Here is a 72,089-nt window from a genome sequence, read left to right on the forward strand (position 1 = left end):
TTATAAATACAAGATAAATTTTATTGTTTTATAGATAATTTTATTAATATTTTCAATTTTTATGGTAAAAAAAAGTAGTTTATTATCTATAATTTACCTCCACTCTCCTTCTGGTTCTGGCAGTACAACAGTACTGATCTGAATATCTGATGCTCTGCATAGGACTCATGCACTTTTTTTTTATAAAAAGATTACTATATGTATTATGTTATCTCTTGTACCTTCACGCTTGTAGTTACTTCGTGTGAACGTTATGCATTTTTGTATCTCTATTTTTGAGCTTCTTCATCAGACTTCTAGTATATTATACCCTTTGACTATATATTATCATATGAGCTTTAGAACTATCGTGGCACTTTGCCTTTGCTTTACAGCTAGAGGTAAGGCTTCGATTAATAAGGTGTTACACCGGTACTGCGTATGAGGGAATTAAAATTGTAGAAATGACAAGAAAAAGATTTAGAATAGAAACCCGAACACTTATTCTAAAGGTTTTGGCGTAAGATAGGGCTAACGGACCAAAAATCACAAAATGAGTTCATGTTAGGCCCAGGCCCATGATATTTAAGCTCATAACTTACCATTTCAACACACTTCACCCTTCATTTTCAGATCCTAATTTGGGCAATCTTAATTATTTAATTAGACGGTTAATTAGTCTCGGTTCTTATATTCTCCCCACCAAATAAGAAATTTTGCCCTCCAAATTTAGTGATTACCTGAGAATAGCTCAGGGTAATCCTTTCGCATGTCGGACTCCAATTCCCAAGTATGCTCCTCAACTCCAGCTCGTTTCCAAGTGACTTTAACCAACATAACTTCTTTCCCACGTAACTTCTTCACATTGGTGTCGTCAATTCGCACCGGCGTTACTTGAAAAGTCAAGTTCTCCCTCAACTCAACCGACTCGGGTTCTAACACATGAGCCGCATCTAACCTGTATTTACGGAGTTGTGACACGTGGAATACATCATGCAAGTTAGACAAGTAAGGCGGCAAAGCTACTTGATATACCACCGGCCTGAATCGCCTCGGAACCTCAAACGGTCCTATAAACCTCGGATTTAACTTCTTGGTTTTGATTGCTCTTCCGATCCCAATTGTCAGTGTAACCCCTAGAAATACATGCTCTCCCACTTCAAATTCCAACGGTTTCCTTCTCTGATCCGCATAACTCTTTTGTCAACTCTGTGTCGTTAGAATTCTCTCTCAAATCTTCTTAATCTTCTCAGTAGTCTCTGCTACCAAATCAGGACCCAATACACTTGCTTCACCCGACTCGTACCAACAAAGTGGAGATTGCCACTTCCATCCATACAGGGCCTCATATGGAGCCATCCCAATGCTTGCATGAAAGCTGCTGTGTACGCAAACTCCACCAATGGCAAGTAGCGGTCCCAACTTCCAGGTTGATCCAAAATACATGCCCTTAGCATATCTTCCAACGTCTGAATAGTCCTTTCCGACTGTCCATCAGTTTGCGGATGATATGCGATGCTGAGACATAGCCTCGTACCGAAAGCTCTTTAGAAAGCTCCCAAAACCTTGATGTGAATCGGGGATCACGGTCTGACACTATGCTCGATGGCACACCGTGCAACCTTATGATCTCCTTGATGTACAATCTCGCCAACTCCTCCATTGAATAGTTCACTCGAATAGGCAGAAAATGAGCGGATTTGGTTAAGCGATCCACGATCACCCAAACCGAATCAAATCTCGACCTAGTCCTCGGTAAACCGATCACAAAGTCCATCGCAATTCCTTCCCACTTCTACTGAGGAATTGCAAGTGGCTGTAGCATTCCTGACAGTTTCTGATGCTTTATCTTTATCTTTTGACACGTCAGGCACTTGGATACCTCTATAGCTACATCATTCTTCATCCCAGGCCACCAGAACATCTTCTTTAAGTCATAATACATCTTCGTACTTCTATGATGAATAGAAAACCCACTGTTATGAGCTTTCAATAATAAGTCTTGCCTCAAACTCCTGACATCCGGTATACAAATTCTCCCCTTATATCTCCACAACCCTTCATCATCCTTAGTAAACTCTCCATGCCTCTCCTTGTCAACTGGTTGAAATAATTGCTGAAGCCTTTGCTCATCTTGCTGAGCCCTCTGAATCTCTGTTTTAAACGTACTTAAAATCTGCAACTGATTCAAACAAGCTCTTCTGGCAACTTCAACAATATCTAGCTTAAGATCCACAAACTTATCCACTAACTCCTCTTCCTTGATTCTCATCCATGCTATTGTTAAAGACTTCCGACTCAACGCGCCTGCTACCACATTCGCCTTTCCCGGGTGATAACTTAGTTCAAAATCATAATCCTTAAGTAACTCCATCCACCTTCTTTGACGCATATTAAGCTCTTTCTAATCAAAGATATACTTAAGACTCTTATGATAAAAAAAAGATGCTAAATCTCACTCCGTACAAGTGGTGCCTCCAAATCTTCAATGCAAAAAAAAATTGCCACTAATTCCAAGTCCTGAGTTGGGTAATTTACATCATGCGGTCTCAGCTGACGCAATATGTAAGCCACCACATTCCGGTGTTGCATCAAAACACAACCTAAACCCTTCGAGGAAGCATCACAGTATACCTCAAACGGTTCATGCGGTTCCGACAAAATCAAAACAGGCGCTGAAGTTAGTCTTTGCTTCAAGGTCTGAAAACTCTCTTCACACTCTGACGTCTATACAAACGGCACCTCCTTCCTTGTCAACTTAGTCATCGGTAGTGCAATCTGGGAAAATCCTTCAATAAATCTCTAGTAGTATCCGAGTAAACCTAAGAAACTTCTGACTTCCGTCACCGTCGTTGGTCTTTCCCATTCCATTACCACTTCTACCTTAGAAAGATCCACCACTATTTCCCTTTTGCTCACTATGTGACCTAGGAACTTTACTTCCTCCTTCCAGAACTCACACTTGGACAACTTAGCATACAATTTCCGCTCCTTTAAGAATTGCAACACAATTCTTAAGTGCTCCTCGTGCTCCTTCACCGTCTTAGAATAAACTAAGACATCGTCTATGAAAACCACTACAAATTTGTCCAAAAAGGGATGAAATACTCTATTCATGTAATCCATGAATACAGCAGGTGCATTCATTAACCCAAAGGACATTACCGCAAACTCGTAGTGTCCATAGCGCATCCTAAATGCAGTTTTCGAAATATCCTCCTCTTTCACCCTTATCTGATGGTAACCGGATCTCAAATCGATCTTTGAAAACACCCCAGCTCCTTGCAGTTGATCCATTAAGTCGTCGATTCTAGGCAATGGTTACTTGTTCTTCACAGTCACTTTATTCAGCAGTTGGTAATCCACACAAGGTCGCATTCCTCTATCCTTCTTCTTCACCAATAAAACTGGCACTCCCCACGGATATACACTTGGTCGAATGAACCTCTTATTCAGAAGCTTTTCCAACTGAGTCTTTAGTTCATCCAGCTCTATCAGAGTCATTCTATACGGTGCAATCGATACTGGTCCGGGTCCCAGCACCAACTCAATTGCAAATTCAATCTCTATTTGAGGTTGAGAATTCAGGAATATCTTCCGGGAACACTTTTAGAAAGTCTCTAACTATTGGGATTTGATCTAAGTTCTGGGCATAACCCAAAGCATTAGCAACCAACAAGATATAACCCTGACATTCTTTCCCACTACAGTGCACTATTACAGAGTTCAGGTAGTAACCCTTAGCTATCACTGCTCCATTTTCTCCTTTCGACATAAACTTGATTGACAGCTCAAAGCAATCCAACAAAACCCGATTCTTCGACAACCAAATCAAACCCCAAAATATCTACAACCCAACCATTGGTAAACAAATCAAATCATGTACAAAGTCTCTACCCGCAAGCTTGAAACCTACTTGTCTACAACCTGACCTAGTCATAACCGTCTGATACGGAGTATATACATGCAATTCAAATGCTAATTCTGACACTTTGAAGCCTAGTTCCTCAACTTTGTCAAATGAAATAAACGAATGCGAAGCTCCAGTATCATACAATGGAACCAAGATTTTATCACCAATTAAATCGTTACCTCTCATCAGAGGATCCGCCTTAGTAGCATCCTTGGCGTTCACAGCAAATACTCACCCCTGATGCTGACTCTAACCCACATTCGGGTTCTTTTCACGAGTGCAATCTCTCACAATATGACTAGGCAAACCACAGTTAAAGCAACCGCCTGACCCAATCTTGCAAGAGTCATATGGATGAAAATGTCCACAACGATCACAAGCTAAATCCGGAGAAACCTTACTCTGATTTCCCCTCCCTTTGCCACGCTGAAACTGATCATGAGTGTTCTTTCTGAAGCTTCCTTAACCATGAGGCGAATGTCCTCTTCTCTTGAAATTCTACCCCTTCGGCTGAAAGTACTTGCCACTTCCCCTACTAGTGTTTCCTTCATGAGTGTCCTTTGACGAGGCTACCGTCTTTGTATATTCTTCAACAACTTTCGCCTTGTTCACCAGATCGGAGAAAATCTGAATTTCCAAAGGAGCCACAGTAGTCATGATGTTATCCTTCAAGCCCCTCTGATATTTAATGCACTTCTAGCTCTCATATGTCTTCGGGGCACCCTGACACACCCTAGAGAACCTACAGAGCTCCTCGAATCGGCTACTATAGTCCGCACTGACAAGGAACCTTGCTTCAGCTGCATAAGTTCCATCTCCTTCAATTTCCTTGTAGACTCAGGAAAGTACTTCTTATAGAAAGCCGTTGGGAATATATCCCAAGGGATATCGGCATTTTGAAGCTGGAGCAAGTAGCATTCTCCTTGCCACCAATGCTGGGCCTCCCCCAAAAGCTGATAGGCAGCAAATTCAACATATTGGTTGTTCGGAACATGTTGTGCTTGTAACGCACGTTCCATGGCTTGAAACCAGTTATCTACTTCTATAGGATTGGTAGAACCTCTGAAACTTGGAGGATGAACCTTGAGAAAAGTAGCCAGGGTCATCGGATCACCTCACATGTTATCTCCATTTCCTTCAGCATTATCATTCGCGTTTCTTTCGCTATTTCCGTTTCCATTTTCAGCCGGTTAGTGATGAGCGGATAATTTATACGCTTTTTGGCATTGTTTTTAGGTAGTTTTTAGTAAGTTCAAGCTACTTTTAGGGATGTTTTCATTAGTTTTTATGTTAAATTCACATTTCTGGAGTTTACTATGAGTTTGTGTATTTTTCTGTAATTTCAGGTAATTTCTGGCTGAAATTGAGGGACTTGAGCAAAACTCTGAAAAAGGCTGACAAAAGGACTGCTGATACTATTGGAATCTGACCTCCCTGCACTCGAAATGGATTTTCTGGAGCTACAGAACTCCAAATGGCGCGCTCTCAATGGCGTTGGAAAGTAGAGATCCAGAACTTTCCAGCAATATATAATAGTCCATACTTTATTCGGAAATTGACGACGTAAGTTGGCGTTGAACGCCAAGTACATGCTGCTGTCTGGAGTTAAACGCCAGAAAAATGTCATGATCCGGAGTTGAACGCCCGAAACACGTTATAACTTGGAGTTCAAATCCAAAAAAAGCCTCAGCTTGTGGATAGATCAAGCTCAGCCCAAGCATACACCAAGTGGGCCCCGGAAGTGGATTTATGCATCAATTACTGATGAGCGGATAATTTATACACTTTTTGGCATTGTTTTTAGGTAGTTTTTAGTAAGTTCAAGCTACTTTTAGGGATGTTTTCATTAGTTTTTATGTTAAATTCACATTTCTGGACTTTACTATGAGTTTGTGTGTTTTTCTGTGATTTCAGGTAAATTCTGACTGAAATTGAGGGATTTGAGCAAAACTCTGAAAAAGGCTGACAAAAGGACTGCTGATGCTGTTGGATTCTGACCTCCCTGCACTCGAAATGGATTTTCTGGAGCTACAGAACTCCAAATGGCGCGCTCGCAACGGCGTTGGAAAGTAGACATCCAGGGCTTTCCAGCAATATTTAATAGTCCATACTTTATTCGGAAATTGACGACGTAACTTGGCGTTGAACGCCAAGTTCATGCTGCTGTCTGGAGTTAAACGCCAGAAAAACGTCATGATCCGGAGTTGAACGCCCAAAACACGTCATAACTCGGAGTTCAACTCCAAGAGAAGCCTCAGCTCGTGGATTGATCAAGCTCAGCCCAAGCATACACCAAGTGGGCCCCGGAAGTGGATTTATGCATCAATTACTTACTCATGTAAACCCTAGGAGCTAGTTTATTATAAATAGAACATTTAACTATTGTATTAGATATCTTTGAACGCATAGTTCTTAGACCATGGGGGCTGGCCATTCGGCCATGTCTGAACCTTTTACTTATGTATTTTCAACGGTGGAGTTTCTGCACACCATAGATTAAGGGTGTGGAGCTCTGCTGTACCTCAAGTATTAATGCAATTCTATTTTCTTTTATTCAAATCTCTCTTATTCTTATTCCAAGATATTCATTCGCACCCAAGAACATGATGAATGTGATGATTATATGACCCTCATTATCATTCTCACTTATGAACGCACGTGATTGACAACCACTTCCGTTCTACATGCAACAGAGCTTGAATGTGTATCTCTTAGATTCCCCAACAGAATCTTCGTGGTATAAGCTAGATAGACGGCGGCATTTATGAGGATCCGGAAGGTCTCACCTTGTCTGTGGTATTCCGAGTAGGATCCTGGGAATCCGGAAAGTCTAACCTTGTCTGTGGTATTCCGAGTAGGATTCCGGTAATGAATGACTGTGACGTGCTTCAGACTTGCAAGTGCTGGGCGTTAGTGACAAACGCAAAAGAATCAAGGGATTCTATTCCAGTAGGCGTGGGAACCAACCAGTGATTAGCCGTGCTGTGACAGAGCACGTGAGCGTAGTTTTCACTGCGAGGATGGGATGTAGCCTTCGGCCAGGTGATGCCTCCAGACGATTAGCCATGCGAGTGACAGCCGCAGAGGACCATTTTCCCGAGAGGATTGAAAGTAGCCATCGTCGAACGGTGAACCCCTATACACAGCTTGCCATGGAAAGGAGTAAGAAGGATTGAGTTGAAGCAGGAGAATAGCAGGCGTCCTTGAGCATACAGTATCTCCATTCGCTTGTCTGAAATTCCCACCAATGAATCTGCATAAGTATTCTATCCCTTTTATTATTTCTCTTTTATTATTAATTTTCAAAACCATAAACAAATTTAATCTGCCTAACTGAGATTTACAAGGTGACCATAGCTTGCTTCATACCAACAATCTCTGTGGGATCGACCCTTACTCACGTAAGGTTTATTACTTGGACGACCCAGTAAACTTGCTGGTTAGTTGAACGGAGTTGTGAATTCAACCAGTGCCATAATAATGATTTCATACAAATAGTTAGAACATGGATCACAATTTCGTCCACCAAGTTTTTGGCGCCGTTACCGGGGATTGTTCGAGTATGGACAACTGACGGTTCATCTTGTTGCTCAGATTAGGTAATTTTCTTTTCAAAAATCTTTTTCAAAATTTTTATTTTATTTTTCGTTTTTCTAAACTTTATTTTCGAAAAAATTAATAAAAATTCAAAAAAATTCATAAAATCATAAAAATAAAAAAAAATTTTTGTGTTTCTTGTTTGAGTCTTGAGTCAATTTTTAAGTTTGGTGTCAATTGCATCCTTTAAAAAATTTTTCTTGCATCTTTCGAAAATCCATGCATTCATAGTGTTCTTCATGATCTTCAAGTTGTTCTTGATAAGTCTTCTTGTTTGATCTTTATGTTTTCTTGTTTGGTGTCTTTTCTTGTTTTTCATGTGCATCTTTGCATTCATATTTTCCATGCATTAAAGATTTCTAAGTTTGGTGTCTTGCATGTTTTCTTTGCATCAAAAATTTTTTCAAAATTATGTTCTTGATGTTCATCATGATCTTCAAAGTGTTCTTGGTGTTCATCTTGACATTCATAGCATTCTTGCATGCATTCATTGTTTTGATCTAAAAATTTCAAGCATTAAGCATTTTTGTTGTTTTTCTCTCTCATAATTAAAAATTCAAAAATCAAAAAAAATATCTTTTCCATATTTCCCTCCAAATTTTTGAATTTTTGGGTTGACTTGGTCAAAAATTTTAAAATTAGTTGTTTCTTACAAGTCAAGTCAAAATTTCAATTTTAAAAATCTTACCTTTTTAAAATCTTTTTCAAAAATCATATCTTTTTCATTTTTTTTATAATTTTCGAAAATTTTAAATTATTTTCAAAATATTTTTCTTATTTTACATCTAATTTTCGAAAATTTACTAATAATTAATGTGATTGGTTCAAAAATTTGAAGTTTGTTACTTTCTTGTTAAGAAAGGTTCAATCTTTAAGTTCCAGAATCTTATCTTGTAGTTTCTTGTTAGTGAAGTAAATAATTTCAAAATTTTTGAATTAAATCTTTTTATCTTTTATTTGATCTCTTTCAAAAATTTCATCTTTTTCAAAATCTGATTTCAAAATATCTTATCTAACTTACTATCTTCTTATCTTTTTCAAATTTGATTTCAAATCTTTTTTTTCAATCAACTAACTAACTTCTTGTTTGTTTCTTATCTTTTTCAAAACCACCTAACTACTTTTCCCTCTCTAATTTTCGAAAATATCTCATCCTTTTTTCAAAAATTCTTTTTAATTAATTAATTGTTTCAAATTATAATTTTAATTACAATTTATCTCTAATTTTCGAAATCACTAACCCCTTTTCAAAAATTATTTTCGAAATTCCCTTCTCTTTTCTTTTTCTATTTAATTATTTAATTACTAACACTTCTCTTCACCTCTCTTCATCCAACAAAATCCGAATCTCCCTCTTCATTCTTCTACCCCTTTCTTCTTCTACTAACATAAAGGAATCTCTATACTGTGACATAGAGGATTCCTCTTTCTTTTCTTGTTTTCTTCTCTTTCATATGAGCAGGAACAAGGATAAAGACACTCTTGTTGAAATTGATCCAGAACCTGAAAGGACTTTGAAGAGAAAATTAAGAGAAGCTAAATTACAACAATCCAGAAACAACCTTTCAGAAATTTTCGAACAAGAGAAGGAGATGGCAGCCGAAAATAATAATAATGCAAGGAGAATGCTTGGTGACTTCACAAAGCCAACGTCCAAGTTTGATGGAAGAAGCATCTCCATTCCTGCCATTGGAGCCAACAACTTTGAGCTGAAACCTCAGCTAGTTGCTTAATGCAACAAAACTGCAAGTTTTATGGACTTCCATCTGAAGATCCTTATCAGTTTTTAACTGAGTTCTTGCAGATCTGTGAGACTGTAAAGACGAATGGAGTTGATCCTGAAGTCTACAGACTCATGCTTTTCCCTTTTGCTGTAAGAGACAGAGCTAGAATATGGTTGGATTCACAACCTAAGGATAGCCTGGACTCATGGGATAAGCTGGTCACTGCTTTCTTGGATAAATTCTTTCCTCCTCAAAAGCTGAGCAAGCTGAGAGTGGATGTTCAAACCTTCAAACAAAAAGATGGTGAATCCCTCTATGAAGCTTGGGAAAGATACAAGCAGCTGACCAAAAGATGTCCATCTGACATGTTTTCAGAATGGACCATTTTAGATATATTCTATTATGGTCTCTCTAAATGTTCGAAAATGTCATTGGACCATTCTGCAGGTGGATCTATTCACCTGAAGAAAATGCCTGAAGAGGCTCAAGAGCTCATTGACATGGTTGCAAATAACCAGTTCATGTACACTTTTGAGAGGAATTCCGTGAACAATGGGATGCCTCAGAAGAAAGGAGTTCTTGAAATTGATACTCTGAATGCCATATTGGCTCAGAACAAAGTGTTGACTCAACAGGTCAACATGATCTCTCAAAATCTGAATGGATTACAACATGCATCCAACAGTACTAGAGAGGCAGCTTCTGAAGAAGCTTATGATCCTGAGAACCCTGCCATGGCAGAGGTTAATTACATGGGTGAACCTTATGGAAACACCTATAACTCATCATGGAGAAATCATCCAAATTTCTCATGGAAGGATCAACAAAAGCCTCAACAAGGCTTTAACAATGGTGGACATAATAGGCTGGGCAATAGCAAGCCATATCCATCATCTTCTCAGCAACAGACAGAGAATTCTGAACAAAACACTTCTAATTTAGCCAATGTAGTCTCTGATCTGTCAAAGGCCACTTTCAGTTTCGTGAGTGAAACAAGATCCTCCATTAGAAATCTGGAGGCACAAGTGGGCCAGCTGAGTAAGAAAGTCATTGAAACTCCTCCCAGTATTCTCCCAAGCAATACAGAAGAGAATCCAAAAGGAGAATGCAAAGCCATTGACATAGTCAATATGGCCGAATGCACAAGGGAGGAGGAGGACGAAAATCCTAGTGAGGAAGACCTCCTGGGACGTCCCTCAAGCAAGAAAGGGTTTCCTATTAAGGATCCAAAGGAATCTGAGGCTCATATAGAGACCATAGAGATTCCATTAAATCTCCTTCTGCCATTCATGAGCTCTGAAGACTATTCATCCTCTGAAGAGGATGAAGATGTAACTGGAGAGCAAGTTGCTCAATATTTAGGAGCTATCATGAAGCTGAATGCCAAATTGTTTGGTAATGAGACTTGGGAAAGTGAACCTCCCTTGCTCATTAATGAACTGGACACTTGGATTCAGAAAATTCTACCTCAAAAGAAACAAGATCCTGGCAAGTTCTTAATACCTTGTACCATAGGCACCATGATCTTTGAAAAAGCTCTGTGTGATCTGGAGTCAGGGATAAATCTAATGCCACTCTCTGTAATGGAGAAGCTGGGGATCATTGAGGTACAACCTGCCTTGTTCTCATTACAATTGGCAGACAAGTCATTGAGACAGGCTTATGGAATAGTAGAGGATGTGCTAGTAAAGGTTGAAGGCCTTTACATCCCTGCTGATTTCATAATCTTAGACACTAGGAAGGAAGAGGATGATTGCATCATCCTTGGAAGACCTTTCCTAGCCACAGCAGGAGCTGTGATAGATGTCAACAGAGGTGAATTAGTCCTTCAATTGAATGGGGACTACCTTGTGTTTAAGGCACATGGCCATCCCTCTGTGACAAACGAGAGTAAGCATGAAGAGCTTCTCTCAGTTCAGAGTTAAGAAGAGCCCACACAGTCAAACTCTAAGTTTGGTGTTGTGAGGCCACAACCAAACTCTAAGTTTGGTGTTAAGATCCCATATCCAAACTCTAAGTTTGGTGTGGACAACTATACAACATTGACCTGATCACCTTGTGGCTCCATGAGAGCCACTGTCAAGCTATTGACATTAAAGAAGCGCTTGTTGGGAGGCAACCCAATTTTATTTATCTAATTTCTATTTTATACTATTTTATTGTTATTTTGTGTTTTATTAGGTACATGATCATGAGGAGTCACGAAAAAATCATAAAAATTAAAAACAGAATCAAAAACAGCAGAAGAAAAAATTTTCACCCTGGAGGACGCACAGGCTGGCGTTCAACGCCAGTAAGGTGCATCTGGCTGGCGCTGAACGCCAGAAACAAGCAACATTCTGGCACTGAACGCCAGAAACAAGCAACATTCTGGCGCTGAACGCCAGGAATGTGCCCAGAGAGGAAAAACTGGCGCTGAACGCCTGTAACAAGCATGAAACTGGCGTTCAACGCCAGAAACATGCTTTACATGGGCGTTGAACGCCCAAAATGTGCACCAATGGGCGTTTAAATGCCAGAATGGTGTGCCAAGGCATTTTACATGCCTATTTGGTGCAGGGATGGAATTTCTTGACACCTCAAGACCTGTGGACCTCACAGGATCCCCACCTACCTCGCCCTCTCTCTCTCCATTCATGGTCATCCCTTCTGTTCTTCATTCACCACTCACATCCTTCCACTCTTCCCCATGAACCCCACCTACCTTCAAAAGTTCAAAACTCTTTCCCACCCAATCCCACCCATATAGCCGAATCCACACATCCCTCCATCTCCTCCATCTCTTCTTCTTCTTCTTCATCTTTTCTTTCTTCTCTTGCTCGAGGGCGAGCAATATTTTAAGTTTGGTGTGGTAAAAGCATAGCTTTTTTTGCTTTTCCATTACCATTAATGGCACCTAAGGCCAGAGAAACCTCAAAGGGAAGACAAAAGCTTCCACCTCTGAGTCTTGGGAGATGGAAAGACTCATATAAGCCGTCATAGCTCAGTGGTAGAACATGTGGCTGCAAATCAAGAGATCCCTGAGATACCTCAGGGGATAAATTGTCCTCCACACAAATATTGGAAGCAACTAAGGGTAGGAACACCAAAATTACTAGGAATCATTCAACAGAAGCAAGGAAGAGACATAGAGGAGCTCAAAGAGCACCATTGAACCTTTAAGAAGGCGCCACCCTGACTCAGGTGGATTCATTCCTTGTTCTTATTTCTTGCTGCTTTTCAGTTTTTAATGTTGTGTTTATCTATGTTTTGTGTCTTTATTTCATGATCATTAGTATGTAACCCTGCCTTAAAGCTATGAATAAATTCCATTAATCCTTCACCTCTCTTAAAAAGAAAAATGTTTTAATTCAAAAGAACAAGAAGTACATGAATTTTGAATTTATCCTTGAATTTAATTTAATTATATTGATGTGGTGACAATACTTTTTGTTTTCTGAATGAATGCTTGAACAGTGCATATTTTTGATCTTGTTGTTTATGAATGTTAAAACTGTTGGCTCTTGAAAGAATGATGAACAAAGAGAAATGTTATTGATGATCTGAAAAATCATGAAATTGATTCTTGAAGCAAGAAAAAGCAGTGAAAAAGAAGAAGCTTTCGAAAATATATATATAGAAAAAGAAGGAGCAGTAGAAAAAGCCAATAGCCCTTAAAGCCAAAAGGCAAGGGTAAAAAGGATCCAAGGCTTTGAGCATCAATGGATAGGAGGGCCCAAGGAAATTAAATCCAGGCCTAAGCGGCTAAATCAAGTTGTCCCTAACCATGTACTTGTGTCATGAAGGTCCAAGTAAAAAGCTTGAGACTGAGTGGTTAAAGTCGTGATCCAAAGCAAAAGAGTGTGCTTAAGAGCTCTGGACACCACTAACTGGGGACTCTAGCAAAGCTGAGTCACAATCTGAAAAGGTTCACCCAGTTATGTGTCTGTGGCATTTATGTATCCGGTGGTAATACTGGAAAACAAAGTGCTTAGGGCCACGGCCAAGACTCATAAGTAGCTGTGTTCAAGAATCAACATGCTTAACTAGGAAAATCAATAACACTATCCAAAATTCTAAGTTCCTAGAGAAGCCAATCATTCAGAACTTCAAAGGAAAAAGTGAGATGCCAAAACTGTTCAGAAGCAAAAAGCTACAAGTCCCGCTCATTTTATTATAATTAATATTCATTGATATTTTGGAATTTATAGTATATTCTCTTCTTTTTATCCTATTTGATTTTCAGTTGCTTGGGGACAAGCAACAATTTAAGTTTGGTGTTGTGATGAGCGGATAATTTATACGCTTTTTGGCATTGTTTTTAGGTAGTTTTTAGTAAGTTCAAGCTACTTTTAGGGATGTTTTCATTAGTTTTTATGTTAAATTCACATTTCTGGACTTTACTATGAGTTTGTGTGTTTTTCTGTGATTTCAGGTAAATTCTGACTGAAATTGAGGGATTTGAGCAAAACTCTGAAAAAGGCTGACAAAAGGACTGCTGATGCTGTTGGATTCTGACCTCCCTACACTCCAAATGGCGCGCTCTCAACGGCGTTGGAAAGTAGACATCCAGGGCTTTCCAGCAATATATAATAGTCCATACTTTATTCGGAAATTGACGACGTAACTTGGCGTTGAACGCCAAGTTCATGCTGCTGTCTAGAGTTAAACCCCAGAAAAACGTCATGATCCGGAGTTGAACGCCCAAAACACGTCATAACTCGGAGTTCAACTCCAAGAGAAGCCTCAGCTCGTGGATTGATCAAGCTCAGCCCAAGCATACACCAAGTGGGCCCCGGAAGTGGATTTATGCATCAATTACTTACTCATGTAAACCCTAGGAGCTAGTTTATTATAAATAGAACATTTAACTATTGTATTAGATATCTTTGAACGCATAGTTCTTAGACCATGGGGGCTGGCCATTCGGCCATGTCTGAACCTTTTACTTATGTATTTTCAACGGTGGAGTTTCTGCACACCATAGATTAAGGGTGTGGAGCTCTGCTGTACCTCAAGTATTAATGCAATTCAATTTTCTTTTATTCAAATCTCTCTTATTCTCATTCCAAGATATTCATTCGCACCCAAGGACATGATGAATGTGATGATTATATGACCCTCATTATCATTCTCACTTATGAACGCACGTGATTGACAACCACTTCCGTTCTACATGCAACAGAGCTTGAATGTGTATCTCTTAGATTCCCCAACAGAATCTTCGTGGTATAAGCTAGATAGATGGCGGCATTTATGAGGATCCGGAAGGTCTCACCTTGTCTGTGGTATTCTGAGTAGGATCCTGGGAATCCGGAAAGTCTAACCTTGTCTGTGGTATTCCGAGTAGGATTCCGGTAATGAATGACTGTGACGTGCTTCAGACTTGCAAGTGCTGGGCGTTAGTGACAAACGCAAAAGAATCAAGGGATTCTATTCCAGTAGGCGCGGGAACCAACCAGTGATTAGCCGTGCTGTGACAGAGCGCGTGAGCGTAGTTTTCACTGCGAGGATGGGATGTAGCCTTCGGCCAGGTGATGCCTCCAGACGATTAGCCATGCGAGTGACAGCCGCAGAGGACCATTTTCCCGAGAGGATTGAAAGTAGCCATCGTCGAACGGTGAACCCCTATACACAGCTTGCCATGGAAAGGAGTAAGAAGGATTGAGTTGAAGCAGGAGAATAGCAGGCGTCCTTGAGCATACAGTATCTCCATTCGCTTGTCTGAAATTCCCACCAATGAATCTGCATAAGTATTCTATCCCTTTTATTATTTCTCTTTTATTATTAATTTTCGAAACCATAAACAAATTTAATCTGCCTAACTGAGATTTACAAGGTGACCATAGCTTGCTTCATACCAACAATCTCTGTGGGATCGACCCTTATTCACGTAAGGTTTATTACTTGGACGACCCAGTACACTTGCTGGTTAGTTGAACGGAGTTGTGAATTCAACCAGTGCCATAATAATGATTTCATACAAATAGTTAGAACATGGATCACAATTTCGTCCACCAATTACTTACTCATGTAAACCCTAGTAGCTAGTTTATTATAAATAGGACTTTTTACTAGTGTATTAGACGTCTTGGGACGATTAGTTCTCAGATCATGGGGGCAGGCCATTCGGCCATGCCTGAACCTTTGACTTATGTATTTTCAATGGTGGAGTTTCTGCATACCATAGATTAAGGGTGTGGAGCTCTGCTGTACCTCAAGTTTCAATACAATCACTATTACTTTCTATTCAATTCTCTTTTATTCTTATTCCAAGATATACGCTACACTTAACTTTGATGAATGTGATGATCCATGACACTCATCATCATTCTCACCTATGAACGCGCGTGACTGACAACCACTTCCGTTCTACCTTAGGCCGGGCGCATATCTCTTAGATTCCCCAACAGAATCTTCGTGGTATAAGCTAGATAGATGGCGGCATTCATGAGGATCCGGAAAGTCTAAACCTTGTCTGTGGTATTTCGAGTAGGATTCTGGGATTGAATGACTGTGACGAGCTTCAAACTCGCGATTGCTGGGCGTGATGACAAGCGCAAAAGGATCAATGGATCCTATTCCAACATGATCGAGAACCAACAGCTGATTAGTCGTGCTGTGACAGAACATAGGAACGTTTTCACTGAGAGGATGGGATGTAGCCACTGACAACGGTGATGCCCTACATACAGCTTGCCATGGAAAGGAGTAAGAAGGATTGGATGAATGTAATAGGAAAGTAGAGATCCAAGAGGAGCACAACATCTCCATACACTTATCTGAAATTCCCACTATTAATTTACATAAGTATTTCTATCCCTTTTATTTTCTTTTTATTATTAATTTCGAAACCCATAAACATTTAATCTGCCTAACTGAGATTTACAAGGTGACCATAGCTTGCTTCATACCAACAATCTCTGTAGGATCGACCCTTACTCACATAAGGTATTACTTGGATGACCCAGTACACTTGCTGGTTAAGTTGAACGGAGTTGTGAACCATGGTATTGGCATCATGTTTTTGGCGCCATTGCCAGGAAATGAAAAGCAATGAATTTTGCAAAATAGAATAACATGAATAACAATTTCGTCCACCAAGTTTTTGCGCCGTTGCCGGGGATGTTCGAGTATGGACAAACGGTTCATCTTGTTGCTCAGATTAGGTAATTTTCTTTTCAAAAACTTTTTCAAAATTTTTCTTTTCTTTTCGTTTTTCCAAAAATATTTTCGGAAAAAAATTAATAAAAATCCAAAAAAAATTAGAAAATCATAAAAATCAAAAATATTTTGTGTTTCTTGTTTGAGTCTTGAGTCAATTTTTAAGTTTGGTGTCAATTGCATGCTTTAAAAATTTTTCTTGCATTTTTCGAAAATTCCATGCATTCATAGTGTTCTTCATGATCTTCAAGTTGTTCTTGACAAGTCTTCTTGTTTGATCTTGATGTTTTCTTGTTTTGTGTTGTTTGTTGTTTTTCATGTGCATTTTTCGTTTGTTAGAGTCCATGCATTAAAGATTTCTAAGTTTGGTGTCTTGCATGTTTTCTTTGCATAAAAAATTTTCAAAATTATGTTCTTGATGCTCATCATGATCTTCAAAGTGTTCTTGGTGTTCATCTTGACATTCATAGCATTCTTGCATGCATTCATTGTTTTGATCTAAAAATTTCATGCATTGAGTATTTTTGTTGTTTTTCTCTCTCATAATTAAAAATTCAAAAATAAAAAAAATATCTTTTCCATATTTCCCTCCAAATTTTCGAAATTTTGGGTTGACTTGGTCAAAAAAAAAATTTTTTTTAAATTAGTTGTTTCTTACAAGTCAAGTCAAAATTTCAATTTTAAAAAATCTTATCTTTTTAAAATCTTTTTCAAAAATCATATCTTTTTCATTTTTTTATCACTTTCAAAAATTTCAAAAATATTTTTCAAATTATTTTCAAAATCTTTCTCTTATCTTTATATCATATTTTTGAAAATTAGCTAACAATTAATGTGATTGATTCAAAAATTTGAAGTTTGTTACTTTCTTGTTAAGAAAGGTTCAATCTTTAAGTTCTAGAATTTTATCTTGTAGTTTCTTGTTAGTGAAGTAAGTAATTTCAAAATTTTTAAATTAAATCTTTTTATCTTTTATCTTATCTTTTTCAAAAACTTTATCTTTTTCAAGAATTTGATTTCAAAATATCTCATCTAAACTTCTTATCTTCTTATCTTTTCAAATTTGATTTCAAATCTTTTTCAATCAACTAACTAACTTTGTGTTTGTTTCTTATCTTTTTCAAAACCACCTAACTACTTCTCCCTCTCTAATTTTCGAAAATACCTCTCTCTTTTTCAAAAAATTCTTTTTAATTAATTGTTTTAATTTTAATTCTATCTTATCTTTTAATTTTCGAAAATACTAACCCTTTTTCAAATATTTTCGAAATTTCCTCTCTCTTTCTTATTCTATTTAATTATTTAATTACTAACACTTCTCTTCACTCTCTTCATCTAAAAATCCGAAACCATTCTTCTTCTACCCCTTCTTTTCTACTAACATAAAGGAATCTCTATACTGTGACATAGAGGATTCCTCTTCTTTTCTTGTTTTCTTCTCTTTCATATGAGCAGGAATAGGGAAAAATGCACTCTTGTTGAAATTGATCCTGAACCTGAAAGGACTCTGAAAAGGAAACTAAGAGAAACTAAATTACAACAATCCAGAAACAACCTTTCATAAATTTTCGAACAAGAGAATGAGATGGCAGCCGAAAATAATAATGCAAAGAGAATGCTTGGTGACTTCACAAAGCCAACGTCCAAATTTGATGGAAGAAGCATCTCCATTCCTGCCATTGGAGCCAATAATTTTGAGCTTAAGCCTCAACTAGTTGCTTTAATGCAACAAAACTGCAAGTTTTATGGACTTCCATCTGAAGATCCTTATCAGTTTTTAACTGAATTCTTGCAGATTTGTGAGACTGTAAAGACGAATGGAGTTGATCCTGAAGTCTACAGACTCATGCTTTTCCCTTTTGCTGTAAGAGACAGAGCTAGAATATGGTTGGATTCACAACCCAAGGATAGCCTGGACTCCTGGGATAAGCTGGTCACTGCCTTCTTGGATAAATTCTTTCCTCCTCAAAAGCTGAGCAAGCTGAGAGTGGATGTTCAAACCTTCAAACAAAAGATGGTGAATCCCTCTATGAAGCTTGGGAAAGATACAAGCAGCTGACCAAAAGATGTCCATCTGACATGTTTTCAGAATGGACCATATTAGATATATTCTATTATGGTCTATCTAAATTTTTGAAAATGTCATTGGACCATTCTGCAGGTGGATCTATTCACCTAAAGAAAACGCCTGAAGAGGCTCAAGAACTCATTGATATGGTTGCAAACAACTAATCATGTACACTTCTGAGAGGAATTCCGTGAATAATGGGATACCTCAAAAGAAAGGAGTCTTGAAATGATGCTCTGAATGCCATGGCTCAGAACAAAGTGTTGACTCAACAGGTCAACATGAACTCTCAAAGTCTGAATGGATGGCAACATGCATCCAACAGTACTAAGGAGGCAGCTTCTGAAGAAGATTATGATCCTGAGAACCATGCCATGGCAGAGGTTAATTATATGGGTGAACCTTATGGAAACACCTATAACTCATCATGGAGAAATCATCCAAATTTCTCATGGAAGGATCAACAAAAGCCTCAACAAGGCTTTAACAATGGTGGACGCAACAGGATGAGCAATAGCAAGACTTTCCCATCTTCTCAGCAACAGACAGAGAATTATGAACAAAACACTTCTAATTTAGCCAATCTAGTCTCTGATCTGTCAAAAGCCACTTTCAGTTTCACGAGTGAAACAAGATCCTCCATTAGAAATCTGGAGGCACAAGTGGGCCAGCTGAGTAAGAAAGTCATTGAAACTCCTCCCAGTATTCTCCCAAGCAATACAGAAGAGAATCCAAAAGGAGAGTGCAAGGCCATTGATATAATCAACATGGCCGAATGCACAAGGGAGGAGGAGGACGAAAATCCTAGTGAGGAAGACCTCCTGGGACGTCCCTTAAGCAAGAAGGAGTTTCCTATTAAGGATCCAAAGGAATCTGAGGCTCATATAGAGACCATAGAGATTTCATTAAATCTCCTTCTGCCATTCATGAGCTCTGAAGACTATTCTTCCTCTGAAGAGGATAAAGATGTGACAGGAGAGCAAGTTGCTCAATATTTAGGAGCTATCATGAAGCTGAATGCCAAGTTGTTTGGTAATGAGACTGGGGAAAGTGAACCTCCCTTGCTCATTAGTGAACTGGATACCTGGATTCAGCAAATTTTACCTCAAAAGAAACAAGATCCTGGCAAATTCTTAATACCTTGTACCATAGGCACCATGACCTTTGCAAAAGCTCTGTGTGATCTGGGGTCTGGGATAAATCTTATGCCACTCTCTATAATGGAGAAGCTGGGGATCATTGAGGTACAACCTGCCTTGTTCTCATTACAACTGGCAGACAAGTCAGTGAGACAAGCTTATGGAATAGTAGAGGATGTGTTAGTAAAGGTTGAAGGCCTTTACATCCCTGCTGATTTCATAATCTTAGACACTAGGAAGGAAGAGGATGATTGCATCATCCTTGGAAGACCTTTCCTAGCCACAGCAAGAGCTGTGATAGATGTCAACAGAGGTGAATTAGTCCTTCAATTGAATGGGGACTACCTTGTGTTTAAGGCACATGGCCATCCCTCTGTGACAAAAGAGAGTAAGCATGAAGAGCTTCTCTCAGTTCAGAGTCAAGAAGAGGCCCCACAGTCAAACTCTAAGTTTGGTGTTAGGAAGCCACAACCAAACTCTAAGTTTGGTGTTAAGACCCCATATCCAAACTCTAAGTTTGGTGTTGGGACTATACAACATTGACCTGATCACTTGTGGCTCTATGAGAGCCACTGTCAAGCTATTGACATTAAAGAAGCGCTTGTTGGGAGGCAACCCAATTTTATATCTAAGTTTTATTTTTTTTTATTCTATTTTATTGTTATTTTGTGTTTTATTAGGTACATGATCATGAGGAGTCACGAAAAAATCATAAAAATTAAAAACAGAATCAAAAACAGCAGATGAAAAAAAATCACACCCTAGAGGAAGCACAGGCTGGCGTTCAACGCCAGTAAGATGCATCTGGCCGGCGTTCAACGCCAGAACAGAGCATCATTCTGGCGCTGAACGCCAGAAACAAGCAACATTCTAGCGCTGAACGCCAGGAATGTGCCTAGAGAAGAAAAGCTGGCGCTGAACGCCAGTAACAAGCATGAAACTGGTGTTCAACGCCAGAAACATGCTTTACATGGGCGTTGAACGCCCAGAACGTGCACCACTCGGCGTTTAAATGCCAGAATGGTATGCAAAGGCATTTTACATGCCTATTTGGTGCAGGGATGGAATTCCTTGACACCTCAGGATCTGTGGACCCACAGGATCACCTCAGGATCTGTGGACCCCACAGGATCCCACCACTATATTCCCACCTTACTCCTAATCCTAGTTTTTGTGATTACTCTTCCCCATGTCACACTTCCCAACACTCTTCACCAATCACCTCAATTCCTCTTCCAATCACCCCCTCACCACTCACATTCATCCACTCTTCCCCAAAAACCCCACTACCTTCAAAAATTCAAAAACCATTTCCCACCATTCCCACCTAAATGGCCGAACATACACTCCCCTCTCCCTATATATACCCTTCCATTCCACTTCATTTTCACACAACACAACCTCCTCTTCTCCCACTTGGCCGAACCTACATCTCTCCCTCTCTACCATATTCTCTTCTTCTTCTTCTTCTCTTCTTTCTTCTCTTGCTTGAGGGCGAGCAACATTTTAAGTTTGGTGTGGTAAAAGCATAAGCTTTTTTTGTTTTTCCATTACCATCAATGGCACCTAAGGCCAGAGTATCCTCTAGAAAAGGAAAAGGGAAGACAAAAGCTTCCACCTCCGAGTCATGGGAGATGGAAAGATTCATCTCCAAGAGCCATCAAGACCACTTCTATGATGTTGTGGCAAAGAAGAAGGTGATCCCTGAGGTCCCTTTCAAGCTCAAGAAAAATGAGTATCCGGAGATCCGACATGAAATCCGAAGAAGAGGTTGGGAAGTCCTAACCAACCCCATGCAACAAGTCGGAATCTTAATGGTTCAAGAGTTCTATGCCAATGCATGGATCACTAGGAACCATGATCAAAGTATGAACCCGAGTCCAAAGAATTATCTCACAATGGTTCGGGGGAAATACTTAGATTTTAGTCCGGAAAATGTGAGGTTGGCATTCCACTTGCCCATGATGCAAGGAGATGAACGCCCCTACACTAGAAGGGTCAACTTTAATCAAAGGTTGGACCAAGTCCTTATGGACATATGTGTGGAAGGAGCTCAATGGAAGAGAGACTCCAAAGGCAAGCTAGTTCAACTAAGAAGACTGGACCTCAAGCCTGTGGCTAGAGGATGGTTGGAGTTCATTCAACGCTCCATCATTCCTACTAGCAACCGATCTGAAGTTACTGTGGATCGGGCCATCATGATTCATAGCATCATGATTGGAGAAGAAGTAGAAGTTCATGAGGTCATCTCCAATGAAATCTACAAAATAGCTGACAAGCCCTCCAATATGGCACGGCTAGCTTTTCCTCACCTTATTTGCCATCTATGTTACTCAGCTGGAGTTATCATAGAAGGAGACATCCTCATTGAAGAGGATAAGCCCATCACCAAGAAGAGGATGGAGCAAGCAAGAGAGATCCTTCACGGTTCTCAGAGATGCATGAGGAAGCTCATCATCAAGAAATCCCTGAGATGCCTCAAGGGATGCACTTCTTCCCAACAACTATTGGGAACAACTCAACTTCCTTAGAAGATTTGAGCCACAATGTTGAACAATTAAGGGTGGAACATGAGCACTCCATCATTCTCCATGAAATAAGAGAAGATCAAAGAGCAATGAGGAGGAGCAACAAAGGCAAGGAAGGGACATAGAAGAGCTTAAGAACATCATTGGTGCTTCAAGAAGAAGACGCCACTAAAAGTGGATTCATTCCTTGTTCTTATTTCTTTCTGTTTTCGGTTTTTAATGTTGTGTTTATCTATGTTTTGTGTCTTTACTTCATGATCATTAGTAGTTAGTAACTATGTCTTAAAGTTATGAATGATTCCATAAATCCTTCACCTCTCTTAAATGAAAAAAAATGTTTTTAATTCAAAAGAACAAGAAGTACATGAATTTCGAATTTATCCTTGAAATTAATTTAATTATATTGATGTGGTGACAATACTTTTGTTTTTCTGAATGAATGCTTGAACAGTGCATATGTCTTTTGATCTTGTTGTTTAGAATGTTAAAATTGTTGGCTCTTGAAAGAATGATGAACAAGAGAAATGTTATTGACAATCTGAAAAATCATGAAATTGATCTTGAAGCAAGAAAAAGCAGTGAAAAAGAAGAAGCTTGCGAAAAAAAAAGACAAAATGGCGAAAAAAAAATAGAAAGAAAGAAAAAAAAAGCAAGCAGAAAAAGCCAATAGCCCTTAAAACCAAAAGGCAAGGGTAAAAAGGATCCAAGGCTTTGAGCATCAATGGATAGGAGGGCCCAAGGAAATAAAATCCAGGCCTAAGCGGCTAAATCAAGTTGTCCCTAACCATGTGCTTGTGTCATGAAGGTCCAAGTGAAAAGCTTGAGACTGAGTGGTTAAAGTCGTGATCCAAAGCAAAAGAGTGTGCTTAAGAGCTCTGGACACCTCTAACGAGGGACTCTAGCAAAGCTGAGTCACAATCTGAAAAGGTTCACCCAGTCATGTGTCTGTGGCATTTATGTATCCGGTGGTAATACTGGAAAACAAAGTGCTTAGGGCCACGGCCAAGACTCATAAGTAGCCGTGTTCAAGAATCAACATGCTTAACTAGGAAAGTCAATAACACTATCCGAAATTCTAAGTTCCTAGATAAGCCAATCATTCTAAACTTCAAAGGAAAAAGTGAGATGCCAAAACTGTTCAGAAGCAAAAGCTACAAGTCCGCTCATCTAATTATAATTAAAATTCATGATATTTTGGAATTTATAGTATATTCTCTTCTTTTATCCTATTTGATTTTCAGTTGCTTGGGACAAGCAACAATTTAAGTTTGGTGTTGTGATGAGCGGATAATTTATACGCTTTTTGGCATTGTTTTTAGGTAGTTTTTAGTAAGTTCAAGCTATTTTAGGGATGTTTTCATTAGTTTTTATGTTAAATTCACATTTCTGGACTTTACTATGAGTTTGTGTGTTTTTCTGTAATTTCAGGTAATTTCTGGCTGAAATTGAGGGACTTGAGCAAAACTCTGAAAAAGGCTGACAAAAGGACTGCTGATGCTGTTGGAATCTGACCTCCCTGCACTCGAAATGGATTTTCTGGAGCAACAGAACTCCAAATGGCGCGCTCTCAACAACGTTGGAAAGTAGACATCCAGAGCTTTCCAGAAATATATAATAGTCCATACTTTATTCGGAAATTGACGACGTAACTTGGCGTTGAACGCCAAGTACATGCTGCTGTCTGGAGTTAAACGCCAGAAAAATGTCATGATCCGGAGTTGAACGCCCGAAACACGTTATAACTTGGAGTTCAACTCCAAGAAAAGCCTCAGCTCGTGGATATATCAAGCTCGGCCCAAGCATACACCAAGTGGGCCCCGGAAGTGGATTTATGCATCAATTACTTACTCATGTAAATCCTAGTAGCTAGTTTATTATAAATAGGACTTTTTACTAGTGATACAATCACTATTACTTTCTATTCAATTCTCTTTTACTTATTCCAAGATATACGCTACACTTAACTTGATGAATGTGATGATCCGTGACACTCATCATCATTCTCAAATGAACGCGCGTGACTGACAACCACTTCCGTTCTACCTTAGACGGGCGCATATCTCTTAGATTCCCCAACAGAATCTTCGTGGTATAAGCTAGAAGATGGCGGCATTATGAGGATCCGGAAAGTCTAAACCTTGTCTGTGGTATTCCGAGTAGGATTCTAGGATTGAATGACTGTGACGAGCTTCAAACGCGATTGCTGGGCGTGATGACAAGCGCAAAAGGAACAAGGATCCTATTCCAACATGATCGAGAACCAACAGCTGATTAGCCGTGCTGTGACAGAGAATAGGAAGTTTTTAACTGAGAGGATGGGATGAGCCACTGACAACGGTGATGCCTACATACAGCTTGCCATGGAAAGGAGTAAGAAGGATTGGATGAATGTAATAGGAAAGTAGAGATCAAGAGGAGCACAGCATCTCCTACACTTATGAAATTCCCACATTAATTTACATAAGTATTTCTATCCCTTTTATTTTCTTTTTATTATTAATTTCGAAACCCATAAACATTTAATCTGCCTAACTGAGATTTACAAGGTGACCATAGCTTGCTTCATACCAACAATCTCTGTGGGATCGACCCTTACTCACGTAAGGTATTACTTGGATGTCCCAGTATACTTGCTGGTTAAGTTGAACGGAGTTGTGAACCATGGTATTGGCATCATGTTTTTGGCGCCATTCCCAGGGAATGAAAAGCAATGAATTTTGCAAATAGAATAACACATGAATAACAATTTCGTCCACCAGTTGGCCTAACCTCTGCATGGCTTGCAGAGTCATAACAGCATTAGCTTCCATGGTGTCGCAAGATTTACCATTGCTGCCATGAATTCAGCATGGTTATCAGTCGGTTGCTCATTTCTACTCTCTGCTCGTGAACGTGTACGACCTCGTCCGCGAGTGGCCATTAGAGTTCCTGTCTACACCAAACAATCGATATCAAGGTGATCAGTCTCAATATCAAAATTCTAGTGCTTCAATTATCCCAAAAAGGCACTCACAAACAAGCATGCTATGCAATATCAAGTAGATAACCTAATAGCATCAAAGAAAAGACACACAGAGTATGTAATGAAGCACAATCGGTCTATCCCTCAAGCTCATGAGAACGAACCGCTCTGATACCACTAAACGTAATACCCTAATTACCCTAAGCCTTATCTCGCATCGTAAGGCAAAGATTAATCAAGGGTTACAACAGTTCTAAGCCCATACATATAATATATAGAAAAAATTAACATAGTCTAGAAGCCTGATGAAGAATATAGCTCAAACAGGATTTGAAAAGCGCAAAACGTACACACGAAGCTTCTAACTTATGCACAAGAAAAAAATATAATATAACAAAAGAAAAGAGTATAATAATATAAAGATCTAGCCACAGCTCATGGAGTTTAAGTCGACTAGCTATATACAAACAATACAGAAGTTTGACAGTTAAAAGAAACAGCTTATACAAGTTTTTCTCTCAAATTAAGCCTCTAGGCAAAAGTAAATACAAAAGACGAGAGATCCCAACAAAAGAATCAAAAGACTTCAAAATACATACAGGATCCTCCACTCTGTCACCACCAAAATAACTCACCGAGGTGGGTTGCGACCTATATCTGAAAAATAACAACAGAATATGATATGAAAACCAGAGGTTCTCAATATGGTAATAGTACCCAGTGATGTAAGATAAAGACCCCGGGACGCCAGAGACAATCCTAGAACTTCATATCCATCATAAGATTCATCTTAAATCATATCTAAAATAGCAAAGCGTAACTTAAAACTATAACATAATAAATAGGGTACTGATGAGCGGATAATTTATACGCTTTTTGGCATTGTTTTTAGTATGTTTTTAGTATGTTTTAGTTAGTTTTTATTATATTTTTATTAGTTTTTTATTAGTTTTTAGTTAAAATTCACTTTTCTGGACTTTACTATGAGTTTGTGTGTTTTTCTTTGATTTCAGGTATTTTCTGGCTGAAATTGAGGGACATGAGCAAAAATCTGATTCAGAGGCTGAAAATGACTGCATATGCTGTTGGATTCTGACCTCCCTGCACTCGAAGTGGATTTTCTAGAGCTACAGAAGCCCAATTGGCGCGCTCTCAATTGATTTGTAAAGTAGACATCTTGGGCTTTCCAGCAATATATAATAGTTCATAATTTGTCTGAGATTTGATGGCCCAAACCGGCGTTTCAAATCAGCTCAAAAATGCCCGGCGTTAAACGCCGGAACTGGCACAAGAATGGGAGTTAAACGCCCAAACTGGCACAAAAGCTGGCGTTTAACTCCAAGAAAAGTATCTACACATGAAAGCTTCAATGCTCAGCCCAAGCACATACCAAGTGGGCCCGGAAATAAATTTTTATGTCATTTACTCATCTTTGTAAACCCTAAGCTACTAGTTCTCTACAAATAGGACCTTTTGCTATTGTATTTTCATCTTTGGATTACTTTAGATCTTTTGATCATCTTTGGACATCTAGTTCTTAGATCATTGGAGGCTGGCCTCTCGGCCATGCCTAGACCTTGTTCTTATATATTTTCAACGGTGGAGTTTTTACACACCATAGATTAAGGTGTGGAGCTCTGCTGTACCTCGAGTATTAATGCAATTACTATTGTTCTTCTATTCAATTCGGCTTATTCTTGTTCTAAGATATTTATTCGCACCCAGGAACATGATGAATGTGATGATTATGTGACGTTCATCGTCATTCTCACTTATGAACGCGTGCCTGACAACCACTCCCGTTCTACAAGCAAACAAGGCTTGAATGTTTATCTCTTGGATTCCTTAATCAGAATCTTCGTGGTATAAGCTAGAATTGATGGCGGCATTCAAGAAAATCCGGAAGGTCTAAACCTTGTCTGTGGTATTCTGAGTAGGATTCAATGATTGAATGACTGTGACAAGCTTCAAACTCGCGATTGTGGGGCGTTAGTGACAGACGCAAAAGAATCACTGGATTCTATTCCGACATGATCGAGAACCGACAGCTGAATAGTCGTGCTGTGACAGAGCGCACTGAACATTTTCACTGAGAGGACGGGACTGTAGCCATTGACAATGGTGATGCCTATCATACAGCTTGCCATGGAAAGGAGTAAGAAGAATTGGATGAAGACAGTAGGAAAGCAGAGAGACGGAAGGGACAAAGCATCTCCATACGCTTATCTGAAATTCTCACCAATGAATTACATAAGTATCTCTATCCTTATTTTACGTTTTATTTATCTTTTAATCATTAATCCTCTATAACCATTTGAATCCGCCTGACTGAGATTTACAAGATGACCATAGCTTGCTTCATACCAACAATCTCCGTGGGATTGACCTTTACTCGCGTAAGGTTTATTACTTGGACGACCCAGTGCACTTGATGGTTAGTTGTGCGAAGTTGTGATAAAGAGTTGAGATTGCAATTGAGCGTACCATGTTGATGGCGCCATTGATGATCACAATTTCGTGCACCAAGCTTTTGGCGCCGTTGCCGAGGATTGTTTGAGTTTGGACAATGGTGGACGAAATTGTGATCACCTCAATGTAGTATTCTTTGTTATTGTATGGAATCATTATTATGGCTCTTTGCTATGTGTGGACACAACTTCGTTCACTTAACCAGCAAGTGTACTGGGTCATCCAAGTAATACCTTACGTGAGTAAGGGTCGATCCCACAGAGATTGTTGGTATTAACAGCTATGGTCATCTTGTAAATCTCAGTCAGGGGATAATAATTGATTATGGATTTTCGAAAATATATAATAAATAATAAACATAAAATAAAGATAAAGTTACTCATGTAATCCAATGATGGGGATTTCAGATAGGCGTATGGAGATGCTGTGCTCCTCCTGAATCTGCTTTCCTACTGCTTTTATCCAATCCTTCTTACTCGTTTCCATGGCAAGCTGTATGTAGGCATCACCGTTGTAAATGGCTACATCCCACCTCTAAGTGAAAATGGTCCAATGCTCTGTCACAGCTCGGCTAATCATCTGTCGGTTCTCAATCAGGTTGGAATAGAATCCTTGATTCTTTTGCGTCTGTCACTAACGCCCAGCCTTCAGGAGTTTGAAGCTCGTCACAGTCATTCAATCCCGGAATCCTACTCGAATACCACAGACAAGGTTAGACTTTCGGATTCCCATGAATGCCGCCATCAATTCTAGCTTATACCACGAAGATTCTGATTAAGGAATCCAAGAGATATGCGCCCGGTCTAAGGTAGAACGGAAGTGGTTATCAATCACGCGCGTTCATAGGTGAGAATGATGATGAGTGTCACGGATCATCACATTCATCAAGTTGAAGTGCAACGAATATCTTAGAACAGGAATAAAGAGAATTGAATAGAAAATAGTAGTAATTGCATTGAAACTTGAGGTACAGCAGAGCTCCACACCCTTAATCTATGGTGTGTAGAAACTCCACCGTTGAAAATACATAAGTGAAAGGTTCAGGCATGGCCGAATGGCCAGCCCCCGAAACGTGATCAATAGCCTCCTAAGATGAAGAATAAAACAAAACTGAGACCAAAGATGTCTAATACAATAGTAAATTATCCTATTTATACTAGACTAGCTACTAGGGTTTACATGAGTAAGTAATTGATGCATAAATCCACTTCCGGGGCCCACTTGGTGTATGTTTGGGCTGAGCTTGATCTATCCACGAGCTGAGGCTTCTCTTGGAGTTGAACGCCAATTTGTAACGTGTTTTGGGCGTTCAACTCCGGTTCGTGACGTGTTTCTGGCGTTTTACTCCAGACAGCAACATGGAACTGGCGTTGAGCGCCAGTTTACGTCGTCAATTCCCGAATAAAGCATAAACTATTATATATTGATAGAAAGCTCTGGATGTCTACTTTCCAACGCCGTTGAGAGCGCGCCATTTGGAGTTTTGTAGCTCCAAAAAATCCATTTTGAGTGCAGGGAGGTCAGATTCCAACAGCATCAGCAGTCCTTTGTCAGCCTCCTTATCAGAGTTTTGCTCAGGTCCCTCAATTTCAGCCAGAAATTACCTGAAATCACAGAAAAATACACAAACTCATAGTAAAGTCCAGAAATGTGAATTTAACATAAAAACTAATGAAAACATCCCTAAAAGTAGCTTGAACTTACTAAAAACTACCTAAAAACAATGCCAAAAAGCGTATAAATTATCCGCTCATCACAACACCAAACTTAAATTGTTGCTTGTCCCCAAGCAACTGAAAATCAAATAGGATAAAAAGAAGAGAATTTACTATAAATTCCAGAATATCAATGAATATTAATTTATAATTAGATGAGCGGGACTTTGTAGCTTTTTGCTTCTGAACAGTTTTAGCATCTCACTTTTTCCTTTGAAGTTTAGAATGATTGGCTTCTCTAGGAACTTTAGAATTTGGTATATTGTTATTGACTTTCCTAGTTAAGTATGTTGATTCTTGAACACAGCTACTTATGAGTCTTGGTCGTGGCCCTAAGCACTTTGTTTTCCAGTATTACCACCGGATACATAAATGCCACAGACACATGACTGGGTGAACCTTTTCAGATTGTGACTCAGCTTTGCTAGAGTCCCCAGTTAGAGCTGTCCAGAGCTCTTAAGCACACTCTTTTTTTGCTTTGGATCACGACTTTAACCACTCAGTCTCAAGCTTTTCACTTGGGTCTTCATGACACAAGCACATGGTTAGGGACAGCTTAGTTTAGCCGCTTAGTCCTGGATTTTATTTCCTTGGGCCCTCCTATCCATTGATGCTCAAAGCCTTGGATCCTTTTTACCCTTGCCTTTTGGTTTTAAGAGCTATTGGCTTTTTCTGCTTGCTTTTTCTTTTTTTCTTTCTATTTTTTTTGCCACTTTTTTTTTCGCAAGCTTTTCTTTTTTCACTGCTTTTTCTTGCTTCAAGAATCAATTTTTATGACTTTTCAGATCATCAATAACATTTCTCTTTGTTCATCATTCTTTCAAGAGCCAACAGTTTTAACATTCATAAACAACAAGATCAAAAATATGCACTGTTCAAGCATTCATTCAGAAAACAAAAAGTATTGTCACCACATCAATATAATTAAACTAAATTCAAGGATAAATTCAAAATTCATGTTCTTCTTGTTCTTTTGAATTAAAAACATTTTTCTTTTAAGAGAGGTGAAGAATTAATGGATTTTATTCATAGCTTTAAGACATAGTTACTACATACTAATGATCATGAAGTAGAGAAACAAAACATAGATAAACATAACATAAAAACCGAAAAAGCAGGAAGAAATAAGAACAAGGAATGAATCCACCTTAGTGGCGTCTTCTTCTTGAAGGACCAACAATGTCCTTAAGCTCTTTTATGTCCCTTCCTTGCCTTTGTTGCTTCTCCCTCATTGCTCTTTGATCTGCTCTTATTTCATGGAGAATGATGGAGTGCTCAAGATGTTCCACCCTTAATTGTTCCACATTGTAGCTCAAATCTTCTAAGGAAGTGTTGAGTTGTTCCCAATAGTTGTTGGGAGGAAAGTGCATCCCTTGAGGCATCTCAGGGATTTCTTGATGATGAGCTTCCTCATGCATCTCTTGAGATCCGTGGAGGGTCTCTCTTGCTTGCTCCATCCTCTTCTTGGTGATGGGCTTATCCTCTTCAATGGGGATGTCTCCTTCTATAATAACTCCAGCTGAGTAACATAAATGGCAAATAAGATGAGGAAAAGCTAGCCTTGCCATGGTGGAGGGCTTTTCGGCTATTTTGTAGATTTTATTGGAGATGACTTCATGAACTTCTACTTCCTCTCCAATCATGATGCTATGAATCATGATGGCCCGATCCACAGTAACTTCAGATCGGTTGCTAATGGGAATATGATGGAGCGTTGAATGAACTCCAACCATCCTCTAGCCACAGGCTTGAGGTCCAATCTTCTCAGTTGAACTGGCTTGCCTTTGGAGTCTCTTTTCCATTGAGCTCCTTCCACACATATGTCCATAAGGACTTAGTCCAACCTTTGATTAAAGTTGACCTTTCTAGTGTAGGGGCGTTCATCTCCTTGCATCATGGGCAAGTGGAATGCCAACCTCACATTTTCCGGACTAAAATCTAAGTATTTCCCCCGAACCATTGTGAGATAATTCTTTGGGCTCGGGTTCATACTTTGATCATGGTTCTTAGTGATCCATGCATTGGCATAGAATTCTTGAACCATTAAGATTCTGACTTGTTGCATAGGGTTGGTTAGGACTTCCCAACCTCTTCTTCGGATTTCATGTCGGATCTCCGGATACTCATTTTTCTTGAGCTTGAAAGGGACCTCAGGGATCACCTTCTTCTTTGCCACAACATCATAGAAGTGGTCTTGATGGCTTTTGGAGATGAATCTTTCCATCTCCCATGACTCGGAGGTGAAAGCTTTTGTCTTCCCTTTTCCTTTTCTAGAGGATTCTCTAGCCTTAGGTGCCATTGATGGTAATGGAAAAACAAAAAGCTTATGCTTTTACCACACCAAACTTAAAATATTGCTCGCCCTCGAGCAATAGAAGAAAGAAGAGAAGAAGAAGAAGAAGAAAATATGAAGGAGAGTGAGGGGAGATGGATTCGGCCAAGGTATAGAAGAGGGGGTTTTCTTGTGTGGAAATGAAGTAGAATGGAAGGGTATATATAGGGAGGGGAGAGGGTGTAGTTTCGGTCATTTAGGGTGGGATTGGGTGGGAAAGTGTTTTTGAATTTTGAAGGTAGGTGGGGTTTATGGGGAAGAGTGGATGGATGTGAGTGGTGAAGGGGGTAATATGTTAGGTGGGGATCCTATGGGGTCCACAGATCCTGAGATGATCCTGTGGGGTCCACAGATCCTGAGGTGTCAAGGATTTACATCCCTGCACCAATTAGGCATGTAAAATGCCTTTGCACACCATTCTGGCGTTTAAACGCCGAGATGATGCACACTCTGGGCGTTCAACGCCCATGTGTAGCATGTTTCTGGCGTTGAACGCCAGTTCCATGCTTGTTACTGGCGTTCAGCGCCAGCTTTTCTCAAGGCACATTCCGGCGTTCAAACGCCAGAATGTTGCTTGTTTCTGGTGTTCAGCGCCAGATTCATGCTCTGTTCTGGCGTTGAACGCCAGCCAGATGCTCCTTACTGGCGTTGAACGCCAGTATGTCCTCCCTCCAGGGCGTGATTTTTCTTCTGCTTTTTTTTATTCTATTTTTAATTTTTAATTTTTTTTCGTGACTCCACATGATCATGTACCTAATAAAACACAAAATAACAATAAAATAAAATAAAAATTAGATAATTAAAAATTAGATTGCCTCCCAACAAGCGCTTCTTTAATGCCAATAGCTTGACAGTGGGCTCTCACGGAGCCACAAGGTGATCAGGTCAATGTTGTAAAACTCCCAACATCAAACTTAGAGTTTGGATATGGGGTCCTAACACCAAACTTAAAGTTTGGTTGTGGCCTCCCAACACCAAACTTAGAGTTTGACTGTGGGGGCTCTTCTTGACTCTGAACTGAGAGAAGCTCTTCATGCTTACTCTCTTTTGTCACTGCCTTAAACAAAAGGTAGTCTCCATTCAATTGAAGGACTAATTCACCTCTGTTGACATCTATCACAGCTCCTGCTGTGGCTAGGAAAGGTCTTCCAAGGATGATACATTCATCCTCTTCCTTCCTAGTGTCTAAGATTATGAAATCAGCAGGGATGTAAAGGCCTTCAACCTTTACTAACACGTCCTCTACTACTCCATAAGATTGTCTTAATGACTTGTCTGCCAATTGTAATGAGAACAAGGCAGGTTGTACCTCAATGATCCCCAGCTTCTCCATTACAGAGAGTGGCATAAGATTTATCCCTGACCCTAGATCACATAGAGCTTTTTCAAAGGTCATGGTGCCTATGGTACAAGGTATTAAGAAATTGCCAGGATCTTGTCTCTTTTGAGGTAAAATTTGCTGAATCCAGGTATCTAGTTCATTAATGAGCAAGGGAGGTGCTCTTTCCCAAGTCTCATTACCAAACAACTTGGCATTCAGCTTCATGATAGCTCCTAAATATTGAGCAACTTGCTCTCCAGTCACATCTTCATCCTCTTCAGAGGAAGAATAGTCTTCAGAGCTCATGAATGGCAGAAGAAGATTTAATGGGATCTCTATGGTCTTTATATGAGCCTCAGATTCCTTCTTGCTTGAGAGACGTCCCAGGAGGTCCTCCTCACTAGGATTTTCGTCCTCCTCCTCCCTTGTGCATTTGGCCATATTGATTACATCAATGGCCTTGCACTCTCCTTTTGGATTCTCTTCTGTATTGCTTGGGAGAATACTGGGAGGAGTTTCAATGACTTTCTTACTCAGTTGGCCCACTTGTGCCTCCAGATTTCTGATGGAGGATCTTGTTTCACTCATGAAACTGAAAGTGGCCTTTGACAGATCAAAGACTAGATTGGCTAAATTAGAAGTGTTTTGTCCAGAATTATCTGTCTGTTGCTGAGAAGATGATGGAAAAGGCTTGCTATTGCTCAGCCTATTGCGTCCACCATTGTTAAAGCCTTGTTGAGGCTTCTGTTGATCCTTCCATGAGAAATTTGGATGATTTCTCAATGATGAATTATAGGTGTTTCCATAAGATTCACCCATGTAATTTACCTCTGCTATTGCAGGGTTCTCAGGATCATAAGCTTCTTCAGAAGCTGCCTCTTTAGTACTGTTGGATGCATTTTGCCATCCATTCAGACTTTGAGAAATCATGTTAACTTGCTGAGTCAACACTTTGTTCTGAGCCAATATGGCATTCAAAGCATCAATTTCAAGAACTCCCTTCCTCTGAGGTGTCCCATTATTCACGAAATTCCTCTCAGAAGTGTACATGAATTGGTTATTTGCAACCATGTCAATGAGTTCTTGAGCTTCTGCAGGTGTTTTTTTTTAGGTGAATGGATCCACCTGCAGAATGGTCCAATGACATTTTCGAAAACTCAGATAGACCATAATAGAATATATCTAATACGGTCCATTCTGAAAACATGCCAGATGGACACCTTTTGGTCAACTGCTTGTATCTTTCCCAAGCTTCATAGAGGGATTCACCATCTTTTTGTTTGAAGGTCTGAACATCCACTCTAAGCTTGCTCAGCTTTTAAGAAGGAAAGAATTTATCCAAGAAGGCTGTGACCAACTTATCCCAAGAGTCCAGGCTATCCTTAGGTTGTGAATCCAACCATATTCTAGCTCTGTCTCTTACAGCAAAAGGGAAAAGCATGAGCCTGTAGACTTCAGGATCTACTCCATTAGTCTTAACAGTCTCACAAATCTGCAAGAACTCAGTTAAAAACTGGTAAGGATCTTCAGATGGAAGTCCATAAAACTTGCAGTTCTGTTGCATTAAAGCAACTAGTTGAGGCTTAAGCTCAAAATTGTTGGCTCCAATGGCAGGAATGGAGATGCTTCTTCCATCAAATTTGGATGTTGGTTTTGTGAAGTCACCAAGCATTCTCCTTGCATTATTGTTGTTGGGTTCGGCTGCCACCTCCTTCTCTTGTTCGAAAATTTTTGAAAGGTTGTTTCTGGATTGTTTAGCTTCTCTTAGTTTCCTCTTGAGAGTCCTTTCAGGTTCAGGATCAATTTCAACAAGAGTGCCTTTTTCCTTGTTCCTGCTCATATGAAAGAGAAGAAAACAAAAAAAGAAGAGGAATCCTCTATGTCACAGTATAGAGATTCCTTTATGTTAGTAGAAGAAGAAAGGGGAGAAGAGTAAAGAAGAATGGGTTCAGATTTTTAGATGAAGAGAGATGAAGAGAAGTGTTAGTAAATAAATAATTAAATAGAATAAAAAAAGAGAGGGAGAATTCAAAAATTAATTTTTGAAAAGGAGTTAGTAATTTTGAAAATTAAAGATAAGATATGATTAAAATTAAAATTTAAAACAATTAAAAAGAATTTTTGAAAAAGAGAGAGGTATTTTCGAAAATTGAAGAGGGAAAAGTAGTTAGGTAGTTTTGAAAAAGATAAGAAACAAATAAAAAGTCAAATAGTTAGTTGAAATAGATATTAAAATCAAATTTGAAAAGATAAGAAGATAAGAAGTTAGATAAGATATTTTGAAATCAAAATTTTAAAAAAGATAAAATTTTTGAAAAAGATATGATAAAAGTTAAAAAGATTTAATTTTTAAAATTAAAATTAATTACTTAACTAACAAGAAACTAAAAGATAGGATTCTAGAATTTAAAGATTGAACCTTTCTTAACAAGAAAGTAACAAACTTAAAATTTTTGAATCAATCATATTATTTGTTAGTGTACTTTCGAAAATTTGATATAAAGATAAGAAAAATATTTTGAAAAGATAAGATTTTTAAAATTTGAAAATTTGATTTGACTTGTAAGAAACAACTAATTTTGAAAATTTTTTACTGAGTCAACTTCAAATTTTCAAAATTTTGAGAGAAAAAAGGAAAAGATATTTTTTTATTTTTGAATTTTTAATTATGAGAGAGAAAAACACATATTGACCCAAAACATAAAAATTTTGGATCAAAACCAATAATGCATGCAAGAACACTATGAATGTCAAGATGAACACCAAGAACACTTTGAAGATCATGATGAACATCAAGAACATATTTTTGAAAAATTTTTGATGCAAAGAAAAAGAAAATATGCAAGACACCAAACTTAGAAATCTGTAATGCATGGACTCTAACAAACAAAAAATGCATATGAAAAACAACAAACAACACAAAATAAGAAAACATTAAGATCAAACAAGAAGACTTGTCAAGAACAACTTGAAGATCATGAAGAACACCATGAATGCATGAATTTTCGAAAAATGCAAGAAAAAATTTTAAAAGCATGCAATTGACACCAAACTTAAAAATTGACTCAAGACTCAAACAAGAAACACAAAAAATTTTTTTATTTTATTAATTTTTTTGGATTTTTATTAATTTTTTCGAAAATAAAGTTTGGAAAAACGAAAAAGAAAAGAAAAATTTTGAAAAAGATTTTTGAAAATTTTTTGAAAAGAAAATTACCTAATCTGAGCAACAAGATGAACCGTCAGTTGTCCACACTCGAACAATCCCCAGCAACGGCGCCAAAAACATGGTGGACGAAATTGTGATCACCTCAATGTAGTATTCTTTGTTATTGTATGGAATCATTATTATGGCTCTTTGCTATGTGTGGACACAACTCCGTTCAACTTAACCAGCAAGTGTACTGGGTCATCCAAGTAATACCTTACGTGAGTAAGGGTCGATCCCACAGAGATTTTTGGTATGAAGCAAGCTATGGTCATCTTGTAAATCTCGGTCAGGCGGATAATAATTGATTATGGATTTTCGAAAATATATAATAAATAATAAACATAAAATAAAGATAAAGTTACTCATGTAATCCAATGATGGGGATTTCAGATAGGCGTATGGAGATGCTGTGCTCCTCCTGAATCTCTGCTTTCCTACTGCTTTTATCCAATCCTTCTTACTCTTTTCCATGGCAAGCTGTATGTAGGGCATCACCGTTGTAAATGGCTACATCCCGTCCTCTCAGTGAAAATGGTCCAAATGCTCTGTCACAGCACGGCTAATCATCTGTCGGTTCTCAATCAGGTTGGAATAGAATCCCTTGATTCTTTTGCGTCTGTCACTAACGCCCAGCCTTCAGGAGTTTGAAGCTCGTCACAGTCATTCAATCCTGGAATCCTACTCGGAATACCACAGACAAGGTTAGACTTTCTGGATTCCCATGAATGCCACCATCAATTCTAGCTTATACCACGAAGATTCTGATTAAGGAATCCAAGAGATATGCGCCCGGTCTAAGGTAGAACGGAAGTGGTTGTCAGTCACGCGCGTTCATAGGTGAGAATGATGATGAGTGTCACGGATCTTCACATTCATCAAGTTGAAGTGCAACGAATATCTTAGAACAGGAATAAAGAGAATTGAATAGAAAATAGTAGTAATTGCATTGAAACTTGAGGTACAGCAGAGCTCCACACCCTTAATCTATGGTGTGTAGAAACTCCACCGTTGAAAATACATAAGTGAAAGGTTCAGGCATGGCCGAATGGCCAGCCCCCAAAACGTGATCAATAGCCTCCTAAGATGAAGAATAAAACAAAACTGAGACCAAAGATGTCTAATACAATAGTAAATTATCCTATTTATACTAGACAAGCTACTAGGGTTTACATGAGTAAGTAATTGATGCATAAATCCACTTCCGGGGCCCACTTGGTGTATGTTTGGGCTGAGCTTGATCTATCCACGAGCTTAGACTTCTCTTGGAGTTGAACGCCAAGTTGTAACGTGTTTTGGGCGTTCAACTCCGGGTCGTGACGTGTTTCTGGCGTTTTACTCTAGACAGCAACACGGAACTGGCGTTGAGCACCAGTTTACGTCATCAATTCCCGAATAAAGTATGAACTATTATTTATTGTTGGAAAGCTCTGGATGTCTACTTTCCAACGCCGTTGAGAGCGCGTCATTTGGAGTTCTGTAGCTCCAGAAAATCCATTTTAAGTGCAGGGAGGTCAAATTCCAACAACATCAGCAGTCCTTTGTCAGCCTCCTTATCAGAGTTTTGCTCAGGTCTCTCAATTTCAGCCAGAAATTACCTGAAATCACAGAAAAACACACAAACTCATAGTAAAGTCCAGAAATGTGAATTTAGCATAAAAACTAATGAAAACATCCCTAAAAGTAGCTTGAACTTACTAAAAACTACCTAAAAACAATGCCAAAAAGCGTATAAATTATCCGCTCATCAGACAACTGACGGTTCATCTTGTTGCTTAGATTAGGTATTTTTCTTCAGAATTTTTAAGAATGAATTCTAAAGTTTCAAGGTGATGTTCTTATCATCACCAAAGCTGATTGATTCTCATCAATTTAGCTCTTGAATGTAATGTCCTGCTGAAGCTTGGCTAGCCATGTCTAATTTCTTTAGACTAAAGCTTTAGACTAACATTGCATGATTCCTGGAATACTTATTAAAAATTTTGAATCTCTGTATTTTCTTTTCCACTCAATTTTCGAAAAATCCAAAAAAATTATAAAATCTTAAAATCAAAAATATTTTTATGTTTCTTGTTTGAGTTTAGTGTCTCATTTTAAGTTTGGTGTCAATTGCATGTTTCTATTCTTCTTGCATTTTTTCGAATTCAATCATGTGTCTTCATTGATCTTCAAGTTGTTCTTGATGATTTCCTTATTCTGATCTTTAAATTCTCTTGTCTTGAGTGTTTTGTTGTTTCTCATATGCATTCTCAATTTGTTAGTGTCAGTAGTATACAAACTTCTAAGTTTGGTGTCTTGCATGCATTGTTTATTTGATCTTAGTGGCATTTTGATTATTCCTCATCATTAAAAATTCAAAAATTTTTTTAATTTGTGTCTTTTCAAGTCAATAATACAGAGAATTAAAGATTCAGAACATACAGCAGAGAAATTACACAGAAAAAGCTGGGCGTTCAAAACGCCCAGTGAAGAAGGAAAACTGGCGTTTAAACGCCAGCCAGGGTACCTAGCTGGGTGTTTAACGCCCAAAAGGGTAGCATTTTGGGCGTTAAACGCCAGAATGGATAAGCTGTGCAGCGTAGGCGACGCGAACGCGTAAGGGACGCGTTCGCGTGGTTGGCGCAATTGTCAAGTGACGCGGCCGCGTGGGGCTGATAAACCCCATTTTTAGGGTTTATCTTGTATTGAATTTAGAGTATTTTGATGACCTTTTCTCTCATTTAGCCTATGAATTAGCATGGTTTTGTAATCTCTCCCGTATTTGTGCTTAAGTGTAAAAACATGCTTTTTAAGCCTTATTTTGATGAATTCTAATTCCTCTTTGATTCCATAAGATGCCTTGATGTGTTTGCTAGTAAATCCAGGATTGAAATAGGCTAGGCATGGATCAAAGGGAGCAAGGAAGGAAGCATACAAGTGGAAAGAAGCATAAAAAGTCAAAGAAGTGGAATCAGCCAAGCACGCGCACGCGCACAAGGCGCTCGCGCGCACATTGCAGAATCGGCCAAGGACGCGCACGGGTACCGTGCACGCACGCGTCGCAACCCGCACATGACTTCATTAAAGCAACACGTGCCTGGCGATTTTGAGGGGTTTCTGAACCCATTCTGGCGCCAATTGCTGATAGAAAGGAATAAAAGGATCAAGGATTGAAGGGGGAAGACATTGAATCTAGTTACCATTAGTCATAGCTTTAGTTTAGAGTAGTTTTAGAGAGAGAAGCTCTCACTTCTCTCTAGAATTAGGATTAGGTTTAGGTTAATCTCTCTTCTTAGATCTTGGTTTAATTCATGCTTAAATTCACTTCTCTTTTATCAAGTTTTAATCTTCTCCACTTCCTCTTTCTAGTTATGTGCTTTGATAATTGTAATTCTTCATGTTGTTTTGGATAGATTGTTGTTCCTTTGTTTTCTTTCAATAATGCAATTTGAGGTAATTCATGATAATTGTGATTTTCTTGATTGTTGTTGTTAATTCCTTTCAATAATTGTTATTAGATTTCATTCTTGTTGTCAATTTACTATGCTTTTCTTTTGTGCCTTCCAAGTGTTTGATGAAATGCTTGGTTGGATTTTAGTGTAGGTTTTGTTCCTCTTGGCCTAGGTAGAGTAATTAGTGACTCTTGAGTTATCTAATTCCTTTGTTGATTGATAATTAGAAGTTGCTAATTGTTTTGAATGCCTCTAAAGCTAGTCTTTCCTTTAGGAGTTGATTAGGACTTGAGGAATCAAATTGATTCATCCACTTGACTTTCCTCCATGGTTAGAGGTTAACTAAGTGGGAGTAATGGACAATTTGTTATCACAATTGAGGAGGATAACTAGGATAGGACTTCTAGTTCTCATATCTTGCCAAGAGCTTTGTTAGTTGTTAGTTTATTTTCTTTGCCATTTATATTTCTTGTCCAAAATCTTAAAAACCCCAAACATAACTCACAACCAATAACAAGACACTTCATTACAATTCCTAGGGAGAACGACCCGAGGTCCAATACTTCAGTTTATAAATTTTAGGGGTTTGTACTAGTGACAAACAACTTTTTGTATGAAAGGATTATTGTTTGGTTTAGAAACTATACTTTACAACGAGATTTCATTAGTGAAATTCTAAACTGTCAAAAATCCAATCATCAGGGGCACGCGGTCGTGTGAGTGAATTCGTGCTACTAGCACGAGGGCAGCCGCGCGCTCGTGCAACTTTCTGTTTGAAACTCATTTTGCCAAGATTTTGGGTGACGCGACCACGTGGGTGACGCGATCGCGTGAAAGCCATATTATGGGGATTGACATGGACGCGTGGGGCACGCGTTCGCGTGGTAGAGCTTGTGCTGCTAGCACGAGTCCAGCCCAATTCTAGTGCAACTTTCGGCCATACACCCTTTTTACGTCGATTACCAGGTCACGCAGCCGCGTGGGTGACGCGGATGCGTGGGAGGCGTGTTTTGCATGTGACGCGGATGCGTCAGTGACGTGTTCACGTGGGGCGATTTGTGCCGAAGGCACACCTCCAACCACGCTCTCGCGTGACTCTCTGTTCAATTTATTTCCTCCCTAATGCACATACGACATGGACGCGTCGCGTGCGTAAATTTTTTTTATTTCTTTGATTATGCAGTATGCAGAGTGCAATGCTTAATATGAATGCTATGCATGATTCTAGGTTCAATAAAAATTCAAAAACAAACAAAACATATTAGAATTAAAACTGAAAAGGGACGATCATACCATGGTGGGTTGTCTCCCACCTAGCACTTTTAGTTAAAGTCCTTAAGTTGGACATTTGGCGAGCTCCTTGTCATGGTGGCTTATGCTTGTACTGATCCAGGAATCTCCACCAATGTTTGCCTCCGGGATCCCAAATCTTGTTTCTACACCCGTCTTCAAGTTGATTATCATGATTCCATCCGGGTGGTTCAGCTTTAGAATTCTCACTGAAGCGTCCAAACAACTTCCTAGACCCATTCAATTGAGCTCTATACCAACCTTGGCGTTTAAATTTTGAGCTTCCAACCATAATGAACCTTGCAGGACAGATCTTACCACTGACCATCTACTTCTAACTCTTAATGCCACAAAGAGCTCTAAGTTGACCATCCGTCTCCAGTAGCCCGTATTCAAGTGGAATTAGAAAGCTAAGGGATATGAATTTTACCCACTTGAATGTTGTGAAGGATGATGGCAACTTAGGGGGAGGTGTTTTTAATGAACGTGCAAGCTCCACTCCCTTGTGCTCTTCTTTGACATCTTCCACCTCTTTGCAAGCTTCTTCAATTTCAACCTCTTCCTCTTGGTAGCTTTCTTCCAATTTAATCTCTTCTTTATTGTGCACCAAGGGCATGGGAGGTTGTGCCTCTACTTCTTGAATCTCCATCTCTTGATTAACCTCTTCTAAGTCTTATATAATGACATGCCTTGGAGGTTGTACACCCTCCTCAACATCAATTTCAAATACCTTGGAAGGAAGCTTTATGACTTGAATTTCCCATGGAGGTTCTGCACCTCCTAAGTCTTCAACCACTTCTTCCTCTTCGATAATTCCAGCTTTCTCCACTTGTTCCAGTACAAATTCATGCTCCTTACTGTCCACTGGAGTTTCTAATGTCTTCTTCATGCTACGTTCTTCATTAGATTGTCCACATGAAGCCATGGGGGTTCCTTGAGTGTTCGAACGTCGGGGAGCTAATTGATTTATTGCTTGCTCCAATTGATGAAGGGTTGCATGAAATTGATCTACTATTTCCGAGAAATGATCCCTTGACTCTTGTTCCATACCAATAGCATCATTGGGATCGTCTTGCTCTTGGATTGATGGATGTGGGTGCTCTTCCATGGATGGTGGTGATGGGATGGGTAGATCATTATGTCGTTGAAAAGGAAGTGCACTAGAGCTTGAGGGTTGATTGTTGAAGGTAATTGGTGGTCCGATTCGGGCGGTGAGAGCTTGTATAGTAGAGTTTAGATCAATAAATGCTTTCTCCATGGAGGTTTGGGGTGGATAGGAGGGTTCATTTGTTGGGAGAAGGGGTTCATGGTAGGAAGGTAGTTCATCTTGATAATGATAAGGAGATGGTGTATATTGAGGTGGTGGTTCTGTGTATGGTTCATTTGGCTCATAAGGTGGTTGGTATCGTGGGTACGGGTTAGGATCATATGAAGGTGTTTGGTGGTAAGGGGCTCGTAAGTATGGTGGTCCAAAGCTATGTTGAGGATGGGGTTTGATGAGCGGATATCTTATACGCTTTTTGGCATTGTTTTTAGTATGTTTTAGTTAGTTTTTATTATATTTCTATTAGTTTTTATTTAAAATTCACTTTCTGAACTTTACTATGAGTTTGTGTTTTTTTGTGATTTCAGGTATTTTCTGGCTGAAATTGAGGGAGCTGAGCAAAAATCTTATTCAGAGGCTGAAAAAGGACTGCAGATGCTGTTGGATTCTGACCTCCCTGCATTCGAAGTGGATTTTCTGAAGCTACAGAAGCCCAATTGGTGCGCTCTTAATTGCGTTGGAAAGTAGACATTCTGGGCTTTCCAGCAATATATAATAGTCCATACTTTGCCCGAGATTTGATGGCCCAAACAGGCGTTCCAAGTCAGCTTCAGAATTCCCGGCGTTTAACGCCGGAACTGGCACAGAAGTGGGAGTTAAACGCCCAAACTGGCACAAAAACTGGCGTTTAACTCCAAGAAAAGTCTCTACACATGGAATCTTCAATGCTCAGCCCAAGCACACACCAAGTGGACCCGGAAGTGGATTTTTATGTCATTTACTCATTTCTGTAAACCCTAAGCTACTAGTTCTCTATAAATAAGACCTTTTGCTATTGTATTTTCATCTTGGTTCTTCTGGTTCCCTCTTTGGGGCCAAAGCCAATGATCACCATTATCACTTATGTATTTTTAACGGTGGAGTTTCTACACACCACAGATTAAGGTGTGGAGCTCTGCTGTACGTCGAGTATTAATGCAGTTACTACTATTTTCCATTCATTTCAGCTTATTCTTGTTCTAAGATATTCATTCGCACCCAAGAACATGATGAATGTGATGATTATGTGACACTCATTATCATTCTCACTTATGAACGCGTGCCTGACAACCACCTCTGTTCTACATGCAAACAAGGCTTGAATGTATATCTCTTGGATTCCTTAATCAGAATCTTCGTGGTATAAGCTAGAATCCATTGGCGGCCATTCTTGAGAATCCGGAAGGTCTAAACCTTGTCTGTGGTATTCTGAGTAGGATTCAAGGATTGAATGACTGTGACGAGCTTCAAACTCGCGATTGTGGGGCGTTAGTGACAGACGCAAAAGAATCACTGGATTCTATTCCGACATGATCGAGAACCGACAGATGAATAGCCGGGCTGTGACAGAGCGCGTTGAACATTTTCACTGAGAGGACGAGACTGTATCCATTGACAACGGTGATGCCCAACATATAGCTTGCCATGGAAAGGAGTAAGAAGGATTAGATGAAGACAGTAGGAAAGCAGAGAGATGGAAGGGACAAAGCATCTCCATATGCTTATCCGAAATTCTCACCAATGAATTACATAAGTATCTCTATCTTTATTTTATGTTTTATTCATTTTTAATTATCAATCCTCTATAACCATTTGAATCCGCCTGACTGAGATTTACAAGATGACCATAGCTTGCTTCATACCAACAATCTCTGAGGGATCGACCCTTGCTCACGTAAGGTTTATTACTTGGACGACCCAGTGCACTTGCTGGTTAGTTGTGCGAAGTTGTGATAAGGAGTTGAGATTGCAATTGAGCGTACCATGTTAATGGCGCCATTGATGATCACAATTTCGTGCACCAAGTTTTTGGCGCCGTTGCCGGGGATTGTTCGAGTTTGGACAACTGACGGTTCATCTTGTTGCTTAGACTAGGTAATTTTATTTTATTTTGTTCTTTAGAATTCTTAAGAATGAATTCTAGAGTTTCAGCTGATGTTTTCATCATCACTAAAGTTGATTGATTCCCATCAATTTAGCTTTTGAATGTAATGTCCTGCTGAAGCTTGGCTAGCCATGTCTAATTTCTTTAGACTAAAGCTTTAAACTAACATTGCATGATTCCTGGAATTCTCATTAAGAATTTTGAATCCTTTATTTTACTTCTCCATATAATTTTCGAAAAAGCACAAAAAAATTTATAAAATCATAAAATCAAAATATTTTATGTTTCTTGCTTGAGTCTAGTGTCTAATTTTAAGTTTGGTGTTAATTGCATGTCTTTATTCTTCTAATTTTCGAAAAATTACATGCATTAAGTTCTTCATTGATCTTCAAGTTATTTTTGATGATTTCCTTGATCTGATCTTTAAATTCTCTTGTCTTGAGTGTTTTGTTGTTTCTCATATGCATTCTCAATTTGTTAGTGTCAATAGTATACAAACTTCCAAGTTTGGTGTCTTGCATGCCTTGTTTATTTGATCTTAGTGGCATTTTGATTATTCCTCATCATTAAAAATTAAAAAAAAAATTTATTTGTGTCTTTTCAAGTCAATAATACAGATAATTGAAGATTCAGAACATACAGCAGAGGAATTACACAAAAAAAGCTGGGCGTTCAAAACGCCCAGTGAGGAAGGAAAATTGGCATTTAAACGCCAGTCAGGGTACCTGGCTGGGCGTTTAACGCCCAAAAAGGTAGAGTTTTGGGCGTTAAACGCCAGAATGGATACCATTCTGGGCGTTTAATGCCAGGATGGCACAAGAGGGAAGATTTTGTTTTTAATTCAGATTTTTTTCAAGTTTCCATAATTTTTCAAAATCAAATCTTTTTCAAATCATATCTTTTCAATCATATATTTTCAAAATCAATTTCTTTCCGTTTTCAAAAATACTTGCTAACAATTAATGATTTGATTCAAACATTTCAAGTATGTTGCCTTTTCTGTTGAGAAAGGTTTAATGTCTGAATCATATCTTTTAAATTTCTTGTTAGCCAAGTCATTAATTTTAAAAATCAAATCTTTTTAAATTGTTTTTCAATCATATCTTTTTGATTTCTACTTTCAAAAATCTTTTTCAAAAACCACTTTATTTATTTCCCAACTTTAATTTTCTAAAATCATTCTTCAATTTTTCAAAATTTCTTCAAAATCTTTTAATTTATTTTTGAAAATTCTTCCCCTCCTCTCACATCCTTCTATTTATGGACCAACACTCCTCCTCAATGCACAATTCGAACTCTATCCCTCTTGATAAGTTCGAATTCTTCTACCTTCTCCTTCTATTCTTCTTTTCCTCTGACACCTCAAGGAATCTCTATACTGTGACATAGAGGATTCCATACTTTCTTGTTCTCTTCTCTTTCATATGAGCAGGAGCAAAGACAAAAGCATTCTTGTTGAGGCTGATCCTGAACCTAAAAGGACCTTGAAGCGAAAGCTAAGAGAAGCTAAAGCACTACTCTCTGTAGAGGACCTAACAAAAATCTTCAAACAAGAAGAAAACATGGCAGCTGAAAACAACAACAATGCCAACAATGCAAGGAAGGTGCTGGGTGACTTTACTGCACCTACTCCCGACTTCTATGGGAGAAGCATCTCTATCCCTGCCATTGGAGCAAACAACTTTGAGCTTAAGCCTCAATTAGTTTCTCTAATGCAACAGAATTGCAAGTTCCATGGACTTCCATTGGAAGATCCTCATCAGTTTTTAGCTGAATTCTTGCAAATCTGTGACACTGTCAAGACTAATGGGGTTAAACCTGAGGTCTACAGACTTATGCTATTCCCTTTTGCTGTAAGAGTCAGAGCTAGGATATGGTTGGATTCACAACCTAAGGAAAGCCAGAACTCTTGGGAAAAGCTAGTCAATGCCTTCTTGGCAAAATTCTTTCCACTTCAAAAATTGAGTAAGCTTAGAGTGGAAGTCCAAACCTTCAGGCAGAAGGAAGGTAAATCCCTCTATGAAGCTTGGGAAAGATACAAACAATTGATCAGAAAGTGTCCCTCTGACATGCTTTCTGAATGGAGCATCATAGGTATCTTCTATGATAGTCTGTCTGAACTGTCCAAGATGTCATTGGACAGCTCTGCTGGAGGATCTCTTCATCTGAAGAAGACGCCTGTAAAAGCTCAGGAACTCATTGAAATGGTTGCAAATAACCAATTCATGTACACTTCTGAAAGGAATCCTGTGAACAATGGGACGAATCAGAAGAAAGGAGTTCTTGAGATTGATACTCTGAATGCCATATTGGCTCAGAACAAAATATTGACTTAGCAAGTCAATATGATTTCTCAAAGTATGTCTAGAATGCAAGCTGCACCAGGCAGTACTAAGGACGCTTCATCTGAAGAAGAAGCTTATGATCCTGAGAACCCATCAATGGAAGAGGTGAATTACATGGGAGAACCCTATAGAAACACCTATAATCCTTCATGGAGAAATCATCCAAATCTCTCATGGAAGGATCAACAGAGACCTCAACAAGGTTTCAACAACAATAATGGTGGAAGAAATAGGTTTAGCAATGGCGAGCGTTTTCCATCATCTTCTCAGCAACAGATAGAGAATTCTAAGCAAAGCCACTCTGACTTAGCAACCATGGTCTCTGATCTAATCAAAACCACTCAAAGTTTCATGACTGAAACAAGGTCTTCCATTAGAAACTTGGAGGCACAAGTGGGTCAGCTGAGTAAGAAAGTTACTGAACTCCCTCCTAGTACTCTTCTAAGCAATACAGAAGAGAATCCAAAAGAAGAGTGTAAGGCCATCAACATGGCCGAGTTTGGAGAGGAGGAAGAGGCAGTAATTGCCACTGAGGAAGACCTCAATGGACGTCCACTGGCCTCCAATGAGTTCCCTAATGAGGAACCATGGGAATCTGAGGCTCACACTGAGACCATAGAGATTTCATTGGATTTACTTCTGCCATTCATAAGCTCTGATGAGTATTCTTCCTCTGAAGAGGACGAAGATGTCACTGAAGAGCAAGTTGCTAAGTACCTTGGAGCAATCATGAAGCTAAATGACAAGTTATTCGGTAATGAGACTTGGGAGGATGAACCCCCTTTGCTCACCAAAGAACTGGATGACTTGACTAGGCAGAGATTACCTCAAAAGAGACAAGACCCTGAGATGTTCTCAATACCTTGTACATTAGGGACCATGACCTTCAAGAAGGCTCTGTGTGACCTAGGGTCAAGCATAAACCTCATGCCTCTCTCTGTAATGGAGAAGCTAGGGATCTTTGAGGTACAAGCTGCAAGAATCTCACTAGAGATGGCAGACAATTCAAGAAAACAAGCTTATGGACTTGTAGAGGATATTCTGGTAAAGGTTGAAGACCATTACATCCCTGCTGACTTCATAATCCTAGAGACTGGGAAGTGCATGGATGAATCCATCATCCTTGGCAGACCCTTCCTAGCCACAGCAAAGGCTGTGATTGATGTTGACAGAGGAGAATTGATCATTCAAGTGAATGAAGAATCCCTTGTGTTTAAGGCTCAAGGATATCCCTCTGTAATCATGGAGAGGAAGCATCAAGAGCTTCTCTTAAAACAGAGTCAAATAGAGCCCCCACAGTCAAACTCTAAGTTTGGTGTTGGGAGGCCACAACCAAATTCTAAGTTTGGTATTGAACCCCCACATTCAAACTCTAAGTTTGGTGTTGGGAGGTTCCAACATTACTCTGAACATCTGTGAGGCTCCATGAGAGCCCACTGTCAAGCTACTGACATTAAAGAAGCGCTTGTTGGGAGGCAACCCAATATTATATTTATCTATTTTCCATTGTTATTTTATGTTTTCTATAGGTTAATGATCATGTGAAGTCACAAAAACAATTGAAAAAGAAAAAACAGAATGAAAAATAGAAAGAAAAACAGCACACCCTGGAGGAAAAGCTTGCTGGCGTTTAAACGCCAGTAAGGGCAGCAAATGGGCGTTTAACGCCAGAAAGGGGCACCAGACTGGCGTTTAACGCCAGAAAAGGGCAGCAGCCCGGCATTTAACGCCAGGATTGGCAGAAAGGGCGTTTTGCATGCCACTTGGTGCAGGGATGAGCTATCCTTGACACCTCAGGATCTGTTGACCCCACAAGATCCCCACCTACCCCACCACTCTCTCTCTTCTTCACCCATTCACCAATCACCTCAATACCTCTTCCCCATAAACCCCTCACTATCAAATCCCACCATTCTCTTCACCACTCACATCCATCCTTCATAAAACCCCACCTACCTCACCATTCAAATTCAAATAACTTTCCCCCCAAACCCACCCATAATGGCCAAACCATACCCCCTCTTTCCACCCCTATAAACCCATCTTCACCCCCTCATTTTCACACAACCTAAACACTACTTCTCCCCCTTGGCCGAAACACAAAGCCCCCCTCCATCTCCTCTATTTCTTCTTTTTCTACTCTCTTCTTTCTTCTTTTGCTCGAGGACGAGCAAATCTTCTAAGTTTGGTGTGGTAAATACGTTGCTTTTTGTTTTTTCATAACCATTTATGGCACCTAAGGCCGGAGAAACCTCTAGAAAGAGGAAAGGGAAGGCAAAAGCTTCCACCTCCGAGTCATGGAAAATGGAGAGATTCATCTCAAGGGTGCATCAAGACCACCTCTATGAAGTTGTGGCCATGAAGAAGGTGATCCCTGATGAACGGATAATTTATACGCTTTTTGGCATTGTTTTTAGTATGTTTTTAGTATGTTTTAGTTAGTTTTTATTATATTTTTATTAGTTTTTAGTTAAAATTCACTTTTCTGGACTTTACTATGAGTTTGTGTATTTTTTTGTGATTTCAGGTATTTTCTGGCTGAAATTGAGGGACCTGAGCAAAAATCTGATTCAGAGGCTGAAAAGGACTGCAGATGCTGTTGGATTTTGACCTCCCTGCACTCGAAGTGAATTTTCTAGAGCTACAGAAGCCCAATTGGCGCGCTCTCAACTATGTTGGAAAGTAGACATCCTGCGCTTTCCAGCAATGTATAATAGTCCATACTTTGCCCAAGATTTGATGGCCCAAACCGGCGTTCCAAATCAGCTCAAAACTCCCCGGCGTTAAACACCGGAACTGGCACAAGAATGGGAGTTAAACGCCCAAACTGGCATAAAAGCTGGCGTTTAACTCCAAGAAAAGTCTCTACACATGAAAGCTTCAATGCTCAGCCCAAGCACACACCAAGAGGGCCAGGAAGTGGATTTTTATGTCATTTACTCATTTCTATAAACCCTAGGCTACTAGTTCTCTACAAATAGGACCTTTTGCTATTGTATTTTCATCTTTGGACATCTAGTTCTTAGATCAAATCTTTAGATCTTTGAATCTTTTGATCACATTTTGGGGGCTGGCCTCACGGCCATGCCTAGATCTAGGTTCTTCTGGTTCCCTCAATGGGACCGAAGCCAATGATCACCATTATCACTTATGTATTTTCAACGGTGGAGTTTCTACACACCATAGATTAAGTTGTGGAGCTCTGCTGTACCTCGAGTATTAATGCAATTACCATTGTTCTTCTATTCAATTCAGCCTATTCATGTTCTAAGATATTCATTTGCACCCAAGAACATGATGAATGTGATGATTATGTGACGCTCATCATCATTCTCACTTATGAACACGTGCCTGACAACCACCTCCGTTCTACAAGCAAAAAAGGCTTGAATGTTTATCTCTTGGATCCCTTAATCGGAATCTTAGTGGTATAAGCTAGAATTGATGGCGGAATTCAAGAGAATCCGGAAGGTCTAAACCTTGTCTGTGGTATTCTGAGTAGGATTCAGTGATTGAATGACTGTGACGAGCTTCAAACTCCTGAAGGTTGGGCGTTAGTGACAGACGCAAAAGAATCAATGGATTCTATTCCAACCTGATTGAGAACCGACAGATGATTAGTCGTGCTGTGACAGAGCGCGTTGAACATTTTTACTGAGAGGACGGGACTGTAGCCACTGACAACGGTGATGCCCAACATACAGCTTGCCATGGAAAGGAGTAAGAAGTATTGGATGAAGACAGTAGGAAAGCAGAGAGACGGAAGGGACAAAGCATCTCCATACGCTTATCTGAAATTCTCACCAATGAATTACATAAGTATCTCTATCTTTATTTTATGCTTTTTTCATAAATCATCCATAACCATTTGAATCTGCCTGACTGAGATTTACAAGGTGACCATAGCTTGCTTCATACCAACAATCTCCGTGGGATCGACCCTTACTCGCGTAAGGTTTATTACTTTGACGACCCAGTGCACTTGCTGGTTAGTTGTGGGAAGTTGTGAAATTATGTTTAGACCATGGTATTGAGCACCAAGTTTTTGGAGCCATTACCGGGGATTGTTTGAGTTATAAAAAGTAGAGATCACAATTTCGTGCACCAAGCTTTTGGCGCCGTTGCCGGGGATTGTTGAGTTTGGACAACTGACAGTTCATCTTGTTGCTTAGCTTAGGTATTTTTTTTTCAGAGTTCTTAAGAATGAATTCTAGTGTTTCAAGGTGATGTTCTTATCATCACCAAAGCTGATTGATTTTCATCAATTTAGCTCTTGAATGCAATGTCCTGCTAAAGCTTGGCTAGCCATGTCTAATTTCTTTAGACTGAAGCTTTAGACTAACATTGCATGATTCCTGGAATTCTCATTAAGAATTTTGATATCTTTATTTTCTATTCCACTTAATTTTCAAAAAAAACCAAAAAAATTACAAAATCATAAAAACCAAAAATATTTTGTGTTGCTTGTTGAGTCTAGTGTCTCATTTTAAGTTTGGTGTCAATTGCATGTTTCTGTTCTTCTTGCATTCTTTCATGTGTCTTAATTGATCTTCAGCATATTCTTAATAATTTCTTGCTCTGATCTTTAAATTCTCTTGTCTTGTGTGTTTTGTTGTTTCTCATATGCATTCCCCGAGGTCCCTTTCAAACTCAAAAAGAGTGAATATCCAGAGATCCAACATGAGATCCGAAGAAGAGGTTGGGAAGTTCTTACCAACCCCATTCAACAAGTCGGAATCTTAATGGTTCAAGAGTTCCATGCCAATGCATGTATCACCAAGAACCATGATCAAAGTGTGAACCCAGACCCAAAGAATTGACTTACAATGGTTCGGGAAAATGCTTAGATTTTAGTCCGAAAAATGTAAGGTTGGCATTCAACTTGCCCATGATGCAAGGAGATGAACACCCCTACACTAGAAGGGTCAACTTTGATCAAAGGTTGGACCAAGTCCTCATAGACATTTGTGAACAGGGCGCTCAATGGAAGAGAGATTCAAGAGGGAAGCCGGTTCAACTGAGAAGGCATGACCTCAAGCCCGTGGCTAGGGGATGGTTGAAGTTTATCCAACGCTCAATCATTCCCACTAGCAACCGGTCCGAAGCTACTATAGACCGGGCTATCATGATTCATAGCATCATGATTGGAGAGGAAGTAGAAGTTCATGAGGTTATATCCCAAGAACTTTATAAGGTGGCGGACAAGTCCTCTACCTTGGCAAGGTTAGCCTTCCCTCATCTCATTTGTCACCTCTGTAATTCAGTTGGAATTAACATAGAAGGAGACATCCTCATTGATGAGGACAAGCCCATCACTAAGAAGAGGATGGAGCAAACAAGAGATCCTACTCATGGACATGAGGAGATTCCACATCATGAAATCCCTGAGATGCCTCAAGGGATGCACTTTCCTCCACAAAACTATTGGGAGCAAATCAACACCTCCCTAGGAGAATTGAGTTCCAATGTGGGACAACTAAGGGTGGAGCACTAAGAACATTCCATCCTCCTCCATGAAATTAGAGAAGATCAAAGAATCATGAGAGAGGAGCAACAAAGGCAAGGAAGAGACATTGAGGAGCTCAAGCACTCTATAAGATCTTCAAGAGGAAGAACAAGTCGCCATCACTAAGGTGGACCCGTTCTTTAATCTCCTTGTTCTTTATTTTTCTGTTTTTCAAAAATTATGCTTTATGTTTATTTATGTTTGTGTCTTATGATCATTAATGTCTTAGTGTCTATGCCTTAAAGTTATGAATGTCCTATGAATCCATCACCTTTCTTAAATGAAAAATGTTTTTATTACAAAAGAACAAAAAGTACATGATTTCGAATTCATCCTTAAAACTAGTTCAATTATTTTGATGTGGTGACAATACTTTTAATTTCTGAATGTATGCTTGAATAGTGCATATGTCTTTTGAATTTGTTGTTCATGAATGTTAAAATTGTTGGCTCTTGAAAGAATGATGAAAAAGGAAACATTTTACTGAGGATCTAAAAAATCATAAAAATGATTCTTGAAGCAAGAAAAAGCAGTGAATTCAAAAAAAAAAAGAGCAAGCAGAAAAAGCCAATAGCCCTTTAAACCAAAAGGCAAGGATAATAAAAAGGATCCAAGGCTTTGAGCATCAATGAATAGGAGGGCCTACAGGAATAACATCCTGGCCTAAGCGGCTAAACCAAGCTGTCCCTAACCATGTGCTTGTCGCGTGAAGGTGTCAAGTGAAAACTTGAGACTGAGCGGTTAAAGTCGTGATCCAAAGCAAAAAGAGTGTGCTTAAGAACCCTGGACACCTCTAATTGGGGACTGATAAACCCCATTTTTAGGGTTTATCTTGTATTGAATTTAGAGTATTTTGATGACCTTTTCTCGCATTTAGCCTATGAATTAGCATGGTTTTGTAATCTCTCCCATATTTGTGCTTAAGTGTAAAAACAAGCTTTTTAAGCCTTATTTTGATGAATTCTAAATCCATCCTTGATTCCATAAGATGCCTTGATGTGTTTGCTAGTAATTCCAGGATTGAAATAGGCTAGGCATGGATCAAAGGGAGCAAGGAAGGAAGCATACAAGTGGAGAGAAGCATGAAAAGTCAAAGAACTGAAATCAGCCGAGCACACGCACGCGCACAAGGCGCTCGCGCACGCATTGCAGAATCGGCCAGGGACACGCACGCGTACCGTGCGTGCATGCGTCGCAACCCGCACATGACCTCATTAAAGCAACACGTGCCTGGCGATTTGGAAGGGTTTCTGAACCCATTTTGGCGCCAATTGCTGATAGAAAGGAATAAAAGGATCAAGGATTGAGGGGAATAAGGGGAATCCATCATATAGCATAATTAGTTTTAGTTTAGAGTAGTTTTAGAGAGAGAAGCTCTCACTTCTCTCTAGAATTAGGATTATGTTTAGGTTAATCTCTCTTCTTAGATCTAGGTTTAATTCATGCTTTAATTCACTTCTCTTTTATCAAGTCTTAATCTTCTCCTCTTCCTCTTTCTAGTTATGTGCTTTGATAATTGTAATTTTCATTTTGTTTTGGATAAATTGTTGTTCCTTTGTTTTCTTTCAATAATGCAATTTGAGGTAATTCATGATAATTGTGATTTCCTTGATTGTTGTTGTTAATTCTTTGCAATAATTGTTGTTAGATTTTGTTCTTGTTGTTGATTTACTATGCTTTTCTTTTATGCCTTCCAAGTGTTTGATGAAATGCTTGGTTAGATTTTAGTGTAGGTTTTGTTCCTCTTGGCCTAGGTAGATTAATTAGTGACTCTTGAGTTATATAATTCCTTTGTTGATTGATAGTTAGAAGTTGCTAATTAATTTGAATGCCTCTAAAGCTAGTCTTTCCTTTAGGAGTTGATTAGGACTTGAGGAATCAAATTGATTCATCCACTTGACTTTCTTCCGTGGTTAGAGGTTAACAAAGTGGGAGCAATGGACAATTTGTTATCACAATTGAAGAGGATAACTAGGATAGGACTTCTAATTCTCATATCTTGCCAAGAGCTTTGTTAGTTGTTAGTTTATTTTCTTTGCCATTTATATTTTTTGTTCAAAATCTTAAAAACCCCAAATATAACTCACAACCAATAACAAGACACTTCATTACAATTCCTAGGGAGAACGACCCGAGGTCCAATACTTCGGTTTATAAATTTTAGGGGTTTGTACTAGTGACAAACAACTTTTTGTATGAAAGGATTATTGTTTGGTTTAGAAACTATACTTTACAACGAGATTTTATTTGTGAAATTCTAAACCATCAAAAATCCAATCATCAAAATGGCGCCGTTGCCGAGGATTGCAATGGTGTTATGTTATTGGTTGTTGTATATATGTGAATAGTGTGAATATCTTGCTTTTGCTTTATTTTCTAGTTTTTGTTAGTTTTATTTTGCTTTTCCATTATGAATTCTCACTTTGGCTATGAGTTTGGTTCTAATTATTTTGTAGGAAATGAGGGCTTCAATGAGAATGTGTATCAAGGATGGGACACTCAAAGGTGGGAGGAGCCATATGCTTATGATCAATCCTCATGGCAACAACCCCCATCAATGAACTATGAAGAAGAGCCATGCTATGATGCATATCAATCCAATGGCTATGGTGAATCTCCTTGTGACTTTCAAGAACCACCACCATATGCCTATGAACCATATCCTCAACATAACTCTCAACCATACTCACAAGCCCCTTCTTACCAACCACCTTCATATGACCCTAATCCACATCCATCCTACCAACAACCATATGAGCCATATGAACCACACATAGAGCTACCACCATTCCAACATCAATATTTTCAAGAGCCACCTCCTCCATATTATTACCAAGATGAACCACCTCCAATATATGAAAATTTCCAACCACAAGATGAATACTACTTTCCACCACAACCTCCCATGGAAGAATACTCATATCCTTCAATCCAAGAGCCCTATGGTCCTACTCATGATATCCAAGAGGAACAAGAGTCAATGGATCATCTCAAGGAAGCATTGGATCAATTTCAAGCAACCATGGAGTGTGTTGTGCAACAAGTGGAAAGAGTGGAAAATATTGAACCACCACAACTCTACCAAGAAGAACCACCTTCCTATTATGAACCCTTCCACCCACCCCAATCTCTAATGGATGAAACCCTTGGTGTTCTTGTTCAAGGGCAAGAAGAGATGAAAAGGGATGTGCAAAATTTCATGGCCGCCTTGGATGCGGTAACAAATCAATTAGCCTCTCAATGCTTGAACACTCAAGGAACTCCCATGGCTACATGTGGAGAATCGAATGAAGAATATAGCATGAAAGAGAGATTAGAAACTCCGGTGGGAAATGAAGGAAGTTGCTTTGTACTGGAACAATTGGAGGAAGCTTTAATTATTGAAGACAAGGAAGAAGCGGTAGAGGACTTAGGAGATGCGGAGCCTCCGTGGGAACTTAGAGTTGAAGAAAACCCCTCCAAGATGATTGAAATTGATGCTAGGGAGGAAAGTGCACACCTTCCAAGGCATATTCCATATGAAGACTTGGATGGGATAGAGAAAAAATTGAGTTCCCATGGCAATGAAGAGCAAGCATCAAGTCCTAGTGGTGGAGAATCCTTTGAACTTGAAGAACCTTCTCCCAGTGCATTTGAAAATATTGTGGAGGTAAACTTCTTTCACCCTCCCAATTATAGTTTGATTAAGTGAAAAGGCTTAGATAGTATTAATGAACAAAGGATTGAATTAGAGAAATCTTGTGAAGAGGTGGAAGTCCTTAGAAATAGAAGGATGGGAATGGAATACGCTTTGTCAAGATCGTTGGAAGCATCTTTACCTAGGTTGTCATCTACTCCCTCACTTGAGTGGGTAAAATTCATTTCTATCAGCTTTATTGTCCCACTTGAGTATGGCTTGCTTGAAACAGATGGCCAACTTCGAATGCTCTTTGGGATGAAGCGTAAGCGAAAGATGTTTCATGGTTGGCGTTGCAAATCAAGGCTCACCTTGGTTGATACTTCAAGAGTTGAATACAAAGGTGGGAATAGTGCTCAAATAGATGGGTCTAGGAGGTTTGTTGGGCACTTCATAGAGAATTCATCTTGTTCACCACCCAGATAGACCAATAATGATGATCAACTTCAAGACGGGTGTGAAGATAAAGTGTGGGATCCCGGATCACAAGAAGAGGATCAACTTTGGGAGCCCTAAGCTTGTGAAGAATTCCATCAACACTTGGCTCAATCCATGAGAAATCTTGGGGCACAATGGAGAACCAAGCATTGGTGGGAGTTCCAAGACGAGTACAAGCACAAGCCACCATGACAATGAGTCTCTCAACATGTCCAACTTAAGGACTTAAAATAAAAGTGCTAGGTGGGAGACACCCCACCATGGTAAACTCTTTCCACACTCTTTTAATTTTGCTTAATAAGTGATTTGAGTTTCCACTGTAGGTAGATGTTTCATACAAATTTGTTTGTACAACTTAATTGTTAGCATAGTCACATGTATGTTGTGTTTAGTAGTAGATAAATAATATCAAATTGCATTTTTGTGAATTGTATGATGGTTGATTGAATAAAGAGTTGTGAGCAGTATAGGGAGCACCTAAGCACAATTTTTCTGCTTAAAGGGCAATAAAAAACAAAAGTGGGTTAGACGCGCGTGCACGACGTACGCGTACGCGTCCATGAGCGGATGCATCATCACCCATATTCCAGAGAGTTGGGCCTCTCCTAGGCCAACATTATGCCCCGAGCCCAACATAACCCAAGCTGACGCGCACTACGTGCGTGCGCGCCGATCACGAGAACAAGGAAGTGCACGCGGACGCGCACCTGCCGCTTCCACGTTGATCTGCTGCTGCAACTTCTGAGCCAATCTCCAGAGAGTTGCGCTGGATCTGGGCCAACTTTAAGCCCCCAGCCCAACTCATCTCGCGTGGACGTGCACTCGCCGCGTGCGCACCCATATGCCAAAAGGAGGAAAGGACGCGAGCGCACGGATCGCGCTTGCGGGCTTTATGTTACACCACCAATGTACGCGGACGTGCACTTGCGGCGTACGCGCCCTAGTTGATGCTGTCATCCTAGGCCTTTGTCCAGAGAGTTGGGCGCGCACTGAGCCCACTCAAAGCCTCCAGCCCAACCCCATGTACGCGTGTGCGCACTATACGCCCACGCACCCCTATGTAGTTTCCCCATCCATGCTTGAGCGCGTTGTACGCGCACGCGTAGGTCCCTAGTTTCATCAATGTACGCGGACACGCAAGGTGCGCACTCGTGTCGATTCAAAAAGAAGATAACCCTAGTGCGCGATGAGCACTGCGCAGCAGCGCACATTCTTCTTCTCCCCCTTTCACCATCTCCGCCACCTCTCTCCAGCTCTCATTCCACCTTCTCCACTCACTCAGCCTCTGCTCCGCCGTCACCACCACCCAACCCCTCTTCGCTTTCTCTTTCTCGCACTTCCTCACTCCGCCCCTGTCTCTCACTCCCGCGTCTCTCCCGAGCACCACCGCCGTCGCTCCGCCATAACCGCCACCATCCACGGCGGTGCGGCTCTCTGATTCTGTTGCTCCCATTCCAATCCCAGTTTTTTTTTTCATTTTTAGTTCTTCTATGCTCCCAGGTTCCTGCTCCAACTCTGCTTTCTGTTAATTTTTCATTTCTGTTAGTTTTCTATTAGTTAGCTAGAATTGGAACTTGGCATGTTAGGTTAGTTAGAAATAACTGCGGTTAGGTAGCTAGGACTGGATAGAGGATTCTAGGCCTGATAAGTGCTCCGTTTGTGCATATTCGCTGTTTGTTTGCTTGGGTGTTGTATGTTGAGTTTGGATTGCTCTTTTATGCAATTTGTGTTACCTGAATGCTGTACCACTGCTGCTGTGCTTAATTGATGTTGCCTTCTTGCTGTTTGTGCTACTTTGCTATTCGGGAATGTCCAATTTTAAGCCGGGATGCTGCCTAATTTTCAAGAAACCTGTTTTCATTTTAGTCTCTATTGCAAATTTGGGCTATTTCCGTTTACTTTTGACTTCCGGGATTTGCATTAAACATTGTGAACATGATTTCTATGTCTAGCCACAACTCCTCTTTTCTTTGAGCCTAAATATCATCATGCCACTAATCCACTTTTCTAACTCACTAATTTCTTTAACCATTTAACTTCTACTCACATTTAACCCTCTTTAACCATTCTTTCAAAAGTATGATGATTTTGTTGCTTAATGAGTAAGAGTTGTTGACTTTCGTGCACATTGCATTCTTGGTTTACTTGTTCACTTATGCTTACTTGTTCACCAATTTTCTCAAAGTTCAGTTCACATCATGATTGTTCATTAGCCAATTGATATCCTGAACATGCTTTCTTTGCTTTGTGCTAAGTGCTTCATTGCTTATATTCTATCATACTTTTTAGGATGTCGGATAAAGGAAAAGCCATAGCCACCACCTCCAAGAAAAGAAAGCATTCTACACCCTCTATTCCCTCCATTTACAAGAATTATGCTAAGAATCCATTGAATGACGACGAAAAGGAAAAACAGTTGCTACCTTCTACCGATCCAACCAAGTTTCCCAATCTTTACTGTGAGCTTCGCCTTTCCAAGTATCGGACGACGAAACTAAATACTGAGAAGAAGCTTGTCCTTCCCAATGATGTCAGACGAGCAATTACTAGTCGCATCCTAGAGTTGGGTATAGACTTTGTTGATAGAGATTTGGGAGATATCAACATTTCTTGGGTTAAGGAATTTTATTGCAACTTCTTCCGTCCTACTCTGGATTCAGTTCAGTTGAGGAGGCATTGCACTGCCGACATCTTACTGATGGCACCTGCGCTCATCAGCAGGCTGAGATAGCTATTCACAGCATGACCTTTGACTATGAGGCGCTTAGGCGCGTGATTGGTTTACCAGATGCCACTTGGGTCATGGATGCGAACAACACTAAGCCTAAGGGGATGCTATTTGCTCATTTGACTAGAGAGGCCAAGACTTGGCAGATGATATTTGCCCACTACGTCTTACCCACCACTCATTTTTCTGAAATCCCTATGGAGATGCTACTTTTGATTGGGTGTGTTATGGAGGGAAAGGAGGTTTATTTTCCTCGATTGATCTGGCAGTGTATGTGGTGAGCACATATTCGTGGCCTACTTCCGTTTCCCACCTTGGTTACCAGTATGGCCGTCTTAGCTGAGGTCCCCTGGTTGGATGATGATGTGACACCACCACCCCAAGATGATGATGACAAGGAGGTTACTATTCCTTGGGGTGGTTGGGTGCACAAGAAGCCACCGGCTAGACGCCGATCTAGGGCTAGAGCAGTGGTAGGGACAGCTGGACCTTCAGCAGCCCCATCCTCTTCTACAGCAGCAGCTCCATCTTCTTCGACAGCCCCTTCTTCAGCACCTGAGCCGACTTACCTACTGGTTCAGCGTCTGTTTCGGTTTTTAGAGCGCGAAAAGCGCCAGATTATGCGCCGACTGGATCGGAAGGATCAGGCACTCATCTCCCTGGGCGCCGAGTTACCTCCGCTCCCAGACTCTCCGGCCTCCGATGAGCAGGATCATCAGGAGGAGGATGTTGATGAGCCGACTCAGCAGGATGCACCTCCAGCTGCTCCTGACACCACAGAGATTCAGTAGTCTCATGAGGAGCCAGTCCCACAGCCTCAGACAGAGTTAGCACCTACCGTTGTACCTTCCCCTGATCCTCCGGTTTAGCATCGAGGACGATGCCCGATCTTAAGTGTGGGGAGGTCACCGGTAGCATCATTAGAGGACCGGTGAACATTTTGGCCACTTTCCTAGTTATCTTACTTTGCATACTGTTCCGAGGGTTACCTGAAACTTTAAGGCGATCTCGGACAAGATCTTCTGTGTTGGTCGAAGCTGACGTGTCCGGCAGGTGTACAGCGGCCGGAACTGGGGTGTCCGACTTGTTGGACTTGGTGGTGGTGCTGATCCTTCGTCCCCGGAGGGTGGGGGTACCTGCAAGGGACTCCGATGCTTAAGTTAGCAAGGGTATTAAGCAGGTATTGAGTAGAATCAGAGTATGAGTTATACCTGGATGCTCCAGTGTATTTATAATGGTGAGATGTGGCCTTCTGTGGATAAGATAAGTTAGTTATCTTATCTTATCTTTAAGTAAGGTCATCTTATCTTCAAGGGAACCGCCCTTCTCTCTGTAGGCTTGGGCCACCTTAGGATTTGGGGCGTGTTCCTCTATTTGGGCCCTTCTTTGGGCTTTCCTGGGGACTTGACCGAGCTCTTTGGGAAGAGGTCGGATTGTCCTGACCTGAAGAGGTTGGTCGCTTTGCCTGTCGAACATCCCAGGCCGGACACCTCGACCCTGGGTATGAACAGTGCCCCTGCTTGAGCTCGGTCTTCTTTTTAAGGCCGCATTCTTTGACTTCTGTCCTTCTTTAGTGAAGCCGAACTCAAGCATTTTGTCGATTCCTTTGTAGAAACTTTTTGAATGTAGAACGTTTTTCCTCTAAGCACACGCTTTTATATCGGCGTCTTGGAAACGTGCGAGCGTTTAATGCCTTCATTAATTTTTAACATTAATTGCCCCGTTTTCCTTTGGCTCTTTTATTTTGATTTTGAAAACCTAGAAACGGTTTTTCTCCTTCTCCCTTTTCGTAACTTCTTCGCATTTCTTCCTTCATTCTCACTTTCAACTTTTCTTTGTTTGTTTGATTTTTCTAAAGCCTCTGCCTGGGGTTAAACAAGTTCCGTGTTTCAGTCCAGCGACGCTGCTTTTGCTCGTGTCTTCTCTTTTACTTTTTAAGAGAGCGATTCCAGATTTCACCTTCCTTCTTCAACTTCCTTGAAGCCTGCTGCTTTTTTCAGGTTGGTACTAACTTTCTTTGTTTCTTTCATGGCTTCACTTTTAGTTTTTTGGCGAAGCTTTGATCTTGAATGTTTGAAAGTTTGAACCTTTTCGTGATCTTGTGTTTGTTTGTCGCTGTAAATGTGTTTTCCTTGGCTTTCTTTTTTGCGGTTTTTCTTGGAATTTTCTGTTGAGGTTTTCTGGGGTTTTACTGTTGCTTTCTGGTTGCTTTTGATACTGGTTAGAAAATCTGCATCCGTTTCTTACCTTTTTTGGAGATTGCTGATCTTTTGAAAAAAGGATGCATCTTTAATGGTCCCGTGCTTTGTTGCTGTGTTTTTCTTTGATGAAAAGCGCTTTGTTGTCTTGATGCTTGGGATGTGATCTGCAGAGTATTTCTGGAAACCTTGCTTTATTGCTGTCTCCAAAGGATGCCCCAGGACTTTGGTTTGAGTCTTGGGGTTTTCCTTTTCGTGGTTTCATCGTCTGAGAAGTATTGACCGAGTTGTTTTCTCCCTATCCGAGATGTTTGTAGTAACCCCTATCTTTTTTTCTTACTTGTAGGATTTAGTTGGCCTCATGTCTTCCCGCAATAACATTGTAGAGATGTCTTCTAAAGTTCCCGAGGGGATGTTCGATTGGCTGGACTCCCTTGTTTTATTGTGTGTTTCCGTTGTGAATGCTGAATTTTGCACAGAGCTGAGGAAGCATCATAGGATTTGTGGGAACAATGCTCGCGAGGGGGATTACGAGCTTGTTGCTCCTGATCCTGATGAGAGGGTTTGCTTTCCGACTTCCATCGAGAGGGAGCGTCCTTTCTTCTATGCCTATGAATACTTTTTCAGCCAATTGAATGTTACTTTTCCTTTTACTGCTTTTGAAACTGACCTGTTGTGGTCGTGTAATATTGCTCCATCCCATCTTCACCCCAATTCCTGGGGTTTTATTAAAATTTTACAACTTCTTTGCCATGAACTAGATGTAACACCTTCCCAGACTCATCTTCTTTGCTCCATCCCATCTTCTTTACTTGTTTGTTTCTGCCAAGCCTGGCGGTTCTTCAAAAAAGAAAGCTTCTTGGGTTTCTTTCCGGTCTGCCCAGGGCCATAAAGTGTTTGCGATGTATGATGAGTCCTTTAAGGACTTCAAGAATTATTTCTTTAAAGTTCGAGCTGTTGAGGGGGCCCGCCCCTTTTTTCTTGATGAAAATGACGAGCCATCTTTCCCTCTAGACTGGCAGAAGGATGTAAGAGTATCTCGCTATACTTGGGAGATGCTTGATGATGTCGAACGTGCTTTTGTAGTTGTTCTTGAGGATCTCTAGGGGAAACCACCTCATCTTGATATAAAAAGATTTTTGACTAATCCGCCCTTGGTTCGGACTGCTTTGGGTATTTGTTTATCTATTTGTCTGACTTGTTTCTATACCTATTTCCTCTTTCTTTCTCTTTTGTGACTCCTTGTCATGGCTGTTTTTGTGTTTGTAGAGATGTCGAGGAATAATGACTCTATGAAGGCCTTTAAGAAGGCGAAGAAGGCGACTGCTGCTTTAAACATTTCGACCAAAGCGGCCGGAGAGGGATCTTCCCAGGCTCCAGTTAAACCTCCTGTACCTAGCTCTCCCGGACCGAGGAAAGCAATTCCTATTCCTCAGGTTCGTCTGGTCGATCCTCCACAATCTTCTGCTGCAGCTCCTGGTGCCCCTCCTAATAAGAAGCAAAAAACATTCGAGCCCTTCAACCTGGATGCCCCAGATTTTGATGCTATCGAATTTGTTGACCAGCAAATTGCCCCCTATGGTGGGCTTTCCATGGACGACGTTTCTCTTCTTCAGCATCTGGATTTTATCACCAAAAGTAGTGTGAAGATGGCTCATATGGGTGCGGCTATATTCCGGACAATTCAGGGGATTCCGATTCATGCCACAAAATCCTTCATGGAAGAGGCCAAGTCGGAATTTGATTGGATCAAGGGTCTGAAGGAGGAGTTGGAGGTGAAGTTGGCAAAGGTGGAGAAGGAGTTGGAGGGTGAGAAGGCCAGTTCTATTGCCTTGGCTGCATCTTTGAAGCTGGCCGAGGACATGGCATTGAAACATAAGGATAGTTATGTCTCGGCTTATAGGAAATTGATGCATCTTCGGGAGGATTTGGAAACTGCTCGAGTTAATTATGGTGAGCTTCAGGGTCACCTTGTGGGTAGCGTAACTGCTGCCTCCGAGAACCTGATGGAGCAGTTCCGGGTTGTTGCTCTTGATGCCGACTTGACTCTCATCAGCCTGGACAATGTCGTGAGGGATGGTAAGATTGTCCCTGATGACCAGGATGATGATGAGGCTGATCCTCCCGTTACATCTTATCCGGATTGCCAGATTCTGAACCGGGATGATGGAACCGTAGATGTCGTGCCCCTTCAGACTCGTCCTCCTTCCCCTTGTCCTGACGCTGCCAAGAAGGCTCCTGATGTTTGGTGATCTCTTTCTGGATGTATAGTTGGCTCGGCTTATGGGCTTTTAAAACTTTTCATTGACATTTCCTAGTTACTTGTTTAGCAACTATTTATTTTGAAAAACAAAAGGTAGCTCGCTTTCCCTTCACGGTAGGTTTTGGTGGCCTTCCGGACCTTATAACTTTTGCGGAGTAACAGAGGTAGTTTTTTGACTTGGTATCTTTTCAGTTTTCTACTGATGTTTGAAATCTTGTATCTCGACCTCTTCGGATTGCTTTGTTTTATTGTTTGTAGCTTGGATCCTTTGAGATTTGTGACTTATGGGTCCAACTTGTTTCTTGGTGGTTCTTTTACGCTGGTCCCCCTTTAAGTTATTTCCGTAATCCTCTTTTTTGGACCTTTGTCAGGTCTCTTCTAGGGATTACTTTGATAACTTTTTAGTGGCAGGAGTCCGATTTGATTATGTCGGTCTCCTTTAAGTTATTTATCGTAGTCCTCTTTCTTGGATCTTTGTCAGATCTCTTTCAGGGACTACTTGTATAACTTTTTTGTGGTAGGAGTCCGACTTCGGTTATGTCGGTCTCCTTTAAGTTATTTTTCGTAGTCCTCTTTCTTGGATCTTTGTCAGATCTCTTTCAGGGACTACTTGTATAACTTTTTAGTTTTGGGCTGACTTTGTTGTGTCAGGCCCTTCTAAGTTAAAGTAATCCTCTTTAATAGGGTTGGCCAGACCTCTTTCCAGGGTTTACTTATAACTTGGGTTGACTTGGTCCGACTTCTGAACGTCGGCCAGTCTTTAAGTTATTATATTAGCTATCCGTAAGACCTCGTCAGGTTCTTTTTTTGGATTACTTTCGATAACTTCTTACATTATTCTGTGTTCATCTTTGCCGATTTGTAGAAAATGGTTAGAGTCTTTAGATCGTCCTTTGGGTGAATCGCGTTTTCACCTTTATCGGACGATTGTCTTTATCGTGGTCGCTGATGATTAGATTTTTGATGGTTTAGAATTTCACAAATGAATTCTCGTTGCAAGTATAGTTCCTAAACCAAACAATAATCTTTTCATACAAAAAGTTGTTTATCACTAAAACAAACCCCAAAATTTATAAACCGAAGTATTGAAATCTCGGGTCGTTCTCCCTAGGAATTACAATAGAGTGTCTTGTTATTGGTTATGAGTTATTTTGGGGTTTTGATATGAAGCATGAAAGATAAATGGCAAGAAAGTAAACTAAGGCCTAAAAAGGTCTTGGCAAGGGTTGGTGGTCAAGGATCTCTATCCTAATCACTAACCACAATATGAGAATTGGCAAGGATTAATCTCATTAAATCATCCTCTAACTAGTAGTAAAGGAAAGTCAAATGAGCTATATCAATCCTAGTCCATAAGTCCTAACTCTCCACTAATTCAATTAGTGAGAACTACAGTAAATGGCTCCCAATCATCAATTACTTGGACATTAGTAACTCAAGAGTTCCTAAGTTACCTTTCCAAGCCAAGAGTATAAAATTCTACTCTAAAATCCAACCAAGCATTTCATCAAACACTTGGAGGGTACAAAAGAAAAGCATAGTAAATTGATAACAAGAGTAGAATCTAACAACAATTATTGAAAAGAATTAATAACAACAATCAAAAGAAACACATCTATTATGAATTACCTTGAATTGAATTGGAAGAAAGTAGAAGAAACAAAAGTAGATCTACAACAAAAACACAAGAACAATAAAGGAAATTACAACAAAAGAATAGAAGAAGATGAATGTAGCAACAAAAAGTTGAGAGATAGAAGTAGAAGAAGGTGAATTGAAATCTAGATCTAAGAACTAAGCCTAATCCTAATCCTAATCCTAGAGAGAAGTGAGAGCTTCTCTCTCTAGAAACTACTTCTAAAACTAAACTATGACTAATGGTAACTAACATATGTTTTCCTCTTCACTCCTTGGGTTAAATAGCATCAGAAATGAGTTGGATTGGGCCCATAAGGCTTTAGAATTCGCTGGCCACGTTTTGCTTTAAGTGAACCAGGTGGCAGCAACGGCGCGTGCGCGTACTATGCGCGTGAGCGCCACCATACATGTAGCAACTATGGCAAATCTTATATCGTTTCGAAGCCCCGGATGTTAGCTTTCTAACCCAACTGGAACCACATCATTTAGACCTCTGTAGCTCAAGTTATGATCGTTTAAGTGCGAAGAGGTCGGCTTGACAGCTTTCCGGTTCTTTCATTTCTTCATGAGTTCTCCAACTTTTCATGCTTTCTTTCTTCATTCCCTTGATCCAATCTTTGCCTCCTAAAACTTAAATCACTTAACAAACATATCAAGGCATCTAATGGAATCAAGGTGAATTAAATTTATTTATTTTAAGACCTAAAAAACATGTTTTCACTCTTAAGCACAATTAAAGGAGAATATACTAAACCATGCTAATTCATAGGTTAAATGTGAGAAAAGGTCATCAAAATAATCTAAATTCAATACAAGATAAACCATCAAATTGGGGTTTATCAACCTCCCCACACTTAAACCTTAGCATGTCCTCATGCTAAACCAAGAGTGAAATAAGGGATATGACACATTCAAAGCAAAGAAACTATATGCAAAATGATTCTACCTACTTGGTTAAAAATAAATTGATCTCCAAGACATACATGCACAAGTAGCGCTTAAGATCATATAACGATTCATGAGTCCTACCAATTGAAGTATAAACATGAAGTTCACATAGACTTGCAAGAAGAACGCTCGTGAAAGCCGGGAATCAAGGAATTGAGCATCGAACCCTCACCGGAAGTGTTTGCACTCTAGTCGCTCGGTGTTTGGGGTTGATTCACTCAATTCTCCCCTAATCATGCTTTCCAAGATTTGTTTTTTGATGAGCGGATAATTTATACGCTTTTTGGCATTGTTTTTAGGTAGTTTTTAGTAAATTCAAGCTACTTTTAGGGATGTTTTCATTAGTTTTTATGTTAAATTCACATTTCTGGACTTTACTATGAGTTTGTGTGTTTTTCTGTGATTTTAGGTTATTTCTGGCTGAAATTGAGGGACTTGAGCAAAACTCTGAAAAAGGCTAACTAAAGGACGGCTGATGCTGTTGGAATCTGACCTCCCTGCACTCAGAATGGATTTTCTGGAGCTACAGAACTCCAAATGGCGCACTCTCAACGGCGTTGGAAAGTAGACATCCAGAGCTTTCCAGAAATATATATTAGTCCATATTTTATTCGGAAATTGACGGCATAAATTGGCGTTGAACGCCAAGTACATGCTGCTGTCTGGAGTTAAACGCCAGAAAAACGTCATAATCCGGAGTTGAACGCCCAAAACACGTCATAACTTGGAGTTCAACTCCAAGAAAAGCCTCAGCTCGTGGATAGATCAAGCTCAGCCCAAGCATACACCAAGTGGGCCCCGGAAGTGGATTTATGCATCAATTACTTACTCATGTAAACCCTAGTAGCTAGTCTAGTATATATAGGACATTTATCTATTGTATTAGACATCTTTTGATCACTTTAGATCTGAAGAGCATCTTTGAACGTTTGGTTCTCAGATCATGAGGGCTGGCCATTCGGCCATGCCTGAACCTTTCACTTATGTATTTTCAACGGTGGAGTTTCTGCACACCATAGATTAAGGGTGTGGAGCTCTGCCGTACCTCAAGTTTCAATACAATTACTATTACTTTCTATTCAATTCTCTTTTATTCTTATTCCAAGATATACGTTACACTTAACTTTGATGAATGTGATGATCCGTGACACTCATCATCATTCTCACCTATGAACGTGCGTGATTGACAACCACTTCCATTCTACTTTAGGCCGGGCGCATATCTCTTAGATTCCCCAACAGAATCTTCGTGGTATAAGTTAGATAGATGGTAGCATTCATGAGGATCCGGAAAGTCTAAACTTTGTCTATGGTATTCCGAGTAGGATTCTGGGATTGAATGACTGTGACGAGCTTCAAACTCCTGAAGGCTGGGCGTGATGACAAACGCAAAAGAATCAAGGGATTCTACTCCAACCTGATTGAGAATCGACAGATGATTAGCCGTGCCGTGACAGAGCATATGACCATTTTCACTGAGAGGATGGGATGTAGCCATTGACAACGGTGATGCCCTACATACATCTTGCCATGGAAAGGAGTAAGAAGGATTGGATGAAAGCAATGAGAAAGTAGAGATTCAAGAGGAGCACAGCATCTCCATACACTTATCTGAAATTTCCACTATTAATTTACATAAGTATTTCTATCCCTTTTATTTTCTTTTTATTATTAATTTTCGAAACCTAAAACTATTTAATCTGCCTAACTGAGATTTACAAGGTAACCATAGCTTGCTTCGTACCAACAATCTCTGTGGGATCGACCCTTACTCACGTAAGGTATTACTTGGATGACCCAGTACACTTGCTGGTTAAGTTGAACGAAGTTGTGAACCATGGTATTGGCATCATGTTTTTGGCGCCATTGCCAGGGAATGAAAAGCAATGAATTTTGCAAAAATGGAATAACACATGAATAACAATTTCGTCCTCCAAGTTTTTGGCGCCGTTGCCGGTGATTGTTCGAGTATGGACAACTGACGGTTCATCTTGTTGCTCAGATTAGGTAATTTTCTTTTCAAAATCTTTTTCAAAATTTTTTCTTTTATTTTTCGTTTTTCTAAATTTTATTTTCGAAAAAAATTAATAAAAATCCAAAAAAATTAGAAAATCATAAAAATCAAAAATACTTTGTGTTTCTTGTTTGAGTCTTGAGTCAATTTTTAAGTTTGGTATCAATTGCATGTTTTAAAAATTTTTCTTGCATTTTTTTCGAAAATTCATGCATTCATAGTGTTCATCATGATCTTCAAGTTGTTCTTGATAAGTCCTCTTGTTTGATCTTGATGTTTTCTTGTTTTGTGTTGTTTGTTGTTCTTCATATGCATTTCTTGTTTGTTAGAGTCGATGCATTAAAGATTTCTAAGTTTGGTGTCTTGCATGTTTTCTTTGCATCAAAAATTTTTCAAAATTATGTTCTTGATGTTCATCATGATCTTCAAAGTGTTCTTGGTGTTCATCTTGACATTCATAGCATTCTTGCATGCATTCATTGTTTTGATCTAAAAATTTCATGCATTGAGTATTTTTTTGTTTTTCTCTCTCATAATTAAAAATTCAAAAATAAAAAAAAATATCTTTTCCTTATTTCCCTCCAAATTTTCGAAATTTTGGGTTGACTTGGTCAAAAATTTTTAAAAAATTAGTTGTTTCTTACAAGTCAAGTCAAATTTTCAATTTTAAAAAAATCTTATCTTTTCAAAATCTTTTTCAAAAATCATATCTTTTCCATTTTTTCTTTTTTTCGAAAATTTCAAAATTCTTATTCAAAATATTTTCAAAATCTTTTTCTTATCTTTATATCAAATTTTTGAAAATATGCTAACAATTAATGTGATTGATTCAAAAATTTGAAGTTTGTTACTTTCTTGTTAAGAAAGGTTCAATATTTAAATTCTAGAATCTTATCTTGTAGTTTCTTGTTAGTTAAGTCATTTTAAAAATTAAAAATCTTTTTCAAAATATCTTTTTCTTTAAAATTTTTATCTTATCTTTTTATCTTACCCTTTTCTAAATTTTATCTTTTTCAAAATTTGATTTCAAAATATCTTATCTAGCTTCTTATCTTCTTATCTTTTTAAAATTTGATTTCAAATCTTTTTCAATCAACTAACTAACTTTTTGTTTGTTTCTTATCTTTTTCAAAACCACCTAACTACTTTTCCCTCTTCAATTTTCGAAAATACCTCTCTCTTTTTCAAAAATTATTTTTAATTAATTAATTGTTTTAAATTTTAATTTCAATTATATTTTATCTTTAATTTTCGAAAATTACTAACCCCTTTTTCAAAATTATTTTCGAAATCTCCCTTCTCTTTTCTTCTTCTATTTAATTATTTAATTACTAACACTTCTCTTCACCTCTCTCCATCTAATTATCCGAATCCCCTCTTCTACATTCTTCTCCCCTTTCGTCTTCTACTAACATAAAGGAATCTCTATACTGTGACATAGAGGATCCTCTTTCTTTTCTTGTTTTCTTCTCTTTCAAATGAGCAGGAACAGGGAAAAAGGCACTCTTGTTGAAATTTATCCAGAACCTGAAAGGACTCTGAAGAGAAAATTAAGAGAAACTAAATTATAACAATCCAGAAATAACCTTTCAGAAATTTTCGAACAAGAGAAGGAGATGGCAGCCGAAAATAATAATAATGCAAGGAGAATGCTTGGTGACTTCACAAAGCCAATGTCCAAGTTTGATGGAAGAAGCATCTCCATTCCTGCCATTGGAGCCAACAAATTTGAGCTGAAACCTCAGCTAGTTGCATTAATGCAACAAAACTGCAAGTTTTATGGACTTCCATCTGAAGATCCCTCAGTTTTTAACTGAGTTCTTGCAGATCTGTGAGACTGTAAAGACGAATAGAATTGATCCTGAAGTCTACAGACTCATGCTTTTCCCTTTTGCTGTAAGAGACAGAGCTAGAATATGGTTGGATTCACAACCTAAAGATAGCCTGGACTCTTGGGATAAGCTGGTCACTGCCTTCTTGGATAAATTCTTTCCTCCTCAAAAGCTGAGCAAGCTGAGAGTGGATGTTCAAACCTTCAAACAAAAAGATGGTGAATCCCTCTATGAAGCTTGGGAAAGATACAAGCAGCTGACCAAGAGATGTCCATCTGACATGTTTTCAGAATGGACCATATTAGACATATTCTATTATGGTCTCTCTGAATTTTCGAAAATGTCATTGGACCATTCTGCAGGTGGATCTATTCACCTAAAGAAAACGCCTGAAGAGGCTCAAGAACTCATTGATATGGTTGCAAACAACCAATTCATGTACACTTCTGAGAGGAATTCCGTGAATAATGGGATACCTCAGAAGAAAGGAGTTCTTGAAATTGATGCTCTGAATGCCATATTGGCTCAGAACAAGGTGTTGACTCAACAGGTCAACATGATCTCTCAAAATCTGAATGGATGGCAACATGCATCCAACAGTACTAGAGAGGCAGCTTCTGAAGAAGCTTATGATCCTGAGAACCCTGCCATGGCAGAGGTTAATTACATGGGTGAACCTTATGGAAACACCTATAACTCATCATGGAGAAATCATCCAAATTTCTCATGGAAGGATCAACAAAAGCCTCAACAAGGCTTTAACAATGGTGGACGCAATAGGCTGAGCAATAGCAAGCCATATCCATCATCTTCTCAGCAACAGACAGAGAATTCTGAACAAAACACCTCTAATTTAGCCAATCTAGTCTCTGATCTGTCAAAGGCCACTTTCAGTTTCATGAGTGAAACAAGATCCTCCATTAGAAATCTGGAGGCACAAGTGGGCCAGCTGAGTAAGAAAGTCATTGAAACTCCTCCCAGTATTCTCCCAAGCAATACAGAAGAGAATCTAAAAGGAGAGTGCAAGGCCATTGATATAATCAATGTGGCCGAATGCACAAGGGAGGAGGAGGACGAAAATCCTAGTGAGGAAGACCTCCTGGGACGTTCCTCAAGCAAGAAGGAGTTTCCTATTAAGGATCCAAAGGAATCTGAGGCTCATATAGAGACCATAGAGATTCCATTAAATCTCCTTCTGCCATTCATGAGCTCTGAAGACTATTCTTCCTCTGAAGAGGATGAAGATGTAACTGGAGAGCAAGTTGCTCAATATTTAGGAGCTATCATGAAGCTGAATGCCAAGTTGTTTGGCAATGAGACTTGGGAAAGTGAATCCCCCTTGCTCATTGGTGAACTGGATACCTGGATTCAGAAAATTTTACCTCAAAAGAAACAAGATCCTGGCAAGTTCTTAATACCTTGTACCATAGGCACCATGACCTTTGCAAAAGCTCTGTGTGATCTGGGGTCAGGAATAAATCTTATGCTACTCTCTGTAATGGAGAAGCTGAGGATCATTGAGGTACAACCTGCCTTGTTCTCATTATAATTGGCAGACAAGTCATTGAGACAAGCTTATGGAATAGTAGAGGACGTGTTAGTAAAGGTTGAAGGCCTTTACATCCCTGCTGATTTCATAATCTTAGACACTAGGAAGGAAGAGGATGATTGCATCATCCTTGGAAGACCTTTCCTAGCCACAGCAGGAGCTGTGATAGATGTCAACAGAGGTGAATTAGTCCTTCAATTGAATGGGGACTACCTTGTGTTTAAGGCACATGGCCATCCCTCTGTGACAAAAAAGAGTAAGCATGAAGAGCTTCTCTCAGTTCAGAGTCAAGAAGAGCCCACACAGTTAAACTCTAAGTTTGGTGTTGGAAGGCCACAACCAAACTCTAAGTTTGGTGTTAAGACCCCATATCCAAACTCTAAGTTTGGTGTTGGGACTATACAACATTGACCTGATCACCTTGTGGCTCCATGAGAGCCACTGTCAAGCTATTGACATTAAAGAAGCGCTTGTTGGGAGGCAACCCAATTTTATTTATCTAATTTTTATTTTATTGTATTTTATTGTTATTTTATGTTTTATTAGGTACATGATCATGAGGAGTCACGAAAAAATCAAAAAAATTAAAAACAGAATCAAAAACAGCAGAAGAAAAAAATCACACCCTGGAAGAAGCACAGGCTGGCGTTCAACGCTAGTAAGATGCATCTGGCCGGCGTTCAACGCCAGAACAGAGCATCATTCTGGCGCTGAACACCAGAAACAAGCAACATTCTGGCGCTAAACGCCAGGAATGTGCCCAGAGAAGAAAAACTGGCGCTGAACGCCAGTAACAAGCATGAAACTGGCGTTCAACGCCAGAAACATGCTTTACATGGGCGTTGAACGCCCAGAATGTGCACCACACGCCGTTTAAATGCCAGAATGGTGTGCAAAGGCAATTTACATGCCTATTTGGTGCAGGGATGGAATTCCTTGACACCTCA

General features: G+C 39.6%; 1 non-coding gene across 1 annotated transcript; it reads left to right on the forward strand.

Annotated features, from left to right (window-relative positions):
- Positions 1-34,095: 34,095 nt before the first annotated feature.
- On the forward strand, positions 34,096-34,199 carry LOC130972210 (small nucleolar RNA R71). The gene has a single exon (XR_009083403.1). It is a non-coding gene; the product is annotated as a small nucleolar RNA R71 (small nucleolar RNA).
- Positions 34,200-72,089: the final 37,890 nt, after the last annotated feature.

This window comes from Arachis stenosperma, chromosome 3 (genome assembly GCF_014773155.1).
Source record: "Arachis stenosperma cultivar V10309 chromosome 3, arast.V10309.gnm1.PFL2, whole genome shotgun sequence".
NCBI lineage: Eukaryota > Viridiplantae > Streptophyta > Magnoliopsida > Fabales > Fabaceae > Arachis > Arachis stenosperma.